At 46.4% G+C, this 72,089-nt stretch overlaps 1 protein-coding gene across 1 annotated transcript; it reads left to right on the forward strand.

Moving 5' to 3' along the window:
• The first annotated feature begins 21,105 nt into the window (after positions 1 to 21,105).
• Positions 21,106 to 48,182, forward strand: LOC140722003 (nuclear factor 7, brain-like). Its single transcript, XM_073036821.1, has 7 exons — positions 21,106 to 21,516; positions 21,596 to 21,691; positions 25,041 to 25,148; positions 25,179 to 25,274; positions 26,220 to 26,242; positions 26,339 to 26,457; positions 47,582 to 48,182. The coding sequence occupies exons 1-7, from the start codon at positions 21,106 to 21,108 to the stop codon at positions 48,124 to 48,126; spliced, it is 1,398 nt and encodes a 465-aa protein (XP_072892922.1). The 3' UTR covers positions 48,127 to 48,182.
• Positions 48,183 to 72,089: the final 23,907 nt, after the last annotated feature.

Below are 72,089 nucleotides of genomic sequence, written 5' to 3' on the forward strand. Positions count from 1 at the left end.
TCAGGCTCGCTTAGCTCGCTTCTGTCTAGGGAGAGCAACCTTCGGTCCTGACAAACTGGGCAATCAGCTTCTGTAGATGCTGGATGATGTCCCCACCCAGCCAAATAACACAGTACACCATGTGTGATTAAATGATTACTCTTTATAGATTGTACTGGAACTATATACTTAACAGAGATACTGTCATGGTCCGGTCCGTGAAATCCGCATTCCGTTTCACGGTCCGGTCCATGTTCCTTATTCCAGGTTTTCCGGGTTTCCCCAGTTTCTGTTGAGGCGGCTGATTTCTGTTTGGGCTGTCCTCATAAATAGCTTCAGGATTCAGCCTCTGGCTGCTGGATTGTTCCTGTCCAAACCCCCTGTCTGCATCCCTTCCCTTCACCTTCCTGCCTGTAGCCTTGCCTCGCCTCGCCTTAAATTCCTCCCTCCTCTGACTGTAACCCAACTACCTGCTTCTGGCAGTCTAGGTGTGACTACTCACTGTAGCTCTCATCTATGACTACCTCATTTTCCCTTATGAGTCGAAGGTCATCCAGCTGCTGCTCCAGATTCCTCACACGGTCTTCCAGATCGCCCAGCCGCATGCACTTCTGGCAGATGTGACTGCGGGAGAGGGGAGTTCCCCCAAGACTGCCACATCTCACAGGAGAGGCACATCACCGTCTCAGGAGGCATTGTAAAGACTAACTGGGAACAAGCTCGTCCTCCGCCTCTTCGCGTCGAAGCCTCTTGAGTCAAAGCCTCAAATCTCCACTCCTGCACTGGCCCACTCACTCACTGGCCGCTTTCCACAGGCCGCTCCGTTTGAGCTACCCCTCTATTTATTTGTTTAAGCTTTTCAAACTGCTTGGTCACCTGACCTCGATTTCCCAATCAGCTGCTTTCTGCTGAGTCTGAGCTATTCAAATATTGATTAACTTGATTGCACAGTCCAACTGCCAAAACTGCCAGAATCTCTCGAGTCAAAGCCTCAAAGCTCCACTCCTTCACTGACACACTCACTCGCTGGCCGCTTTACACAGACCTGGGGTTTCCCTGGTACCTAGAGGTTGAGAAGATGTAGAAGCTGGAAGATGTCTTTTCTACTGACGAGTTGATGTGGGTTGTTCCAAGAGCACTGGTCACACCATCCGGGTGACAGAGGGTATCCCGTTCAGAGAAAGGTCACAGTGACTGAAGCCTGCAGAGGTGGACGTCTTCAGCAGCATCTGCGGAAGCTGAAGGAAGCTGATATCATCACTGAGTCCAGATGCTCCTATGCGTCTCCAATAGTAGTAGCTAGGAAGAAGAATGTGAGGGTACGGACATTTGTGGTCTATAGGAATCTAAATAGGCGTACATGCCCCGACCAGTATACGGTCCCGAGAATCGAGGACGCTCTGGCATGTCTGAGTGGTGTGAAATGGTTCTGTATGCTGGACCTGAGGAGTGGGTATTATCAGACCCCCAAAAGTGAGGCCGACAAAGAGAAGAGGACATTCATATGTCCAATGAGGTTCTTCCAGTTTGAAGGAATGCCTCAGGGCATATCGGGATCCCTGGCAACTTTCCATGGAGAAGACAGTGGGGGATATGAAGTTGCCTGAGGTGTTGGTTTATCTGGATTAACTGATAATGTTCGGGTCCACCATGGGGGAACATGAAGCGAGGCTACTGAAGGTGCTCGGCTGACTGAAAGCTGCACGGTTAACACTTTCCCTGGACAAGTGCAGTTCTGCAAGACGTCTGTCAACTATGTTGGGCATATCGTCTCACGGGATGGAGTAGATGCGGATCTGTCTAAGATCGAGATGGCTAAGGGCCCAGACTGTCAGCGTCCTGCGCTCAGTCGTTGGATTCTGCGGGTACTATCGGAGGTTCGTGAAGGACTACTCCAGAGTGAGTCACCCTTTGAATCAACATCCATGCGGTTACCCTTCCTTGGGGAAGAAAGGGAGGAGAACGAAAGGAGGGTATGGTATTGATTATCTTAGCCGTTCGTAGCCTTTCGGTACAAGATGGGATGTGAAGTGGCCTTTCAGTGGCTGACGAAAGCGCCAGTGCTGGTATTTGCAGAGTCCCGGTTGCCATAGGTATTGCATACAGAGAGAGCAGAGAGAGATCCTGTATCAGGACCAGGGCACAGGTTTAAGACCTGCCGCGTTTGGCAGCGGAGTCTGTCATCCTATAAGTGAAACTACCTCACGCACGTGTTGGAGTTCCTGGTGACTATCCTGGTTGGAGTTCCTGGAGCTAAGTGACTATCCATATAGTGCCAAGCTTGAAGTGAGGATGGACAACAATTCTGACCTCAGTGAAACTGGATGCCACAGGCTATCGGTGGTTGGCGGCGTTGTCTGCCTATGAATGCAGCCTGAACTACCGACCAGGAAGTCGGGACATTGATGTCGATGCGTTGTTCGAATGTGCGCATAAAGGGCTGGACAGGGATGGAGAGTCGGAGAGTGTTCCTGCTCCTGGAGTCAAAGCCAGGTGCCAGTTTTCCATCACGGGGAAGGCAGAGGAAAGGCAAGGGCAGAATCAAGCGGTAGACCAACTGGGAGCTTATGACGGTGCCATACCACAAGTTTACTGCCACCTCGCCGGAACTGGGTCCTGGGGAAGTGGCAGCCGCTCGGCAAGATGGCCCGTGCATCGTTACCACTTGGTCGGTGGTTGTGGAAGGGGACACGGCCCAAGCAGACAGGATGAAACTGTCATGGTCCGGATCGGTTCCCCTTTAAATTTAGTTAGGTTGCGATCCGGACCATTGACGCCTTGTTCCCTTTTAATTTCATTTCACGCGTCCCTTGAGCTTGGCAATCAAGGTAATCTACCCTCGACCCGAACCGGCAGCTTATAAGCCCCTGGCTTTAGCCGTTCGGGGCGAGAATGCTAAGAAGCCTTCGTAAGTCGCCGCCGCTACAAGCCAGAGTGATCCAGCCTGCATCGGAGTTCCAGCAATTCGCCTTCCGTCGCCAGAGTGCGTCCGGGCAAGGTCAATCTACCAGGGGTGAGTGGAAGGCGGAGTCCTGACTCGATGTTTCTGCCTGTTGTCCGTGTCGACCCCTCGAAGAGTCTCGGCTCGCTGCCTGATCTGAAGGAGTCCTGGTTCAAGATTCCTTGTCCTGTGTTTTGGTGTCCATGTTTCTGGTGGCAGCGATCCATGGTAACCAAGTGTCTGGTGGCGGTGAATCAAGGTCCCAGTCTCCAAGTCCAAGGTCCGCGGCTGTTCCTCCTGTCCACATATTTGAAAGACTCTGTTTGCTATGCCCAGGGATATCTACTTTCAATTACTCTTGGTGGGCTATAGTTATACGAAAGTAATTGGGTTTTATCTATGTTGATCTTGTATCCTGATAATTGACCATATTGTTCAAAGGATTGCATCAAATTAGGTAAAGAGTATGTCAGTTGCCCTAGATAGATCAAAATGTCATCTGCGTAACAAGCTAATTTATGCTCTGTCCCTTTAATAGTAATTCCCCTGATATCTTCATTTTGTCTGATGTATTGAGGTAATGGTTCCAGATATAATGCAAAGAGTAGCGGTGACGATGCACAACCCTGTCTCGTGCCCCTTTCTAGGGTAAAACTATTTGATACATATCCATTGATTTTAATCCTAGCAGTAGGGTTGTCATATAGTGTCTGTATAGTTTTAATAATTGTGTCTAGGAAACCAAATCTATGCAAAACTCTGTAAAGAAAATTCCAATTAACCGAATCAAATGCCCTTTCAGCGTCCACGCTTATCACTATTGCTGTCCCCTTGTTCAAAAATGTAGTAGGGATAGTCCAGGTAATTATAGACCGGTGAGCCTTACGTCTGTGGTGGGAAAGCTGTTGGAAAAGATTCTTAGAGATAGCATCTATGGGCATTTAGAGAATCATGGTCTGATCAGGGACAGTCAGCATGGCTTTGTGAAGGGCAGATCGTGTCTAACAAACCTGTTAGAGTTCAGGGTGAGGCATATAGATGAGGGTAGTGCAGTGGATGTGATCTACATGGATTTTCGTAAGGCATTTGATAAGGTTCCACGTGGTAGGCTTATTCAGAAAGTCAGAAGGCATGGGATCCAGGGAGATTTGGCCAGGTCGATTCAGAACTGGCTTGCCTGCAGAAAGCAGAGGGTCGTGGTGTAGGGAGTGCATTCGGATTGGAGAGTTGTGACTAGTGGGTGTTCTGGGACCCCTACCTTTCATTATTTTCATTAATGGCCTTGATGTGGGGGTAGAAGGGTGGGTTGGCAGGGTTTCAGATGACACAAAAGTTGGTGATTTTGTGAATAGTGTAGAGGATTGTCGAAGATTGAAGACAGACATTGAAAGGATGCAGAAGTGGGCTGAGAAGTGGCAGATGGAGTTCAACCCGGAGAAGTGTGAGGTGGTACACTTTGGAAGGACAAACTCCAAGGCAGAGTACAAAGTAAATGGCAGGATACTTGATAGTGTTGAGGAGCAGAGGGATCTGGGGGTACATGTACATAGATCTCTAAAAGTTGCCTCACGAGTAGATAGGGTAGTTAAGAAAGCTTATGGGGTGTTAGCTTTCATAAGTCGAGGGATAGAGTTTAAGAGTTGCGAGGTAATGATGTAGCTCTATAAAACTCCGGTTAGGCCACACTTGGAGTACTGTGTCCAGTTCTGGTCGCCTCACTATAGGACGGATGTGGAAGCAGTGGAAAGGGTACAGAGGAGATTTACCAGGATGCTGCCTGGTTTAGAGAGTATGGATTATGCTCAGAGATTAAGGGAGCTAGGGCTTTACTCGTTGGAGAGGAGGAGGATGAGAGGAGACATGATAGAGGTGTACAAGATATTAAGAGGAATAGACAGAGGGAACAGCCAACGCCTCTTCCCCAGGGCACCACTGCTCAATACAAGAGTTCATGGCTTTAAGGTAAGGGGAGGAAAGATCAAGGGGGATATTAGATGAAGGTTTTTTCCTCAAAGAGTGCTTGGTGCGTGAAATGCACTGCCTGAGTCTGTGGTGAAGGCAGATACACCAGTGAGACTTGAGAGACTACTAGACAGGTATATGAAGGAGTTTGAGGTGGGAGGATATATGGGAGTCAGGGTTTAAGGGTCGACACAACATTGCGAAGGGCCTGTAATGTGCTGTACTATTCTATGTTCTATGTTCTTATCTGTCAATCGTTCTAACTCCGGGATGATCCTTAGTTCATCCAAATCCACCTCCATCTCCTTAATTGGTTCTTTCATGTGCTGGAATTGGCTATACTTCCCGCAGGGGTAGTCATCAGGACGCTATCAGGTTCCATGAATTCCCACACCCTACAGGGGGAGCATTCCACTGCCATATCTGTCATCCTGCCTGCACTGTACATTAGGTCATCAAGACCAAATCCTCTAACCTTTTTCTTTCGCTTCAGCCTCTTGAGCCAAAGCCTGACGCTCCTACTCTCACCGCTGGACTACTCCCAACAATGGCTTGCCCGTTCTGTACTTAAAAAAAAAAAAAAAAAATAATAATTGCAGTGCTCTGCTCCCGATTCTGATTGGACTTCTGGAATGTCCGAACGCCTGCGAAGCTCTCCTTTCACACAAGTTTCGCTGATTTGTGAGTGAACTCTTCACAGTGCTCTGCTGCCGACGCTAATTGTACCTCTTTGCTCTTCATTGTGGTCATAGAGGAGACCATGGACTGAAATGTCAGAATGGGAATGGGAAGTAGAATTAAAATGGATGGCCACTGGAAATTCTGCCAATTGTGATGGATGGAGCGAATGCCTCGTCCTTCCTCTTTAGTCCCAGTAAAAGGTCTTGGCCCAAATAGTTGACTATTTATTCTGCTCCTTAGATGCTCCCTGATCTGCTGATTACCTGCAGCATTTTCCATGTACTCTAGATGGTTAACTCTGTCCTTCAGTTCATATATGGTGCCCAGTGCACTCTCTGCAGAGGGATAGAAAAACAGAAACATAGAAAACCTAGAGCGCAATACAAGCCCTTTTGTCCACAAAGCTGTGCCGAACATGTCCTTACCTTAGAACTACGTAGGCTTACCCACATCCCTCTATTTTTCTAAGCTCCATGTATCCATCCAGGAGTCGCTTAAATGACCCTATCATTTCCGCCTCCACCACCGCCGTCGGCAGCCCAATCCACTCCCTCACGACTCTGCGTAAAAAAACTTACCTCTGACATCTCCACTGTACCTATTTCCAAGCACCTTAAAACTATGCCCTCTCGTGCCTGGGGAAAAGCCTCTGACTATCCACACGATCAATGACTGGCATTATCTTGTACCCTCTATTACGTTACCTCTCATTCTCCGTCGCTCCAAGGAGAAAAGGACGAGTTCTCTCAACCTCCCCAATCCAGGGAACATCCTCTGCACCCTTTCTCTGGTTTCCACGTCCTTCCTGTAGTGAGGCGGCCAGAATTGAGCACAGTACTCCAAGTGGGGTCTGCCCAGGGTCCTATATAACTGCAACATTACCTGGCGCTAATTACCTGGCCCGAATGTTGGGGTCCAAACTTACAGCTCCCCGAAAGTGGCTACACAGGTTGATTGGCTGGTTCAGAAGGTATATCGCATGTTTGCCTTTACTAGTCAAGACAATGAGTTCAAACGTCATAAAGTTATGTTGCAGTTTATGAACCTCTAGTTGGGCCACATCTGGAAAACAGCATACAGGTCTGGTCACCCTATCATAGGAAAGATGTTGAGGTTTTGGAGAGGGTGAGAAGAGATTTACCAAGATGCTGGTAAAAGCGGACTAGAGTTGACCTGTTAGAGGTGTAGAAGATGATAAGAGGCATAGATCTAGTGGACAGCCAGCGAATTTTTCCCAGTGTGGAAATGGCTCATTTGTAAATTATCCAGATCAGTTTCAGACAAAAGGGTACGTGAGTATAGGTTTAGCGAATGAGTTTATTGCGTTTGTTATAGTTTCACACTTAAGCTCTGTGTGACAGATTTTCTTAAGCCTTGAAGTAAATTCTGTCAAAGGTTTTCCTTTATCACACTGTGATCTATTTTCTTTGCTTGTTCATGTCCCCGATATTTATGTTTACTATTCATCCATCAGTTGTATTGTGTCCTCCTGCTCTGTTTTATATTCTATTAGCTCTATTGCACCTTTCCATGTGTTTAATCTTCTGCAAATATCCAGTCCAAATGAATATTGTTATTAATATTTTCACAGCTTGTTGTCTATTGCACATTGCTTGTTTGTCTATCTTGTTGGATGCGGTCTTTCATTAAATCTTATGTGTTTTTTCTATACTTACTGTGAATGCCTGCAAGGCAATGAATCTCAGGGTTGTATATGGTGACAACTGTGTACTTTGATGATACTTTTGCAGGTTTGAACTTTGAACGTTACAGTAACTGGTTGTAAAATCTCGCCCCATAGTTTAATCCGCCGTCCATGCAGTGCAGTGGGGAGCACCGATACCGGATCAGTACTTACCCAGGTAGTCCTCAGTCTTCCCGTGAAGTTCTTGATTCTCTCCATGGTGAGATGTGGTTCTGGGTCCATGATTCTTCTTCCTGAGACAGATGAAAATATCAGAAGCCCAGGAGCTGGTCTTATCATGAGCTGCCAGCCCCCTCAACACAGACGCCAATTGTTCCTTCGAGTTCAGAATCAGAACCAGGTTTATTGTCGCTGATTTATATTGGTGACCAGAGTTCAGAGTTCAATTCTCGCCACTCCACAGTGGGGAGCCACTGTGACCCGGTTTCTGGCATCGAGTCTGGTTCTGTGCCTCACAAGAGCAGAGAGCTGAAGAGGACTGCAGTGTTGATATGAGTTGCCACAGTCAGAGGAAAAGAGATGAGATTCTTTGGGAGCGATAGAGACACCCGGATGGTATGTTGCCTCCTTGGTGCCAGGGTTAGGGATGTTTCGGATCAGGTCTATGGCATTCTCAATGGCGAGGGTGAATAGCCAGATGTTTTGATGCATATTGGCACCAGTGACAAAAGCAGGCGAGGTGAGGAGGTCCTGAAGAGAGATTTTAGGGATGTAGGTGGAAAGCTGAAAAGCAAGACCTCCATGTAGTAATCTCTGGATTGCTGCCTGTGCCATGTGCCAGTCAGGGTAGGAATACGATGGTCTGGCAGGTGAATGTGTGGCTGAGGAACTGGTGCAGGGGGCAAGGTTTCCGATTTATGGATCATTGGGATCTCTTGTTTGGTACAAAAGGGATGGATTACATCTGAACCCGAGTGTGTCTAATATCCTTGGGGGCAGGTTGGCTGGTGTTGCGTGGGTGGGGTTAATCTAATTTGGCAGAGGTATCGGAACGGGAGTGATAGGGCTGAGTATGAGGTAGTTGGTTTACAAACAGAGGCAGTGTGTAGTGAGACTACTAGCAAGGAGGAGGTGTTGATAGGGCAAAGTTGCAGTCAATAGGATGAGTTGCAATGTAAAAGACGGACAATTCGATAAGGGTGAATACAGGACTGAAGGTGTTATATCTGAATGTACACCGTATATGGAATAAGGTCGCTGAACTTGTAGCAAGTTACAAATTGGCAGGTATGATGCTGTAGGCATCACTGAATTATGGCTGAAAGAAGATTATTGCTGGGAGTTTAATGTCTCAGGATACACATTGTATCAAAAAGCAAGCAAGCAGGCAGAGGGGAAAATTATATCAAATCATTAAAAAGTGGTGACATCAGGTTGGAAAATGTTGAATCATTATGGATAGAGTTAAGGAACTGTAAGGGTAAAAGACCCTGATGGGAGTTGTACACAGATCCAAAAGTAGCAAGAATGAGGTTTATAAATTAAATGATGGAAAATGCATGACAAAATGGCACTGTTACGATGGTCTGGGATCTTTCAATATGCAGGTAGATTGGGGAAATCATGCTGGTGATGGCTCACAAGAACAGAAATTTATGGAATGATGGGTTTGTAGAGCAGTTTGTGGTTATTCCCGATTGGTTGCTGAAGGGTCTCAGCCTGAAACACCAACTGTTCTCTTTTCCAGAGATGCTGCCTGGCCTGATGAGTTCCTCCGACATTTTGTGCTTGTGATTTGGATTTCCAGTATCTGCAGGTTTTCTTGTTAGTGACCTAACAAGCTTCTTCAAGCTCATCGGTGGAATCAGCTTAATTTCTACTTTCAATGTCTCTCTTTTTCCTTTTCCAGGTGGTTGGGATCTGTCAAAGAACCTGAGCAAATAGTACCCTCAACCTCTGGTTCTTTTCAGCGATGGGACCCGTTCCCAGAGCTCACCGATCGGCCATTTTCTGATATCCCAGTGACGTGGCCTCTAAGACAAGCGCACCTTCGGGGTTCTGAGGGGTTGCGGACCGGGGGTTGAGCCAATTCTATGCCGGTGGCAGCAACTGGGGGCTCTGTACCTGGTGAATCGTGCCATTGTGATAGCGGTGGGTGGAGGGAAAAGTCACAAGGGAGCGACGCACAGTGTGAGGAGAGGTAAATAGGGAGCGCCGCACTGTGATGGCGGAGGGTGAGGATGGGGTATGGGGCAGGGGAAGAAAAGGGAGCAAGGGAGCACCACACACCTACCGTAGGGGAAAAGCATTGTTACCAAATGGAAAACATTGTATGAAGTTTCCCTTCTGTTGAACCTGCATAAGGGGTGTCCAGTAGAGTAGCAGTTACTGCGACACTATGACAGCTTAGGGTATCGAAGTTTGCAGTTCAATTGTACCACAGTCTACGTTTCCTTCGGGTTTCCTCGGGGTTCCACAGTTTCCACCCACGCTCCAAAGACGGACTGGTAAATATGTTAATTGATCACTGTCAATGGTACTGTGATTAGGCGAGAGATATATCGATGGTTTGTTGGGCAGTGCGGCTCGTTGGCCAGGAAGGGCCAGTTCCGCGTTACATGTCCAAATAGATAAAATGACCCACCCTTTCCCTTCTCTCCCATCACAAGCGTGCTCACCGTCAGTGAATAAGATTGTATTCAACTAAAACTAATGTCCTTCCACGAACTTTGCACATTTTCTTACGAGTACGACATCACTTTATGAACCATATTCAGCTGTGTAAAATGTTGGTGCCCCTCTGATCCTTTTGACGCAAAAGACTGACGTTGAAGAAAGGAATAGTGGCTCTCTGACAAAGTAGATCTGAATTCTGCCATACTCTCTCAGGAGATGCAGAGACAATGGCAACAGTTGTATCCCTCATGATGATATTGGGGAAGTTGGGAACGTGGGGAAGGAATGGGCTGGTCAGTTTGACGGTTTGGGGTTGGTTGGGACCAGGAGACCAGGGTTCCTGGTTTTAGGTAATAAGACCATCTGATGGGAGTGGAATTAGGCCATTTGACCCATCGAGTCTGTTCTGCCATTCCATAAGGCTTTCAATTTCATTCTCCAGCCTTCTCCCCTTAACCTTTGGCACCCTAATTTCTCCGAATCTCTGTTCTAGATAGACATCCCTATACTATATATGTATATTGTGCATGTATTTGGAAGTCAGGGACTGATTAGGGACAGTCAGCATGGCATTGTGCGTGTTAAGTCGTGTCTAACTAAGCTAATTTTTTGAGGAAGTTTATGAAAAAGATTAATGAAGGCAAGGCACAGAATGTTGTCTACATGAACTTTTGCAAGGTCCCACATTGGAGGTTGGTCAAAAAGCTTCAATCATTTTGCATTCCAGATAAGGTAGTAAATCAAAATTAGAATCAGAATTATCTTTAATATCAGCAGCGTAGGTCGTGAAATCTGTTGTTTAGCGGCAACAGTTCATTGCAATACATGATAATAAAAACTGTGAAATACAGTAAAAAGTATATAAATATATAAAGTTAAATTAATTAAGTAGTGAAAAATGAAGAGAAAAAAGTAGTGAGGTATCCTTCATGGCTTAAATGTCCATTCAGAAACCTGATGGTGGAGGGGAAGAAGCTGTACGTGAATAGTTGATGTGTGTCTTCGGGCTCCTGTACCACCTCCTTGATGGTAGCAAGGAGAAGGGGGCATGACCTGGATGATGAAGGTCGTTAGTGATTGGATACCCCCTTTCTGAGGCCTCGCTTCTTCAAGATGTCCTGGATGCTGGGGAGCTGACTAAGTTTACAACTTTCTGTGGCTTATTTTGATGTTATGCAGTGCCCCCCCCCCCCCCCCCCATGCCGCACGGTGATGCAGCCAGTGTGAATGCTCTCCATGGTTCATCTGTGAAATTTGCCCGTGTCTTTGGTAACGTACCAGATCTCCTCCAGCTGCAAAGTATAGCTGCTGATGTGCCTTCTTTGCAGCTGTACTGAGATGTTGGGCCCACAATAGATCTCAGAGATATTGACACCCAGGAACTTGAAATTGCTCACTCTTTCCAATTCTGATCCTCTGTGAGGACTGGTGTGTGTTCTCTCATCTCACCCTTTCTGAAGTTGAGGATACAGTTGCAGAGGGAGGTACGGAGGCCCAGGATGTGGAGCTTTTTGATCAGACTTATAGGAATGATTGTGTTAAACGCTGAGTTGCAATCAATACACAGCATCCCTGACAGAGGTATTTGTATTGATCCAAGGCCATGTGGAGAGCCAATGAGATTGCATCCACTGGAGACCTATTGTGACGATTGGCAAATTACATTGGGTCCAGGTCCTTGCTGATACAGGAGTTGACTCTAGCTATAACCAACCTCTCAAACACTTCATCACTGCAGATGCAAGTGCTACTGGACAATAGTCATTAAGCTGCTCACCTTGGTCTGGTATGATTCTTGCCTTTTTGAAACAGGTGGGAACTTCCAACTGAAGCAATAAGAGACTGAAAATGTCTTTGAACACACCCAGCATTTGGTTGGAACAAGTTTTCAGAGCCTTACTAGGTTCTCCATCGGGGCCTGTCACCTTGCAAGGGTTCACCTTCTTGAAAGATAATCTGATGTGGCCTCTAGAACAGAGATCACAGGGTCACCGGGTGCTGTAGGGATCCTCAAACCTGCAATTTTATTCTCCCTTTTAAAGTCGCCATAAGAGGCATTGAGCTCAACTGGGAGTGAAACGTCACTGCCATTCATGATGTTGGGTTCGCTTCTCAGGAAGCAATGACTTGCAACCCCTTCCAGACCTAATGTGCATCCGATTCCGTCTTTATCCTCAATCGGAATTGCTATTTTGCTCTTGAGATAGCCCTTCGTAAGTCACACCTTTAGACATTGGTTTTGCTGACGATCTGTAGATGGTTGCCTCTCTGACTGGAGGCTTGTGACAGTGTGCTGCAGGGGTTGGTGCTGGGTCTGTTGTTGTTTGTCATCTATATCAACGATCTGAATGATAACGTGATAAATTGGATCAACACATTTGTGAATGTTTGGGGATGTAGTGGACAAGGATCAAAGGTTGTGCGCATACTCAATAAAACCATGATAGAATCAATGAAAGACCGCATGAACAGGGTGGACAACAAAAAGACAACAAATTGTGCAAATACAAAAAGAAAGAAAAAGAGAAATTATTAATCAATAAGTATTGTGAATGTGCAATGAAGATTCCTCGAAATTGAAGCCATTTGTTGTGGGAACAATTCAGTGATGGGAGTGAAGTTATCCCCTCTGGTTCAACAGCTTGATGGTTGAGGGGTAGTAACTGTTCCTGAGCTTGGAGGTTAGAGTCCTGAGGCTCCTGTCCCTTCTTCCTGATGGAGCAGTGGGAAGAGAGCACGCAATGATGGGGTCCCTGATGATGGATGCTGCTTTCCTGCGACAGTGCTCCATGTAGCTCTGCTCAATGGTGGGAAGAGCTTTACCTGTGATGGATTGGCCTGTATCCACTACTCTTTTCAGCTCAAAGACATCAGCATTCCCATGCAAGGCTGTGACACGGCCAGTCAATATACTCTCCACCACTCATCTATAAGGTTTAGATGTCACGCCAGATCTTCGCAAACTTCCAATGTATTAGACACATTGCCGAGTTTTCTTCATAATTACACTTACGTGCTGGTCCCAGGACAGGTCCTCTGAAATGATAACTCCGAGGAACTTAAATTTGGAAACACTCTCCACCTCTGATCCCCTGATGGGGACTGGCTAATGGATTGCTGGTTTCCTCCTCTTTAAGTTAATAATCAGCACCTTGGCCTTGCTGACATTGAGTGAGAGGTTGTCGTTGTGGCACCACTGAGCCAGATTTTCAGTGTCCCTGTTCTATTCTGATGCTTCACCGCCTTTGATTCAGCCCACACCAGCGTACAGTTGCACAAAGGGGTATTGAGATGGAGGTTGTTTCTAAAGTAAGTACATGTTTGGTACAGCATTGCGAGCCGAAGGGTCTGTATTGTGTTGTAGATTTTCCATGTTTCTATATTTCTAAACAGTGCAATGAAAGGAAGAGTGGGGTAATCATTGGGAATCAGGGGAAATCACTTCAGTGGCTGGGACCATCACCAGTACAAAGAAGGTAGCAATGGTGTTTGGAAACTGCTCATCTGAGTGACAGGACATCTCTGCAGGAACTCCTCGGGCCAGTGTCCTATCCCCAAACATTCTCAGCTGCTTAATCAATGATCTTCTGTTGTCGTAAGGTCAGAGGTCGGGATGGTCACTGATGACCGAACAATGTTCAGAACTATCTGCCGCTCCTCAGATAATGAATCAGCCCACAACGCAAATGCGGCAAGACCCGGACAATGTCCGTGCCTGGGCTGATAGGTAGCAAGTAACATTCACACCACACCGTGCCAGGTAGAAACACCTGAGGAGCGATTCTCTGGATTCACGAGAGAAGTGGGAAAGACAATAGACAATAGGTGCAGAAGTAGACCATTCGGCCCTTCGAGCCTGCACCGCCATTCTGAGATCATGGCTGATCATCTACTATCAATACCCGGTTCCTGCCTTGTCCCCATATCCCTTGATTCCCCTATCCATAAGATACCTATCTAGCTCCTTCTTGAAATCATCCAGAGAATTGGCCTCCACTGCCTTCTGAGGCAGTGCATTCCACACCCCCACAACTTTCTGGGAGAAGAAGTTTTTCCTTAACTCTGTCCTAAATGACCTACCCCTTATTCTTAAACCATGCCCTCTGGTACTGGACTCTCCCAGCATCTGGAACATATTTCCTGCCTCTATCTTGTCCAATCCCTTAATAATCTTGTATGTTGTAATCAGATCCCCTCTCAATCTCCCTAATTCCAGCGTGTACAAGCCCAGTCTCTCTAAACTCTCTGCGCAAGACAGTCCAGACTTCCCAGGAATTAACCTCGTGAATCTACGCTGCACTTCCTCTACAGCCAGGATGTCCTTCCTTAACCTTGGAGACCAAAACTGTACACAATACTCCAGGTGTGGTCTCACCAGGGCCCTGTACAAATGCAAAAGTATTTCCTTGCTCTTGTACTCAATTCCCTTTGTAATAAAGGCCAACATTCCATTAGCCTTCTTCACTGCCTGCTGCACTTGCTCATTCACCTTCAGTGACTGACGAACAAGGACTCCTAGATCTCTTTGTATTTCTCCTTTACCTAACTCTACACCGTTGAGATAATAATCTGCCTTCCTGTTCTTACTCCCAATGTGGATAACCTCACACTTATTCACATTAAACGTCATCTGCCAAGTATTTTTCCACTCACCCAGCCTATCCAAGTCACCCTGAATTCTCCTAACATCCTCATCACATGTCACACTGCCACCCAGCTTAGTATCATCAGCAAACTTGCTGATGTTATTCTCAATGCCTTCATCTAAATCGTTGATGTAAATCGTAAACAGCTGTGGTCCCAATACCGAGCCCTGTGGCACTCCACTAGTCACCACCTGCCATTCCAAGTAACACCCATTCACCGCTACTCTTTGCTTTCTATCTGCCAACCAGTTTTCTATCCATGTCAATATCTTTCCCCCAATGCCATGAGCTCTGATTTTACCCACCAATCTCCTATGTGGGGCTTTATCAAATGCCTTCTGAAAATCGAAGTACACTATATCCACTGGATCTCCCTTGTCTAACTTCCTGGTTACATCCTCGAAAAACTCCAATAGATTAGTCAAGCATGATTTGCCCTTGGTAAATCCATGCTGGCTCGGCCCAATCCTATCACTGCTATCTAGATATACCACTATTTCATCTTTAATAATGGACTCTACCATCTTCCCCACTACTGATGTCAGGCTGACAGGACGATAGTTCTCTGTTTTGTCCCTCCCTCCTTTCTTAAAAAGTGGGATAACATTAGCCATTCTCCAATCCTCAGGAACTGATCCAGAATCTAAGGAACATTGGAAAATGATTACCAATGCATCCGCAATTTCCAGAGCCACCTCCTTTAGTACCCTAGGATGCAGACCATCTGGACCTGGGGATTTGTTAGCCTTCAGTCCCACCAGTCTACTCATCACCCTTTCCTTCCTAATGTCAATCTGTTTCATTTCCTCTGTTACCCTATGTTCTTGGCCCATCCATACATCTGGGAGATTGCTTGTGTCTTGCCTAGTGAAGACAGATCTAAAGTACTTATTAAATTCTTCTGCCATTTCTCTGTTTCCCATAACAATTTCACCCAATTTATTCTTCAAGGGCCCAACATTGTGCTTAACTATCTTCTTTCTCTTCACATACCTAAAAAAGCTTTTGCTATCCTCCTTTATATTCCTGGCTAGCTTGCGTTCGTACCTCATTTTTTTCTCCCCGTATTGCCTTTTTAGTTAAGTTCTGTTGTTCCTTAAAAATTTCCCAATCATCTGTCTTTCCACTCACCTTAGCTCTGTCATACATTTTGTTTTAATGCTATGCAATCTCTGACTTCCTTTGTCAACCATTGTGGCCCCTTCCCCCCTTTGAATCCTTCCTTCTCCGGGGGATGAACTGATTTTGCACCTTGTGCATTATTCCCAAGAATACCTGCCGTTGCTGTTCCACTGTCTTTTCTGCTAGGATATCCGTCCATTTAACTTTGGCCAGCTCCTCCCTCATGGCTCCATAGTCTCCTTTGTTCAACTGCAACACTGACACCTCCGATCTGCCCTTATCCTTCTCAAATTGCAGATAAAAACTTATCATATTATGGTCACTACCTCCTAATGGCTCCTTTACTTCAAGATCGCTTATCAAATCCTGTTCATTACACAAGACTAAATCCAGAATAGCCTTGTCCCTGGTCGGCTCTCGTACAAGCTGTTCCAAGAATGCATCCCGTAGGCACTCTACGAACTCCCTATCCTGGGGTCCAGCACCAACCTGATTCTCCCAGTTCACCTGCATGTTGAAATCCTCCATAACTACTGCGACATTACCTTTGCCACATGCCAATGTTAACTCCCTATTCAACTTGCACCCAATATCCATGCTACTGTTTGGGGGCCTGTAGACAACACCCATTAGGGTCTTTTTGCCCTTACTGCCCCTCAGTTCTATCCACACAGACTCTACTTCTCCTGATCCTATGTCCCCCCTTGCAAAGGACTGAATCTCATTCTTCACCAACAGGGCCACCCCACCCCCTCTGCCCACATTTCTGTCCCTACGATAGCATGTATACCCTTGTACATTCATTTCCCAGGTCTGATCTCCCTGCAGCCATGTCTCCGTTATCCCAACAACATCATAGTTGCCCATTCGCACTTGAGCTTCAAGCTCATCCGCCTTATTTCTGACACTTCGTCCATTCAGATATAGAATTTTTAGCCCATTTCTCCTCTCTCTGTTTAAATCGCTGCCTATTGTGCTTAACCCAGCTCCCCGAACTCCCATCGGGCTATACGCCCCTTGAATTTTGTTGTCCTTCCTAAATTTACTTATTCTTTCTGCACATTTAACTCCAGGTTCCGTCAGACCATCCCTCTGTACATGTGTCCTCCTTATCACTTGTTCTTCCTCACCTTTCTCTACAACACACTTAATATTCTGGAACCGTGTAGTCCCCGCCTGTCCTTTATTCTTCCTCTCGCTATCCTCTCTCACATTCTGGATCCCTGCCCCCTGCAAATTTAGTTTAAAACCCTCCGAGCAACACTAGCAAACTTTCCTGCAAGAATGTTAGTACCGCTCCAGTTCAGGCGTAAACCGTCCCGTCGGAACAGATCCCACCTTCCCTGGAACAAAGCCCAATTATCTAAAAACCTGAAGCCCTCCCTCCTGCACCATCCTCTCAGCCACGTATTAATCTGTATAATCCTTCTGTTCATTGCCTCACTCGCATGTGGCACAGGTAGCAATCCTGAGATTGTTACCCTGGAGGTCCTGCCCTTCAGCTTCGCACCTAACTCCCTGAACTCACTACGCAGGACCCCCTCACTCATCCTACCCACGTCGTTGGTCCCTACGTGGACCACAACATCTGGGTTCTTGCCCTCCTTCTCGAGAATAACCTGCACCCGATCTGAGATGTCCTGGACCCCGGCACCAGGGAGGCAACATACCATCCGAGACTCCCGATCTTCCCCACAAAATCTCCTATCTGCCCCCCTGACTATAGAATCCCCTATCACTACCACTCTCTTCTCTTCCCTCCTCCCCTTCCTAGTCGAGGGTCCAACCTCAGTGCCAGAGACAGGACCACTGCAACTTGTTCCTGGTAGGTCATCCCCACCAACAGTATCCAAAACGGTATACTTATTGTTGATGGGAACGGTCACAGGGGTGCTCTTCTCTCTCTGTCTGCTCCCCCTGCCTCTCTTGACTGTCACCCATTTGCCTACCTCCTGTCTTTACGGTGTGACTACCTCCCGATAACTCTTATCTATCTCTGCCTCTGCCTCCCGAATGATCCGTAGTTCATCCAGCTCCTGCTCCAATTCCCTAACTCGGTCTGATAGGAGCTGCAGCTGGATGCACCTTTTGCAGGTGTGGTCATCAGGAACAACTGTGCTGACCCTGACCTCCCACATACTGCATACGGAGCACACCACTGCTCTAATTGTCTCCCCCATTACCTGATCCCAGATTAGTCAGAATAAATGAAAAAAGTACCTACTGACCTTACCTTTTTTACCTCAGCAAGCACGTACTCAGGCTCACTGATTTCCCCTCGCCGAAGTCCCCTTGCGCCGAAGCCCAGCAATCTGCACCCGCTCCGCTGCCCGCTCCTGAAAGTGGGCCTCTTTTTAAACTCCGCGCTCGCCGCTGACGTCACCCGCGCCTGCGCAGTTTTACTTAAAGTTTGTAACATGGTCAGACGATGTGCCATACAAACCTCGGAATTACGGGAAGATTAGAACAAGAGATGTTCGTTGAGAGTTGACATCACAAGATGCAGTGCAGTGATGAGAATGTGGATGTATTTGATCAGCAAGGTGTAGCTCGCTGTGCAAAGGTAAACAGGTTGGACAAAGAACAGGTGAGTTTGTCATCAGATAAGCTGAGCCTCGGTAGGAAAACATGGTTATTAATTAAACAGCAAATTACAGAGAGTATGGAGGAAATGGCTGTCACGCAGATAGAGGCTGCTCCAGCAGATTGAAACAGGGGTCAACTACCAGAATGAAAACTAGATTCCTAGTGAAATAATTTGAAATCCGCCTGTAACCATTGTAACAGGAAGTGTTAAAGTGCCGGAATATTTTCCGCTCAGTGGAGTATCTTTGTGCTCACCCACGCAGCACCCGAGTGTTCACTATAACAGAACCTGAAGAACCTGATTTGTTCCAGATCCTCACCGCTGGTGACGCGATGTTCTTTCAGTGTTGTCCGGTATTCAAGCAGGAGACTGGACCACACAAAACACCTCGTGGATCGAGCCGCGGTTCTGCAAACTGCCTGATGGTCAGTGCGACGCTGGGCAGCAAATAGACAATAGACAATAGACAGTAGGTGCAGGAGTAGGCCATTTGGCCCTTCTAGCCAGCACCGCCATTCACTGTGAACATAACTGATCATACACAATCAGTACCCCGTTCCTGCCCTCTCCCCATATCCCTTGACCCCGCTATCTATAAGAGCTCTATTTAACTCTCTCTAGAATGCATCCAGAGACTTGGCCTCCACTGCCTTCTGGGGCAGAGCATTCCACATATCCACCACTCTCTGGGTGAAAAAGTTTTTCCGCATCTCCGTTCGAAGTGGCCTACCCCTTATTCTTAAACTGTGGCCTTTAGTTCTGGACTCACCCATCAGCGGGAACATGCTTCCTGCCTCAGCGTGTCCAAACCCTTAATAATCTTATATGTTTCAATCAAATCCCCTCTCATCCTTCTAAATTCCAGTGTATACAAGCCCAGTCGCTCCAATCTTTCAACATATGACAGTCCCGCCATTCCGGGAATTAACCTTGTGAACCTGCGCTGCACTCTCTCAATAGCAAGAATGTCCTTCCTCAAATTTGGAGACCAAAACTGCACACAATACTCCAGGTGTGGTCTCACCAGGGCCCTGTACAGCTGCAGAAGGACCTCTTTACTCCTATACTCAATTCGTCTTGTTATAAAGGCTGGCATGCCATTAGCTTTCTTCACTGCCTGCTGTACCTGCATGCTTACTTTCATTGACTGATGTACAAGAACACCTAGATCTCGTTGTACCTCCCCTTTTCCTAACTTGAATTCGTTTAGATAGTAGTCTGCCTTCCTGCTCTTGCCACCAAAGTGGATAACCTCACATTTATCCACATTAAACTGCATCTGCCATACATTTGCCCACTCACCCAAACTGTCCAAGTCACCCTGCATTCTCATACCATCCTCCTGACATTTCACACTGCCACCCAGCTTTGTGTCATCAGCAAATTTGCTAATGTTACTTTTAATCCCTTCATCTAAATCATTAATGTATATTGTAAATAGCTGCGGTCCCAGCACCGAACCTTGCAGTACCCCACTGGTCACAGCCTGCCATTCCGAAAGGGACCCGTTAATCACTACTCTTTGTTTCCTGTCAGCCAGCCAATTTTCAATCCATGTCAGTACTCTGCCCCCAATACCATGTGCCCTAATTTTGCCCACAAATCTCCTATGTGGGACTTTATCAAAAGCTTTCTGGAAGTCTAGGTACACTACATCCACTGGCTGTCCCTTGTCCATTTTCATAGTTACATCCTCAAAAAACTCCAGAAGATTAGACAAGCATGATTTTCCCTTTATAAGTCCATGCGGACTCGGACTGATCCTTCTACTGCTATCCAAATGTGTCGTAATTTCCTCTTTTATAATTGACTCCAGAATCTATCCCAACACTGACGTCAATCGAGATTCCAGTGCCATGTGCCCGCTCTCCGGAGCTGGAGGAGTTCAGAGGACATGCAGAGGGAAAGAGGTTCCGCTTGTGGGCCCATCCCTGAATAAGAGAGACCGGATCTTCAATTGGAACTACTCCACACACGAGTGAAGTTGGGAAACTTCTTCACACGAAGGGCGGTGGAAATCAAAACTTCGCCGGAAAGTTGAATGTTTTTTCCCTATGATGTATAACGTCCAGTCCTGTGCTTTTTCTTGCAAATCCATATTGGTCATCGCCACAGCGTCTGTCTCCTCGCAACACCATATTCTCTTCACATCCCCAGTTTCATGGCATTAAGTAATTTAATAGTTGATATAAATTTACATTTAACCACCGTTTCACACGATAGCCTGCTCTCGAGCAAAACAAAACATCTGAGCTGGAGGGACGCAGTTGGACAGGCAGCATCTGTGGAGGGAAATGCACAGTGGACATTTTGGGGCGAGATGCTGGAACATCGATTATCAGTCTTGCTTTTCAGGACATGTCCCGTTCAGTCCTGCCTCAGACTGAACAAGGCTCTTCTCCCCGGCTTTATTTATGTTCCGACCAGTTCAATGTGTCTCTGATCCCACCCTGATGTGGAAATGGCGGCGATTCTTTCCCATTGAACACTTGCAGCAACATAACATTCATTCCCTGCTCCTGACCCACTGAACTTGTGAACGGATATTGATTCACCGCCTGGTTCAGTCCCTTCCAACCGACATCCAAGACACATCACACACGCTCCCCCCAACCTTCTTATTCTGACTTCTCCCCGTCCTGATGAAGGGTCTCGGCCCGAAACGTCAGCTGTTTACTCGTTTCCATAGATGCTGCCTGGTCTGCTGAGTTCCTCCAGCATTTTGTGTGTGAGGCTTTGGATTTGCAGCCTCTGAAGATTTCCTCGTGTTCGTCATTCCGTGAGACTGCAGCGCGAGTAGTGGACAATCGCGGTACTGCAGCGATTCAGCTGCTCCTCTGAATCAGGAAGTGAAAAGGGAGTTAACATGGCTTCGAAAGGACAGATCGAGAGTTTAACCGAAGAGACAATTTGTCCCATCTGCCTGGATTTCTTCACCGATCCTGTCTCACCGGAATGCGGACACAACTTCTGCCGCTCCTGCATCACTCGATGTTGGGAAAGGGAGGAGAGAAACACCTGCCCGCAGTGTAGAGAGGAGTTTGCAGACTGCACCCTCAGGGTCAATCGGGCCTTAGCAAGTTTATCCGAGAAACTTCAAGGACTAACCCTAACACCGAAGGTGAAGGAAATTAAATTTCACTGTAAGGAACATGAGGAAGAACTGAAGCTGTTTTGTGAAACGGACAATAAACTGATCTGTGTGACATGTGCCGCTGCGCAGGAACACAGGGAGCACCCATTCCTGTCGATTCAAGAAGCTGTTAAAATCTACAAGGTAGAAGTACCCCGCTTTAGATCGCGTCTTTACTCTGTCGCATCTTTATTGTCTAATTCCTTCACTCTGTGATTTCCAGGATCGCGTTAAATCTTTCTTAGACTCTCTCACAAAAAAGAAATCCGACTTCGAGAAAATGGAGCAGCAACAGAAAGAGAAGATTTCCGGAGTTCGGGTGAGGCTTCCTGAGCGGAATTTCTGATGCTGTTGTGTAATTTTGTTTCATTTAAAACACACTAGCAGAGTATCATAGCTCCAGTGAACTGGTTTCAATCCAGTCCTCCGGTGCTATATGAGTGGAGTTTGCACAGAATCATAGTCAACTACATTACAGAAAGAGGTCCTTCAGCCCATCTAGTCTGTGCTGGCATTGTCTCCTGATGAGTTCCACATAACCATACCCAGACCAGAACCTTTCATACCCTTTTCATCCGTGTCCCTGATCAAAATTGTTACAATCAAAGCTGCATCTACCACTTCTGCTTGAACTTCGATCCAGTCTTCACCACCCTCGAGTGAAGAAGATGCCCCTTAGTTTCCCTTTAAATATTTCAACCTTCACCCTAAACCAGGGGGTCCCAATCTTTTTCATGCCATGGACCCCTACCATTAAGAGAGGGGTCTGTGGACCCCAGGTTGGATACCCCAGCCCTAAAGCTATAACTCACTAGTTCTAGTCTCAGCAAGATGGTGGGGTAAAATCTCCAAGCATTCTCTCAATGTAAACCCCTCATAATTTGTATGTCTCTCTGGAAGATCCCCCCATCTGTTGGTTCCAGTGAATGAAGTCCTAACCAAGCAGCATCTGTGTAAGTTTCTCTGCACTCCTTCAAGCTTTCCAGTAGGTAGATGACCAGACCTACACAAAATACTCCAGATTTAGCCTCTCCAACATCTTGTACAACCTCAACATAACAACCTGACTCCTGTATTCAGTGCCCTGATTTATGGTCAAAGTTCCAAAAGCAACTTTTGATGCTGATTTCATGGAATTTTGGATCTGTATTCCGAAATCCTTTTGTTCTGCTGCACACTTCAGTGCCCGACCATTCACTATACCGATCTTCTCCAAGTCTGTCCGGTCACCATGCAACACCTGACACTGTCTACATTCAATTCTATTTGCCAATTCAGCCGACTTTTCCACTGGTCCAGATCCTGCTGCCCGCTTTGATAGACTGCCCTGCTGCTCCGGTCCTGGTGTCATCCCCACATTTGTGGATCCCGTTTACCCCGTTATCATCAAAACCATTAATATAGATGGCAAACAACAAACATCGGTCCCAGAACACACCACTAGTCACAGGACTCCAATCAGAGAGGTGACCATCTACCACCACTCTCTGCCTTCTGCTAAGCTGGTGTTGAATCTAATTAACTACTTCACCCTGAACGCCAAGTGTACAAACTTTCCAGATCAGTCTCCCATACAGGCATTGAAGGCCTTGCTAAAGTCCATATGAACGACGTCCACCGCCTTTGCTTCATCAACCATCTTTGTAACCTGTTCAAAAACCTCGAGAAGTTTGGTTGGGCATGACCCAGCATGCACAAAACCATGTTGTCTGTTCCTAATCGGGTCCTATTTACCCAAATATGTATCCCAGCTCTTACCCACTACTGATTTCAGGCTCACTGGCTTATAATTTTCCCGGCTTATTGTTAGAGCCATTCTTAAACAACAGAACATCATTAGCTATCATCCAGTCTTCCAGAACCTCACCCATAACTAAGTTATGTTTTAAATGTCTCTGCCAGAGCCTTTGCAATGTCTGCACTACCCTGCCACAAGGTCCGTTGGACACCTGCTCAGTCCCTGGGGACTTCTCCACCCTAATTTGGCTCAATCCTGCAAGCACCTCCTCTTTTGTAATTTGGTTACAGTCTGTGATCTCCCTGCAGTTCTGCTTCAGTTCTATTGTTTCCGTATCCGTCTCCAGAGAAGTAAATAATATCCTTTAAGTTCTCCACAATTTCTTTCAGCACATTAGACAGATGACCACGCTGATCTTCAATGTTTTCCTTCACATTCCTTTTTCTCTTAAGATACATATAGAAGCCCTTGGGATTCGCTTTCACATCATCTGCCAGAGAAACATCAGTTATTCTTTTAGCTCTCTTGGTTTCTCTTTTAAGTGTTCTCCTGCATTTCTTAGGCTCCTCAAGCACCTCATTGGACCTAACTCCTATACCTAATGTGCCAATTTCTTTTTCTTTGTGAACAACATGATTTTTGCTGATATTCCAACGAAATCCTTGTTAACAGAAAATAACAACTTTAATTAACCTTGTGAAGATGGGTTGTATGTGAATCAAGTGGGAGATAATGTGCACTGAGGGAGAATGTGTTTCATGGAGATGAGAGGAAATGGGATCGCAGGGATTGCTCTGAGAACTATTATACACTTTAATGTGCAAAATCTTCATGGTACATAGATTTTATAGAGTAATGGAATGCGATAGCACAAAGACACTCCCATAGCCCATCTCGTCCATGCTAAACTATTCTTTTGTCTAGTCACATCGACCACATCCTGGCCATAGCCCTCCATACCCCTTCCATCCATGTATTTATCAAAAGTTCTCTGAAATGTTGACATTGAACCCACATCCAGCACTTCCACTGGCAGCTCATTCCACACTTTCACCACCCTCTGAGTGAAGAAGTTCTCCCTCATGTTCACCTTTCACCCTTAATTCATGACTTATAGTTCTAGTTTCACCCAAACAAAGGGAATGAGATTTACCCTATCTTCACCCATCGTAATTTTGTATACCTCTATCAAATCTCCCCTCATTGTCATATGTTCCAGGAAGCAAATTCCTAAATTATTCAATCCTTGATTATAACTCAGGTCTTGAAGTCCTGGCAACATCCTTGTAAATTTTTCCTGCACTCTTTCAATCTTATTGACAGCTTTTCTGTAGGTCGTAACCAGAACTGTCACAATACTCCGAATTCAGCTTCACCAACGTCTCATACAGGAAAAAAACATCCCATCTCCTGTACTCAGTACTTTGATGTATGAAGGCCAGTGTGCCTAAAGCTCTCATTATGAACCTATCTACCTGTGATGCCACTTTCAATGAACCATGGATCTGTATTCTCGAATCACTCTGTTCTACTGCACTCCCTCCTGGCCCTCCATTCACTGGTTTGACCTCACTCTTGTTTGCATTATATTCCACTTGCTGTTTTTCATCCCATTTCCCAGCTGGTCCACATCCTGCTGCAAACGTTGATGGCTGTCCTTGCTGTCTACTCCGGCCGAGTCTCACTGTCACCTCAACTTTGTTCATCCAGTTTACCATATTATCATCTAGATCGTTGACATAGTTGACAAAGAACAACATACACAGCACTCAACCTCATCACAAATCTCAGTCAGTGAGACATCCATCTCTACCACTCTCTGGCTTTTCCTCCAAAGCGAATGTCTAATCCAATATTCTACCTCAACCCATGTCATAAAGAGACACAACACAGCAACACAGTCAATTAATCTTCACTTTTCATTTGACAGGAACAGTCACACAGCGTTCAGTCCGTCATTACATCCCAGTTTGCTGAACTGCGCCAGACTATCACTGAGAAAGAGCAGCGCCTACTCAGAGATCTCAGGGAAGAGGAGGAGAGGATTCTAAATCCGATGGAGAAAAATCTTCGAGAGATTGAAGAGAATTTAAATTCAATTCAGGAGGAAATCTCCAAGTTAAAAGAACAGATGGATCAACAAGAAAATGTGACGTTTCTCATGGTGAGAGATTTTAGTTTGGTTCTGTAAAAGTGCAATTACATAATTATGTATTTTAATCAATATGGTATTTACAAATACTGTCATTGTAAACTGATATTCACCAAACAGACATTGTGACTGTTCAGGATTATTGTCGTTTCCCAAACCGGCCTCCCACAGCATCTGTACATCACAGGACAGTCTGCAACCTTCTCGGGAATGAGTTATTCTGATCAGAGCACTGAGCTGGTGATCGTTTCTGTGATTCCCACGTATAATATCCCCGATACTCAGAGTAACACCCAGTTACAGTCACAGGCTGTTAGTGTGTCTCGTGTCGTGGGTGTGAGGGTCTCTCTGCCGATCAGTGGGAACTGAGGTTGAATTGCAGAATGTGACCCACACATCAGATTGACCATCAATACCGGATTGTATCGGGTTCATTGTTTGAGAGAACTTTGGACTGTCTGTTTTCTTTTTCAGATATATTCTTCATTGGATTATATCCCATTTCACATCACAGACAGGTCTTTCAGTCCATTCCCTCCAATCAATTTCCCTGCTTCACAAGTCTCCTCCTACCTACTGACCACACGCAGCAGCAGTGTCCGGAACTCCATAGTCCCTCATGTGTTCATCCAGCTTCCCCATTACATTCAGTCTCTGCTGTTCCACTTCAACCATTGATCAACGAGATCTTCCCTGACATCGTATCCAGAAAAACATTCACAGCCTCTCCAGTCTTTCCCGTCAGTTCCATCCTCTCAGTTATGGGATAATTTTCATAAACATTCCTCGTACTTTCCCCGGGTTCTGTGCCCCTTGTTACAGTATCCCCTTTCTCCGTGTGTGCTAGTGAGAGAGAGCTGGGAAGTGGGAATTTTCAGCAGCTTGTAATAACTTGGCTCAAATTCCTGCGGTCAGGATGCAGTCAGTAAATTGAGATCTGTGTTTTATTTATTTCAGGAGGAAGCTCATCAGAAGAGGAGGTAGGACATGGTCTTTACTGAAACACAGTGTGGATTTGTAAAATAGTTCAAATATCACTGTTGCTTAGTTTATGACCAGCTGTGTAATATTTACAGGATCAGTGATGAGGAGAATGTGCTGTCAGTGACACATGGCACCCTACCTGTTGAAAAATTCGATCACCCCTTTTTGTTGAACACAACATTGAGAGAAATGTCTGATACAATTAAGCGAGGTAAACATTTACAGTTTCCTTTCTCCATGTTTGTGAACAATTTTAAGTGATATTTACTCACAAAGACTGTCTGTAACTCTGGGTGAAGACATCACTGTCACATGGTCAGCTGGAGATGTCAGACCCCTGAACACACCTACACAGGGGGACGATACAGCCAATACTGTAGATTGTCCACTGCACCCTGAACCAATCCACACTACACAAACACGCTAAGACAGCACCAAGTGATAAAGTCTGGTATCCGTCGGGTGACCAGGATTGTCAGAAAACTACATTGAACTCTTCACTGCTCGGCCTGTCTGAACCGTCCGTGACTGCAGACTCTGATTGACTCAGGTCTGCCCCCTGCTGGACTTGCGACCCTCACTGTTGTTACCAAACCCCACATTGAAGCCTCAGACTGAGACCAGACACACCAACCTGCACTGACTTGGTCAAGATTTCATCTCGGAAGAAGCACACACAGCATTCCCAGCCTGGGAAAGCTCCCTCACGTACACACATAGAACGATTGGCAGATTGTGGCCAAAGCCTCCAATTGAGAGGAGGAAATACCTCATGACACCCCCATCTCCTCCCCGTTTCTCCACCTCCTTCCATTAATTGCAAGATCAATTGCTCTCTCTTATCAGGATCCTTTTTTTAGACCTTTGTCTTTTCCACCAATCACATCTTAGTTTCTCACATCATTCACTTATATCCGCCTCCCACCTTTTCCCTCACATATCACCCTACAACTTCTATTATCCCCCTCACCCATCTGCTTCTTATTCTACATTATGTCGTCTTCCTTTCCAGTCCAGGTGAAGGGTCTCAGGCTGAAGTGTTAACTTGCTCATTTCCCTCCGCATACCGTGCGTGACTCGAGTTTGTCTGGCATTTTGTGTGTGTGGCCGGCAAGATTCCGGTTGTGAGTGAACCCAGTGACTCCAGAGCCACCAGGATAGAGAGTTCCAAGAATACCGGGACAAGACGAAATGTACCCAGGCTACTATGGGAGGCGAGGGAGGAGATTGCTGAGCCTCTGGCGATGATCTTTGGATCAACAATGGGGATGAAAGAGGGTCAGGAAGATTGGAGTGTTGCAGATGTTGTTCCTTCATTCAAGAAAGTGAATAGAGATAGCCGAGGAAAATATAGACCAATGAGTCTTACGTCAGTTGAAGTTGAAGGAGAAGATTCTGAGAGGCAGGATTTATGAACATTTGGAGAGGTATGGTCATACGAGGGGCGTAGGGAGCGGACCCAAATGCAAGACACAGACACTGAAGTACCAGGAACAGGACTAGGTGTGAGAAGGAAGCAAGGGAAGTGAGGAAGAAAGGACGCTGGACATGAGAAAGGTCCTGGACGGGCCTGGGCTAGGACATGGCGAGGATAGCGGAACCAGGACATGGAACTGGGAACTAGGAGCCTGGGCTTGGACAACGAGCCAAAGACTTGTCAAGGACCCAGAACCTGGGTCTTGACTCAGTCTTGGACTCCAGAACCAGACGAGGACAAGATGTGGCTACAGGACGAGGAGAAGCAACAGGACTGGACGTGAGACTCCTGGACAGGACAAGGGAATCCCAGCACAGGATGAGGGAATCACAGCACCGGGCTGGGCAAGGCACATGGACATGACGAGAACACAAAGCCGTGGTTTGGACAGGACAAGGTGCTAGCACGTGGCTAGGACTGGACGAGACTCCGAAGCCTTGACTTGGTCGAGGGAGAGATAGGAATGCAGAACCTTGGTCGAGGGAGAGACAGGAACATGGAACACAGAGCCGGGACCCCTCCTTGAAAACAGGATGTAGGGCCTGGACTCATACACAGAACACTAAGCCGGAACCCCTCCTTGGGTACAGGACTTAGGGTCGGGACTCATTACACAGAACACAGAATACGACGAGACAGTTCCCAACACATGCTAGCGGCAGACGGCCGGATCTACCTAGCGAAGGCATGGACACAGACAGTTCCCAATCTTAGGTAGTGGTAAACGGCCGGACACAAAGACAGTTCAAAGCAACAAAAGACAGTTCCTTATCTTGCTCCGGAGGTTGAACTTGACAGCGGTGAAGGCAAGGCTTCAGGCGAGGCTCCAGGCGAGGCAAGGCAAGGTGAGGTTCCAGGCGGAAGTTGAAGGGGAGGGATACAGACAGGGGGTATGGACAGGAACAATCAAGCAGCCAGAGGCTGATTCCTAAAGCTAATAATGAAGCCAGCCCAAACTAGAATCAGCTGCCTCAACAGAAACTGGGGAAAACCGGATGACCTGGAATAAGGAACTGGACCGGATCGTGAACTGGAATGCGGATTCCACGAACCGAACCATGCCAGGTATAATATGATTAGCAGTAGTCAGCATGGCTTTGTCAAGGGCAGGTCGTGCCTTACGAGCCCGACTGAATTTTTTGAGGATGTGACTAAACACATTGATGAAGGGAGAGCAGTAGATGCAGTGTATATGGATTTCAGCAAGGCATTTGATAAGGTCCCCCTTGCAAGACTGATGGAGAATGTAAGGAGGCATGGGATCCAAGGGGACATTGCTTTGTGGATTCAGAACTGGCTTGCCCACAGAAAGGAAATTCTGGTTGTAGACGGGTCATATTCTGCGTGGAGGCCAGTGACCAGTTGAGTGCCTCAGGGATCTGTTCTGGGACCCTTACTCTTCGTGATATTTACAAATGACCTGGATGAGGAAGTGGAGAGATGGGTAAGTAGGTTTGCTGATGACACAAAGGTTTGAGGTGTTATGGGTAGTGTGGAAGGCTGTCAGAGGTTACAACGGGATATTGATAAGATACAAAACTGAACTGAGAAGTAGCAGATGGAGTTCAACCCAGATAAGTGTGAAGTGGTTTATTTTGGTAGATCAAATATGATGGCAGAATATAGTACCAATGGTAAGACTCTTGGCAGTGTGGAGGATCAGAGGGATCTTAGGGTCCGAGTCCATAGGACGCTGAAAGCAGCTGCGCAGGTTGACTCTGTGGTTAAGAAGGCGTACAATGTATTGGCCTTTATCAATCGTGGAATTGAACTTCGGAGCCGAGAGGTAATGTTGCAGCTGTATAGGTCCCTGGTCAGACTCCACTCGGAGTACTGTGCTCAGTTCTGGTCGCCTCACTACAGAAAAGATGTGGAATCCATAGAAAGGGTGCAGAGGAGATTTACAAGGATGTTGCCTGGATTGGGGAGCATGCCTTATGAGAATAGGTTGGGTGAACTTGGCCTTTTCTCCTTGGAACGAAGGAGGATGAGAGGTCACTTGACAGAGATGTATAAGATGATGAGAGGCATTGATCGTGTGGATTGTCAGAGGCTTTTTCCCAGGGCTGAAATGGTTGCCACAAGAGGACACAGGTTTAAGGTGCTGGGGATTAGGTACAGAGGAGATATCAGGGGTAAGACTTTTACTCAGAGAGTGGTGAGTGCGTGGAATGGGCTACTGGCAATGGTGGTGGAGGCGGAAACGAGAGGGTCTTTTAAGGGACTTTTAGATAGGTGCATGGAGTTAGTAAAATAGAGGGCTATGGGTAAGCCTAGTAATTTCTGAGGTAGGGTTATGTTCGGCACAACTCTGTGGGCCGAATGGCATGTATTGTGCGTTAGGTTTTCTATGTTTCTATGATTCACACGCCTCTGTGAGAAGAAAGTTCTCTTCTCAATCCTGAATGACATTTCCCTTATTCAGAGTCGGTGAGCCCTGGTTCCAGACTCATCGGCCAAGGGAAATATTCTCCCTGCATCCAGCCCGTCGAGCCTTGTTAGAAATTTATACCTTTCCATGGAATTCCTCAACACAGCCAGGCTCCAGGGTGAGATTCCTCAGGAGGATGATCTGGGAAGGGGTTTGGCAGAAGTTTATTCATAGGGACTACAACACACATTTGTGGCTAGTAAACTGTGAACCTTCTGTGGTTGTTCACTGAGGCTCCAGTTACAGCTTTCGTTCACTTTATTTCTCCTCTCCCCACAAATCTGACTGCACGGAGATTTGATCATTTCGGAAGCCGGCACCTCCCTACACTGAATCCCCAGTGTTTCTGCGGTTGTCAGATCCTCGTTCCCTCCCCTCGGGTGGATCTTTTATCGAGTTGAGAAACAGGACATTCAGTGAAAAGTTGCAGCAACACCCCCACATCCTCTGTCGATATCATTGAGATATAAATATGGAATCAGGCCCTTCGGCCCACCTTGTCCATACTGTAATTATAAATAATGAGAAGGATAAATAACATTATAAATAATCAAAAATGTTTTAGTAATCCTGTGAGGAAGAACAGACAGATGATGGGGATGGTGGGATGAGCTGTATTCCAACAAGGGGCAAAATCAAAAAGAGTGACCAACAGAGGACCGAAGGTGTTTTATTTGAATGCACTAGTAACACAGAATAAGGTAGATAATCTTGTAGCACAATTAGAGATAGGCAGGTATGACATCGTGGGCATCACTGAATCATGGCTGAAAGAAGATCATAGCTGGAAGCTTAACATCCGATGTTCCGATGTTTCAGGCGTGATAGAGGCGGAGGGATGAAGGTTGGGGGGAGGGGGGGGGTGGCTTTGCGAGTCAGGGAAAATATCAAAGTAGTGCTTCGGCAGGAAAGATTAAAGGGCTTGTCTACTGAGGTCATTTGGGTGGAGCTGAGAAACAGGAAAGGTATGACCACATTAATGAGGTTGTATTATAGACCACCCAATAGTCAGTGAGAATTGGAGGAGCAAATCTGCAGAGAGATAACAGACAACTGCAGGAGACAGAAAGTTGTGATTGTAGGGATTTTAATTTTCCACACATTGATTGGGACTCCAATACTGTTAAAGGTCTAGATGGGTTAGAGTTTGTGAAATGTGTTCGGGAAGTTTTCTAAATCAATATAGAGATGTACCAACTAGGGAGGATGCAATATTAGATCTCCTATTAGGAAATGAGTTAGGGCAGGTGACGGAAGTGTGTGTAGGGGAACACTTTGGTTCCAGTGATCATAACGTCATTAGTTTCAACTTGATCATGGATAAAGATAGATCTGGTCCTCGGGTTGAAGTTCTAAACTGGAAAAAGGCCAAATTTGAAGAAATGAGAAAGGTTCTAAAAAGCGTAGATTGGGACAGATTGTTCTCTGGCAAGGATGTGATTGGTAAGTGGGAGGCCTTCAAAGGAGAGATTTTGAGAGTGCAGAGTTTGTATGCTCTTGTCAGGGTTAAAGGCAAAACGAATAAGAATAAGGAACCTTGGTTCTTAAGGGATATTGGTACTCTGATAAAGAAGAAGAGAGAGATGTATAAGATGTATAGCCAACAAGGAAGAAATAAGATGCTTGAGGAGTATAAAAAAGTAAGAAAATACTTAAGAAAGAAATCAGGAGGGCTAAAAGAAGACATTAGGTTGCTTTGGCAGTCAGGGTGAAGGATAATCCTACGAGCTTCTACAGGTATGTTAAGAGCAAAAGGATAGTTGTCCTCTAATTGGTTCTCTTGAAGATCAGAGTAGTCGTCTATATATGGAACCAAAAGAAACGGGAGAGATATTAAATGGGTTTTTTTGCATTTGTATTTACTAAGGAAACTGGCATGGAGTCAATGGAAATAAGGCAAACAAGTAGGGAGGTCATGGAACTTATACAGATTAAAGCGGGGGAGGTGCTTGCTGTCTTGAGGCAACTCAGAGTAGATAAATCCCCAGGACCTGACAGGTCCTGGAGGGCGACTAGTGTTGAAATTGCAGGGTTCCTGGCAGAAATATTTAAAATGTCGATATCCAGGGGTCAAGTTCCGGAGGATTGGAGGATAGCTCATGTAGTTCCGTTGTTTAAAAAAGGCTCAAAAAGTAAGCCGGGAAATTATAGGCCGGTAAGTTTGACATCGGTGGTAGGAAAATTATTGGAAGGAATACTAAGAGATAGGATCTACAAGTATTTGGATAGACAGGGACTTATTAGAAACAGTCAGCATGGCTTTGTGTGTGGTAGGTCATGTTTAACCAATCTATTAGAGTTTTTCGAGGAAGTTACCAGAAAAATGATGAAGGGAAGGCAGTGGATGTTGTCTACATGGACTTTGGAAAGGCATTTCACAAGGTCCTGCGTGGGAGGTTAGTTAGGAAGATTCAGTCACTAGGTATACATGGAGAAGTAGTAAATTGGATTAGACATTGGCTCAATGGAAGAAGCCAGAGAGTGGTAGTGGAGGATTGCTACTCTGAGTAGAGGCCTGTGACTAGTGGTGTGCCATAGGGATCAGTGCTGGGTCCATTGTTATTTGTCATCTATATCAATGATCTGGATGATAATGTGGAAAATTGGATCAGCAAATTTGCTGATGATACAAAAATTGGAGGTGTAGTGGACAGTGAAGAAGGTTTTCAAAGCTTGCAGAGGGATTTGGACCAGTTGGAGTAATGGGCAGAAAAATGGCAGATGGACTTTAATGCGGACAAGTGTGAGGTATTGCACTTCGGAAGGTCAAACTAAGGTAGAACATACAAGGTAAATGGTAGGACACTGAGAAGTGCAGTACAACAGAGGGATCTGGGAGTACAGATACATAATTCCCTAAAAGTGGCTTCTCAAGTAGATAGGGTTGTGAAGAGAGCTTTTGATACATTGGCCTTTATAAATCAAAGTACTGAGTATAAGAGTTGGAATGTAATGGTGAGGTTGTATAAGACATTGGTGAGACCAAATTTGGAGTATTATAGACAATAGACAATAGACAATAGGTACAGAAGTAGACCATACGGCCCTTCGAGCCTGCACCGCCATTTTGAGATCATGGCTGATCATCTACTATCAATACCCGGTTCCTGCCTTGTCCCCATGTCCCTTGATTCCCCTATCCATAAGATACCTATCTCGCTCCTTCTTGAAAGCATCCAGCGAATTGGCCTCCACTGCCTTCCGAGGCAGTGCATTCCAGACCCCCACAACTCTCTGGGAGAAGAGGTTTTCCTTAACTCTGTCCTAAATGACCTACCCCCTTATTCTCAAACCATGCCCTCTGGTACTGGACTCTCCCAGCATCTGGAACATATTTCCTGCCTCTATCTTGTCCAATCCCTTAATAATCTTATATGTTGCAATCAGATCCCCTCTCAATCTCCTTAATTCCAGCGTGTACAAGCCCAGTCTCTCTAACCTCTCTGCGTAAGACAGTCCTGACATCCCAGGAATTAACCTTGTGAATCTACGCTGCACTTTCACTACAGCCAGGATGTCCTTCCTTAACCCTGGAGACCAAAATTGTACACAATACTCCAAGTGTGGTCTCACCAGGGCCCTGTACAAATGCAAGAGGATTTCCTTGCACTTGTACTCAATTCCCTTTGTAATAAAGGCCAACATTCCATTAGCCTTCTTCACTGCCTGCTGCACTTGCTCATTCACCTTCAGTGACTGATGAACAAGGACTCCTAGATCTCTTTGTATTTCTCCCTTACCTAACTTTACACCGTTCAGATAATAATCTGCCTTCCTGTTCTTACTCCCAAAGTGGATAACCTCACACTTATTCACATTAAACGTCATCTGCCAAGTATCTGCCCACTCACCCAGCCTATCCAAGTCACCCTGAATTGTCCTAACATCCTCATCACATGTCACACTGCCACCCAACTTAGTATCATCAGCAAACTTGCTGATGTTAATCTCAATGCCTTCATCTAAATCGTAAACAGCTGTGGTCCCAATACCGAGCCCTGTGGCACCCCACTAGTCACCACCTGCCATTCCGAGAACCACCCATTCACCGCTACCCTTTGCTTTCTATCTGCCAACCAGTTTTCCTTCCATGCTAATATCTTCCCCCCAATGCCATGAGCTTTGATTTTGCCCACCAATCTCCAATGTGGGACCTTATCAAATGCCTTCTGAAAATCGAGGTACACTACATCCATTGGATCTCCCTTGTCTAACTTCCTGGTTACATCCTCGAAAAACTCCAATAGATTAGTCAAGCATAATTTGTGTGCAGTTTTGGTCACCTAATTACAGGAAGAATATTAATAAGGTTGAAAGAGTGCAGAGAAGGTTTACAAGGATGTTGCCGGGACTTGAGAAACTGAGTTACAGAGAAAGGTTGAATAGCTTAGGACTTTATTCCCTGGAGCGTAGGAGAATGAGGGGTGATTTGATAGAGATGTATAAAATTAGGATGGGTATAGATAGAGTGAATGCAAGCAGGCTTTTTCCACTGAGGCCAGGGGAGAAAAAAACCAGAGGTCATGGGTTAAGGGTGAAGGGGGAATGTTTAAAGGGAACATTAGGGGGCGCTTCTTCACGCAGAGAGTGGTGGGAGTGTGGAATGAGCTGCCAGATGAAGTGGTGAATGCGGGCTCACTTTTGACATTTAAGGAAGACTTGGACAGGTACATGGATGAGAGGGGTCTGGAGGGTTATGGCCCAGGTGCAGGTCAGTGGGACCAGGCAGAAAAATGGTTCGGCACAGCCAAGAAAGGCCAAAAGGCCTGTTTCTCTGCTGTAGTGTTCTATGGTTCTATGGTTCTATGGTTCTATCCAAGGATACACATTGCATCGAAAGGACAGGCAAGTAGGCAGAGTGGGTGTGGTGGCTCTGTTGGTAAAAATTCAAAACAAATCCTCAGAAAGAGGCGACATAGGATTGGAAGATTTGGAACCTTATAGGTAGAGCTAAGAGACTGCAAATGTAAAAAGGCCCTATTGGGAGTTAGATAAATTCCTCCGAACAGTAGCAAGGATATGGGATATACATTACAATGGGAGATAGAAAATACATGTAATTGGAACAATGTTCCGATATCTATGGGGAATTCCAATATACAGGTGGGTTGGTTATATGGATGTGAGGCTAATCCCTTTGGTTCAAGAGCCTGATGGTTGAGAGGTAATAACTGTTCCTGAACGTGGCGGTGTGAGTTCTGAATTTCTTGTACCTTCTTCCTGATGGCAGCAGCAGAAAGAGAGCATGGCCTGGATGGTGGAGGATATTTATAATAACATTATAAATAATCAAAAATGTTTCAGTGATCCTGTAGTGATCTAGATAAACACCTCCACTGTTCACTATACCACTAATATTGCTGTCATCTGCAAACTCACTAACCATGCCATCTATATTCTCTTCCAAATCGTTAATACCAATGAACAGTGAACCCAGGGCCAATCCCCATGGTAACACTACTGATCGCAGTGCTCCAGTCTGGACAACACCTCTCCACCACCACCCTCTGTCTCCTAACCCCAGTCAACTTTACATCTAATTGGATAAGTCACCATGAATCCCATGTGATCAAACCATCTCTACGAGCCTTCCTCATGGAATGTTGTCAAAGTTCATGTCTATTGCCCTATTCTCAACGATCCTTTCTGTCCCCTCATCAAAGGAAAATTAATTAAATTTGTGAGACACTATTTCCCAGGCATAAACAGTGTAGACTATCCTGACTCAGTCCCTGCCTTTCCAAATGCTGGTAAATCTGTCTTTCAGTGTCCATTCCAGTAACTGTCCCACCACTGATGTTAGGCTCAGTGGCCTGGAGTTCTCTGGTTTGACCTTCCCGTCCTTCTGAACTCAAGACAACACCTGAGCCACCCTCCTGTCTTCCAGCAGCTCACCTGTGGTGAAATGTGAAGCAAATTTATCCTCCAGGGCCCTGGAATTCGTTCCCTAGTCTTGAGGTATCGGACAGAGCAGATCACGGTCTGGGGCTCATCCACTTCTAATACCTCCAGCACCTTCGCTTTTGCACTGTGATATGTTCCAAGACATTACTTTACAATTCTTTAGTTTATATGACCGTCTTCCCTGGGAAATATTCGTTTAAAACCTCCCTTATCTCCTTTTGTTGAAGAAGACATTGCTCCTTAGGGTGACCTGTTCGAGTCAGGGTGTCATACATTTGGCCCAATGTCCATGCTGACTGTGTTGTCCAGTGAGCTGTTGCCATCTGCCCACGTTTGGTCCAAAACCCAATAAAACACTTCAATCCATGTACGATCCACTGTAGATTCTTTTAAACATTGCTTATTTGTAGCAGCTCATTCCAAATATGCACCATTCTGTGTGTGAAGAAAATGTTCCTGATGTCCCTTTGAAATCCATCGCATCTGATCTTAAAACTTTGCATTCTTGTTCTTCACTCACCCTCTCTGGGGAAAAACCCTAATGTGGAAGGGGAAGGGGACCAGAGTGACACGGCTGAGGAAGGGGCAGTTGATATACAAGTTGATACATTGTGTAGTGGGACTGTGAGGAAGAACAGACAGATGATGGGGCAGAATTGCAGTCGGTGGGATGAGCTGCAGTCAAACTGGAGAAAAAGTCAAAAAGAGTGACCAATACAGGACTGAAGGTGTTATATTTGAATGAACTAGGTACAGAGAATAAGGTAGATGATCCCGTAGCATAATTAGAGACTGGCAGGAATGACATCGTGGGCATCACTGAATCGTTGCTGAAAGAAGATCATAGTTGGGAGCTGAACATCCAAGGATACACATTGCATCGGAAGGACCGGCAGGTAGGCAGAGTGGGTGTGGTGGCTCTGTTGGTAAAAATTGAAATCAAGTTCTCAGACAGAGATGACACAGGATTGGAAGGTTTGGATTCTTGTGGGTCGAGCGAAGAAACTAAAAAGTAAAAAGATACATTCCTCTGAACATTCGCCAGGATTTGGGAAAAACATTACAATTGGAGATAGAAAAGACATGTAATACCGGCAATGTTCCGATAATTATGGGGATTTCAATATGTAACTGCGTTCTGAAAATCTGGTTGAGCTGGAGCCTAAGAAATAGAATTTGGAGGATGTCTATAAGATGGCTTTTAGAGCAGCTTGAGATCAGGTATTCTGCATTGAGTGTTGTGTACTGAACTGAATTTGATAAGGGAGCTTCAAGTCAAGTCACTTTTATTGTAATTTCGACCATAACTGCTGGTACAGTACACAGTAAAAATGAGACAACGTTTTTCAGGACCATGGTGTTACATGACACGGTACAAAAACTAGTCTGAACTCCGTAAAAGACAACACGGAAAAAAAACTACACTGGACTGCAGACCTACCAAGGACTGCTTAAAATGCACAAAGCAGTGCAGGCATTACAAAAATTAATGAACAAGACAATTGGGCGGTAAGGTTTCACTCCAGGCTCTGGGTATTGAGGACTCTGATAGCTTGGGGGAAGAAACTGTTACATAGTCTGGTCGTGAGAGCCCGAATGCTTCAGTGACTTTTCCCAGACGGCAGGAGGGAGATGAATTTGTATGAGGGGTGCGTGGGGCCCTTCACAATGCTGTTAGCTTTGCGGATGCAGCGTGTAGTGTAAATGTCCATGATGGCAGGAAGAGAGACCCCAATGATCTTCTCAGCTGACCTCACTATCTGCTGCAGTGCCTTGAGATCCGAGATGGTGCAATTTCCGAACCAGGCAGTGATGCAGCTGCTCAGGATGCTCTCAATACAACCCCTGTAGAATGTGATGTGGATGGGGGGAGGGGGGTGGGAGATGGACTTTCCTCAGCCTTCGCAGAAAGTGGAGACGCTGCTGGGCTTTGCTATGGAGCTGGTGTTGAGGGACCAGGTGAGATTCTCCGCCAAGTGAACACCAAGAAATTTGGTGCTCTTAACGATCTCTACCGAGGAGCCGTCGATGTTCAGCGGGGAGTGGTCGCTCCGTGCCTTCCTGAAGTCAACAACCATCTCTTTTATTTTGTTCACATTCAGAGACAGGTTTTTGGCTCTGCACCAGTCCGTTAGCCGCTGCACCTCCTCTCTGTAAGCTGACTCGTCGTTCTTGCTGATGAGACCCACCACGGTCGTGTCATCGGCGAACTTGATGATGTGGTTCGAGCTGTGTGTTGCTGCACAGTCGTGGGTCAGCAGAGTGAACAGCAGTGGACTGAGCACACAGCCCTGGGGAGCCCCCGTGCTCAGTGTGATGGTGTTGGAGATGCTGCTCCCGATCCGGACTGACTGAGATCTCCCAGTGAAGAAGTCTAGGATCCAGTTGCAGAGGGAGGTGCTCAGGCCCAGTAGGCTCAGTTTTACAATCAGTTTCTGAAGGATGATTCTGTTGAATGCTGAACTAAAGTCTATTAACAGCATTCGAAAATATGTGTCTTTTTGTCCAGGTGGATTAGGACCAGGTGGAGAGTGATGGAAATGGCGTCGTCTGTTGAGCAGCTAGGATGGTAGCTCAAGGTAAAGGAACCTTTAGTAGATAGTGATCATAACATGAGAGAATTCACCCTGCAGCTTAACAGGGAGGAGATAAAGTCAGATGTATTAGTGTGACAGTGGAGTAAAGGGAATTACAGAGGCATCAGACAGGAGCTGGCCAAAGCTGATTGGAAGGAGACACCTTCAGGGATGATTCAAAGTTCAAAGTAATTTTATTATGAAAGTACATATGTCACCATATACAATGATGAGATTCATTTTCTTGCGGGCATACTCAGTAAATCCCATAACCATAATAGAAGCAATGAAAGACTGCATGAACAGGGAGGACAACCAGTGACAACAAACACAAAAGAAGGAACAAAAAAGAAATAATACTGATAAATATAAAGAACCTGGGAAGAGGAGTCCTTGACAGTGAATCCATCGATTGTGGAACGGTTCAGTGACGGGGTAAGTGAAATGGAGTGAAGTTATTCCCTCTGGTTCAAGAGCCTGATGGTTGAGGGGTAATAACTGTTCCTGAACCTAGTGGTGTGAGTCCTGAGGTTCCTGTACCTTCTTCCTGATGGCAGCAGTGAGAAGAGAGCATGGCCTGGGTGGTGGGGGTCCCTGATGATGGGTGCTGCTTTGTGTTGGATGACAGCAGATTAGCAATGGCTGGAGTTTCTGGTGGCAATTCGGAAGATACATCCCAAATATGAAGAAGAATTCTAAAGGGAAAATGAGGCAAACATGGCTGAAATAAAAGTAAGAGAGGGCATAGAATACAGCAACAAATTAGTGATAAGTTAGAGGATTGAAATCTTTTAAAAGCCAACAGAAAGCAACTGTAAAAAGGAATAAAGAGTGAAAAGATGGAAAGATAACTAGCAAATAATATAAAAGAGGATATGAAAAGATTTTCAGATACATAAAGAGTAAAAGAGTGGTGACGGTCTATGATAATGCCGGGTGTATGATAATGCATTTTGGTAAAAGGAACAATCGTGCAGACTGTTATCTAAATGATTAGAAAATTCAAACATCAGAGGTGCAGAGGGACTTAGTGGTCCTCATGCAAGACTCCCCGAAGGTTAATTTACAGGTGGAGTCTGTGGTAAAGATGGCAAATGCAATGTTGGTGTAACTCTCGCTTCAGTTAGCAGCTTAATGTAAGGGGTGATCAGCCAAACTTAAGAAATGTTGTTTGGGTGGATACTCCGTGATGTGTTCCCCTGTTACAAATCAGTACCCCGAAATAACAAACAGTACAGAATATGTGATTAAACAATTGAGCTTTATAATTCTTAATTTGACTATATGGTTACTAAAGGAAACAAGGAAAAGAAAAAGGGCCGCTTCTCATGGAACAGTCTAATGCACAAACTTTGGAGCCGGTCGTCCACCATTGACTTCCTCCGATTGTCGCTGACCCTCGGACCCTCACTCGAAGTCCACTCCGTCCGGGGGTCTACCAACTCTCTCCATTCGTGTCTTCTCTCCTAATCTGTTCCCGGCAAAAGACCGCGAAAATCCCTCCTCCAGACTCACAAGAAAGAACAATGTTTCTCTCATTGGATAGTCCCCAGATTCCAAACCCCGTAGAGAAACCATTACATCAGGAGTATGTTACAGCAACCTTGCAGCATGTTACATTGGCATTCATTTCAAGGGGATTAGAATATAAAAACAAGCAAATAATGCTGAGGCTTTATAAGTCAGGCCGCACTTGGAGTATTGTCAACAATTTCAGGCCTCATATCTCAGAAAGGGCAAGTTGTCATTGGAAGAGTCCAGAAAAAGGTTCATGAGGATGGTTCCAGGAATTAAAGGGTTAACGTATAGGGAGTGTTTGTCAGCTTTGGGCCTGTACTCACTGGAATTTAGAAGGATGCAGGGGGATCTCATGAAACCTACCGAATGTTGAAAGTACTCGATAGGGTGGATGTGGAGAGGATGTTTCCTATGGTGGGAGTGTCCAGACCTCAAGGGCACAGCCTCATAATTGAGGGGTGACCCTTTAGAACAGAGGTGAGAAGGAATCTTTTCAGCTAGAGAGTAGTGAATCTGTGGAATGCTTTGCCACATAGAGCTGTGGAGGACAAGTCCGTGGGTATATTTAAAGTGAAAATTAATAGTTTTTTGATTGGACAGTTCTGGAGAGAAGGAAGATGTAATGGGTTTGAGTGGAATCTGGGTTAGGCCATGATGGAAGACTTGATGGGCTGAATAGCCCAATTCTGCTCCTATATCTTATGGTACTATGATCTATTCATTATTCATTATCTTGCATACCCATGTCTCCAGGAGATACACTGAGGGCCTTTACCATCTCCTGTGACTCCAGGTGGAGTGGCACGGTAGTGTAGTGGTTAGCACAACGCTTCACAGTACAGGTGACAAGGGTTCAATTCCCACTGCTGCCCGCACGGAGTTTGTACGTTCTCCCCGGGACCCTGTGGGTTTCCTCCATGTGCTCCGGTTTCCTCCCACAGTCCAGAGATGTACTGGTTAGTCGGTCATTGTAAATTGTCCCATGATGCCTCTAGGATTAAATCAGGCGATTGTTGTGTGGTGTGGTTTGAATGGCTGGAAGGGCCGATTCCCCTCTGTACCTATTAAACTGATCCTTAATGAAAAACCCTGTATCAGGACAGAGAGTGGAGTGTGTGGGTGATGAGAGGCTGTGAGGGGAGTGGTTTTGTGGGAAGGGGAACAAGAATCCCTGAAAAATCATTCCCCCTCACCTTAAATCTACACCCTCTGGTTTTGGACAATCCTCTGATCCTCCACACTGCCAAGAGTCTTACCATTTATACTATATTCTGCCATCATATTCCACCTACCAAAATGGGGCGCTTCACACTTAACTGATTTTAACTCCATCTGCCACTTCTCAGCCCAGTTTTGCATCCTATCATTGTCCTGCTGTAACCTCTGATAGCCCTCCACACTATCCACAACACCTCCAACCCTTGTGTCATCAGCAAACCTACTAACACATCACTCCACTTCCTCATCCAGGTCATTTATAAAAATCACAAAGAGTAACGGTAGCAGAACAGATCCATGAAGCACTCCACTGGTGACCGACCTTCATGCAGAATATGACGCTTCTACAACCACACTTTCACTTCTGTGGGCAAGCCAGTTCTCGATCCACAAAACAATGTCCCCTTGGTTCCGATGCCTCCTTACTTTCTGAATAAGCCTTGCATGGGGTACCTTATCAAATGTCTTGATGATATCCATATACACTACAACTACTGGACTTCCTTCATCAATGTGTTTAGTCACATCCTCAAACAAATTCAATCAGGGCTCATAAGGCACGATCTGCCCTTGACAAAGCCATACAGACTATTCCTAATCATAATTATTTCTCTCCAAATGTTCATAAATCCTGCCTCTCAGGATCTTCCCCATCAACTTACCAACCACTGAGGTAAGACTGGGCTATCTCTACTCCCTCTCTTGAATAAAAGAACATCATTCCCAACCCTGCAATACTCTGGAACCTCTCCCAGCCTCATTGATGATGCAAAGATCATCACCAGAGGATCAGCAACGTAGCCTGGGGTACATCTCATTCGGTCCCTGCGACTTATCCAACTTGATGTCTTCTAAAAGCTCCAGCACTTCTTCTTTCTTAATATCTCCGTGCTCGAGCTTTTCAGTCTACTGCTAGTCATCACTACAATCTCCAAGATCCTTTTCCATAGTGAATACTGAAGTAAAGTGTTCATTAAGTACGCCTGCTATTTCCTGCGGTTCCATATACACTTTCCCACTGTCAGACTTGATAGATCCTATTCTTTCATGTCTTATCTTCTTGCTCTTCACATACTTGTAGAACACCCTGGAGTTTTCCTTAAATCTGTCCGCCAAGGAATTCTCATAGCCCCTTCTGGCTCTCCTAATTTCCTTCTTAAGCTCCTTCCTATTAGCCTTATCGTCTTCTAGATCTCTAACATTACCCAACTCTCTGAACCTTTTGTAAGCTTTTCTTTTCTTCTTGACTAGATTTATTATAGCCTTTGTACACCACGGTTCCTGCACCCGACCATAACTTCCCTGTCTCATTGGAATGTACCTATGCAGGACTCCACAAAAATATCCCCTGAATATTTGCCACATTTCTTCTGCACTTTCCCCGAGAACATCTGTTTCCAATTTAAGCCTCCAATTTCCTGCCCGAGAGCCTCATAATTCCCCTTACTCCAATTAAATGATTTTCTAACTTGTCTGTTCCTATCTCTCTCTGATGTTATTTTAAAGGAGATGGAATTATGATCACTATCTCCAAAATGCTGTCTGACTGAGAGAGCTGACTCCTGACCCGATTAATTTCCCAATACCAAATCAAGTACAGCCTCTCCTTGTGTAGGCTTACCTACATATTGTGTCAAGAAACCTTCCTGAACACACCCAACAAACGCCACCCCATCTAAACGCCTTGCTCCAGGGAGATGCAAATCGGTATTTGGGAAATTAAAATCTCCCAACACGACAACTCTGTTATTATTACACCTTTCCAGGATCTGTTTCCTTATCTGCTCCTCAATATCCCTGTTACGATTGAGCAGCCTATAAAAAACACCCAGTAAAGTTGTTGACCCCCTCGTTCCTAACCTTAAGCCACAGAGACTCCGTCGATAATCCCTCCATGTCGTCTATCTTTTCTGCAGCTGTGACACTATCTCTGATCAACAGTGTCAAGTCCCCGCCTCTTTTGCCTCTCTCCCTGTCCTTTCTGAAACATCTACTTGAAGTAACCATTCCTGTCCCTGAGCCATCCAAGTCTCTGTAATGGCCACCACATCCAAGCTCTAAACTCATTCGCTTTGTTCACAACACTCCTTGCATTAAAATAGACACATCTCAAACCTTCGGTCTGAACGCGTCCCATCTCTATCACCTGCCTATCCTACCTCTCGCACTGTCTGCAAGTGTCTCTGTGAGCTAATCTCTTCCCCAGTCTCTTCAATTCGGTTCTCACTCCCCACAATTCTAAGTTAAATTCCCAGTAGCTTTAGAAACCTCCCCGCCAGGATGTTGGTCCCCCTGGGATTCAAGTACAACCCGTCCTTTTTGTACAGGTCACACCTGCCCCTAAAGAGGTCCCAATGATCTAGAACTCTGAATCCCTGCCCCCTACTCCAATCCCTCAGCCATGCATTTAACCTCCACCTCATTCTATTCCTATACTCTCTGTCACGTGGCACAGGTAGTAATCCCGAGATTACTACCTTTGCGGTCCTGCTTGTTAACTTCATTCCTAACTCCCTGTAGTCTGCTTTCAGGACCTCTTCCTTTTTCCTGCCTATGTTATTGGTATCAATATGTACCACAACCTCTTGCTGGTCTCACTCCCACTGCAGGATATCTTGGACGCTTTCTGAAGAATCCCGGACCCTGGCACCTGGGAGACAAACTACCATCCGAGTTTCTTTCCTGTGTCCACAGAATTGCCTGTCTGACCCCCTAACTATAGAGTCCCCTGTCACTACTGCCTTCTTTCCATTTCCCTACCCTTCTGAGACACAGGGCCAGACTCTGTGCCAGAGGTACGGCCACTGTCGCTTCCCCCGGGTAGGCTGTCCCCACCAACAGTACTCAGCCAAGAGTACTTATTGTCAAGGGGTACAGCCACAGCGGTACTGTCTAGTATCTGACTCTTGCCCTTCCCCATCCTGACTGTGACCGACTTGTCAGTCTCCCGTGGCCGTGGTGTGACCACCTGCCTGTAACTCCTTTCTATCACCTCCTCGCTGTCTCTGACCAGCCGAAGGTTATCGAACAGCATCTCCAGTTCCCTAACTCTGTCCCTTAGGAGCTGCAGCTCGACTCACCGGGTTCAGATGTGGCCATCCGGGAGACTGGGAGTCTTCAGGACCTCCCACATCTGACACCGAGCACAGAAAACTGGCCTCACACACATACTTCCTCCTTTCCGCAAGTAAACGCTCTTCATATGACAAGCCATTCAATCCTGGAATAATTTTTGTGAAATTATTTGAACCCTCTCCAGTTTCAGTACATCCCTTCTAAGATAATGAACACAAACCTGTTTACAATACTTCGTGAGGCCCCACCAGTGCTTTATAAATTTTAACACTACATCCTACTTTACAAGGATTTCTAAGTCCCTTTGCTCCTCAGTTTTTTGTATTTTCTCTCCATGAGAAACAGAGAGAGACGGGGTGAGTGCTTGTCTTTATCGGTCAGAATACGGGGTACAGGAGCTGGGATTCCTGTTCCGTGTGTACAAGACGTTGTTCGGGCCACACTTGGAGCAGTGTGTACAGTTCTGGTTACCTTCATACAGGAGGGATGACATTCAACTGGAGAGGGTGCAAAACAGATTTACAAGGAAGTGACTGGGACTGGAGAGCTTGGGTTTAAAGCAGAGGGCAGGATAGGCTGGGACTTCCCGAAGCTGAGGAGGCTGTAGAAACATAGAAACATAGAAAATAGGTGCAAGAGTAGGCCATTCAGCCCTTCGAGCCTGCACCGCCATTCAGTATGATCATGGCTGATCATCCAACTCAGAACCCTGTACCTGCTTTCTCTCCATACCCCCGATCCCTTTAGCCACAAGGGCCATATCTAACTCCCTCTTAAATATAGCCAATGAACCAGCCTCAACTGCTTCCTGTGGCAGAGAATTCCACAGATTCACCACTCTCTGTGTGAAGAAGTTTTTCCTCATCTCAGTCCTAAAAGGCTTCCCCTTTATCCTTAAACTGTGACCACTCGTTCTGGACTTCCCCAACATTGGAAACAATCTTCCTGCATCTAGCCTGTCCAATCCCTTTAGAATTTTTATACGTTTCAATAAGATCCCCCCTCAGTCTTCTAAATTCTAGTGAGTATAAGCCTAGTCGATCCAGTCTTTCTTCATATGAAAGTCCTGCCATCCCAGGAATCAATCTGGTGAACCTTCTTTGTACTCGCTCTATGGCAAGAATGTCTTTCCTCAGATTAGGGGACCAAAACTGCACACAATATTCTAGGTGCGGTCTCACCAAGACCTTGTACAACTGCTGTAGAACCTCCCTGCTCCTGTACTCAAATCCTTTTGCTATGAATGCCAACATACCATTTGCCCTTTTCACTGTCTGCTGTACCTGCATGCCCACCTTCAATGACTGGTGTACAATGACACCCAGGTCTCATTGCACCTCCCCTTTTCCTAATCGGCCACCGTTCAGATAATAATCTGCTTTCCTGTTCTTGCAACCAAAGTGGATAACCTCACATTTATCCACATTAAATTGCATCTGCCACGAATTTGCCCTCTCACCTAACCTATCCAAGTCACCCTGCATCCTCTTAGCATCCTCCTCACAGCGAAAACCGCTGCCCAGCTTCGTGTCAACCGCAATCTTGGAGATGCTGCATTTAATTCCCTCGTCTAAATCATTAATATATATTGTAAACAACTGGGGTCCCAGCACTGAGCCTTGCGGTACCCCACTAGTCACTGCCTGCCATTCTGAAAGGGTCCCGTTTACTCCCACTCTTTGCTTCCTGTCTGCCAACCAATTCTCTATCCACATCAATACCATACCCCCAATATCGTGTGCTTTAAGTTTGCACACTAATCTCCTGTGTGGGACCTTGTCAAAAGCCTTTTGAAAATCTAAATATACCACATCCACTGGCTCTCCCCTATCCACTCTACTAGTTACATCTTTAAAAAATTCTATAAGATTCGTCAGACATGATTTTCCTTTCACAAATCCATGCTGACTTTGTCCGATGATTTCACCTCTTTCCAAATGTGCTGTTATCACATCTTTGATAACCGACTCTAGCATTTTCCCCACCACCGATGTCAGACTCACCGGTCTACAATTCCCCGGTTTTTCTCTCCCTCCTTTTCTAAAAGGGGGGTTACATTAGCCACCCTCCAATCCTCAGGAACTAATCCAAAATCTAAGGAGTTTTGAAACATTATCACTAATGCATCCACGATTTCTTGGGCTACTTCCTTAAGCACTCTGGGAAGAAGACCATCTGGCCCTGGGGATTTATCTGCCTTTAATCCCTTCAATTTACCTAACACCACCTCCCTACTAACATATATTTCCCTCGGTTCCTCCATCTCACTAGACCCTCGGTCCCTTACTATTTCCGGAAGATTATTTATGTCCTCCTCAGTGAAGACAGAACCAAAGTAGTTATTCAATCAGTCTGCCATGTCTTTGTTCCCTATGATCAATTCACCTGTTTCTGACTGTAAGGGACCTACAGTTGGGTACAGTTTTAAAATGCATCTTGCCAGGTACCTGGATAAGAAAGGTGTGAAGGAATAATGGGAAAATGCAACGAGCAAGTTGGGCCAAACAGCTTCTCTGACCCTCTCTTTAAATCCCTGCAATACCCCTGTTTTGTTTGGGAAAACTCCGCTCTCCATTCCGAAGGAAAAGCCTCGTAAAGACCATGAGACCATAAGACAAAGGAGCAGAAGTCGGCCATTCGGCCCATCGAGTCTGCTCCACCATTTCATCATGAGCGGATCCAATCTCCCCTTTAGTCCTATTCCCCCGCCTTCTCACCATAACCTTTGATGCCCTGACTACTCAGATACCCATCAATCTCTGCCTTAAATACACCCAATGACCTGGCCTCCACTGCCGCCCGTGGCAACAAATTCCAAAGATTCACCACCCTCTGGCTAAAAAAATCTTTTCGCATCTCTGTTCTGGATGGGCGCTCTGCAATCCTCAAGTCATGCCCTCTCATACTAGACTCCCCACCATCGGAAACAACTTTGCCACATCCACTCTGACCATGCCTTTCAACATTATGTTGAAAACTGTTTGTTGGGTAAAACCCCAGGGAAGGTTCCTGTCGGCCACCCGACTGCCTCAGGCCTGGCGGCCTCTGCCCCGGTTCCGAGACCGCGCTGCCCGAGTCTGCTCCCAATCCCTGGGGACTCTCTAATTCTCTGCTTCTCCCCCCCCCACCCCCCCAGTCTCTGTCACCCTGGATGCGGAAACAGCGGGTCCGGAGCTCGAGGTGTCTGAGGATCGGAAGAATGTGAGATGCAGATGGACCTGGACCTGGAACCGGAGGAATCTCCCTGACACCGGGAAGAGGTTCACAGACTGGGCTTGTGTGCTGGGATCGGAGGGATTCACATCGGGGAGACATTACTGGGAGGTGGAGGTGACGGGGAATCAGCGCTGGGGTCTGGGAGTCGCCGCAGAGTCTGTGGAGAGGAAGGGAGAGTTCAGACCGAGTCCGGAGACCGGATTCTGGATCATCAGGCAGATTGATGACAAGATGAAGGCTTACACCTCCCCTGTGTCCCGTCTCCCTGCCGGTCCTATCCCCGGGAGGGTGGGAGTTTATCTCAGTTACGAGTCCGGGACAATTTCATTTTATAACGCGGAGACCAAGTCCCATCTCCACACCTTCACTGGGAATAAATTCACGGGGAAACTTTATCCTTTCTTCTGGCCTTGGAAGGAAAACCAGTGGCTGAGAATCTGCTCCGGTTCCGCTCCGGGTCTGTAAACGGGTCGGGTCCCGGGACTGGAGTCAGGAGTAAGTCAGTGTAAATATAAATGTGCGGAGAGTGAAATAAACACGATGTAAGAATTATCGATCCATTAATTTTAACCCGTTCACCGCATCCGTCAACGGAACAGAAACACTGCGGATTCAGCAGCAGCCGCGGGCGGCGGGTTCTGAGCTCCCCGGCTCCCCCGGGTGCTAAAGTCCACCCGCACCGAGACAGGTGAAGTGGGGCAAGTGGTGGTGCTGCTGACTGGGAGAGGGAGGTCAGGGTGAATCTTGGGGAGGCGGGACATGTGGTGATGGTAACAGGCTGGAGAATCTGTGTGTCAGGCAGCATCTATAGAGGGAAATGGATAATTGACGTTTTGGCTCAATGTCCTTCCACTGGACTGAAAGTGAGAGCGGAGATGACTGGTGTAGGATTTGGATGGAAAGCCAGGGTAAGAGCTGGCTGGTGAGGGGGTGATAGACACAGGACGGAGTGGTGGAGTGTGGAAATGTGTCAGAAGCTGTGAGGTGAGAGGTGGCAGTGACAAAGATGATGGGCAGATGGAGAGGGTGGGTGAGGAGGGTAAAATGTCGGAAGCGTTCACCCGGTCAGTCACAATCCATGGAGTTCATATTTCACACCGATTATCTCTCCCGAAATCTCAACCTATCACCTGTCACTTTGTACTTCTTCCTCCCCTCCCCCCACCTTTCCCCTTCCTTTCCTGTCCTGATGAAGGGTCTCAGCCTGATTCATCGACTGTTTACACTTCTCCATAGATGGTGCTTGGCCTGCTGAGTTTCTCCAGCATTTTGTACGTGTTGCTCTGGATTTTCAGCACCTGGAGATTTTCTGTGTTTTTTTAATTCAAACACTGTCCGCTCTGTGGATTTCTGATATTTTCTGTTTTTGATTTAGTTTCTCGAGCATTTAACACGAGATTCTGCAATGAGAAGTTGGATTGAAGTAGGAGGTCACCAAGACATGGTGCATTTTGAGGCGGATGGAGTGAAAGTGCTCGACAAAGCAGTCCCTCCATCTGAGTTTAAGGAGTTCGGTGCTAAGTTCAAGGACAGGACCCGGGGTTCTGATCCCAGGATTGCTGCCCAAACCACGTGCTAGAGAGGCCAGAAACAGGAAGATCATACAGTTTAACGCCTGGCTAAGGAGCTGGTGTAGGAAGGAGGCCTTCAGATTTCACCGTTTAAAGTACATTTATTATCAAAGTACGTATACCTTATGGAACCATGAGGTTTGTCTCCTTACAGGCAGCCACAGAACAAAAACCCAACAGAACACATTTTAGAAAAAGACATTGAACACTCAATGTGCAGAAAACAAATCACGCGGACAACAATAGTATTATTTACGAGTGATGAGGCTCTGCACAGGGAGTTCGCTGATAAGTTAAAAGGCAGGACATCCAGTGTTGTGATCTCAGTATTGCTACACGTGTCACGTGCTCGTGAGGTCAGAACTAGGAAGATTATGCAGTTTAACACCTGGCTAAGAAGTTGCTGTGTTAAGGAGGGCAGAGGTTTTTGGATCATTGGGATCTCTTCCAGGGAAGGTGGGACCTGTACAGAAGGGACGGTTTGCACCTGAACTGGAGGGGGAATAATATCCGGGCAGGAAGGTTTGTTAATGCTGTACAGTGGGGTTTAAACTAGAGTTGCGGGGGAATGGGAACCAGAGTGTCAGAACAGTTCATGGAGAGGTTGTGGAGGCAGATGTTGGTAAGACCTCAAAGTCAGGAATGAAAGGCTGGACATTGTGCATCCAGTGTCCTGAGCTGCCTGTATTTCAATGCAAGAAGTGTCGTAGGAAAGGCAGGTGACAGTGCTGAAGATGAGGTGGCTGGTTTACAAACAGAGGCAATGTGTAGTGAGAGGAGGCTGTTGATAAGGCAAAACTAAAATCAACTGGATGAGTTGTAATGTAAAAGGCAGACAAAACTGAAAAGGATTCAGGACTGAAAGTGTTATATTTGAATGTGTTCAGTATACGGAATAAAGGAGATGAACTTGTAGCACAGTTACAGACTGGCAGGTATTGACATCACTGAATCACGACTGAAAGAAGATTATAGCTGGGAGCTTAATGTCCAAGGGTACAGATTGAACAGACAGGAAGGCGGGGGGGGGGGGGTGTCACTCTGTTGGTAATAAAAACTGAAATCAAATCATTAGAAGGAGGTGACATGGTGTTGGAAGGTGTTGAATCAGTGGGGACGGAGCTAAGGAACGGCAAGAGTAAAAAGACCCTGATGGGAGTTGCATACAAACCCCCAAACAGTGGTAAGGATACGGTCTACAAATTACACAGGAGACTGAAATGCATGTCAAAAGGGCAATATTACGATCGTCAAAGGGGTTTCAATATGCAGGTATATTGGTGCTGGATTCCAGCAAGGAAATTGCTGGAGTGTCAGCGAGATGATTTTTTTACAGCAGCTCATGGTTGAGCCCACTTGGGGATCAGCAAATCCGGATTGGGTGTTGTACACTGAACCAGAATTGATTAGAGAGCTTGCAAAGGGAGGCCTGAACTCCTCCCTCTGCAACTGGATCCTAGACTTCCGGATTGGGAGACCTCAGTTAGTCCGAATCGGGAGCAGCATCTCCAATACCATCACACTGAGCACGGGGGCTCCCCAGAGCTGTGTGCTCAGTCCACTGCTGTTCTCTCCGCTGACCCACGACTGTGCTGCAACACACAGGTCGAACCACATCATCACGTTCACCGATGACACGACTGTGGTGGGTCTCATCAGCAAGAACGACGAGTCAGCTTACAGAGAGGAGGTGCAGTGGCTAACAGACTGGTGCAGAAACAATAACCTGTCTCTGAATGTAAACAACTAAAGAGATAGGTGTTGACTTCAGGAGAGAACAGAGCGACCACTCTCTGCTGAACATTGACGGCTCCTCCGTTGAGATCGTTAACAGCACCAAATTTCTTGGTGTTAACCTGGTGGAGAATCTCACCTGGTCCCTCAAAACCAGCTCCATAGCCAAGAAACCCCAGCAGCGTCTCTGCTTTCTGCGAAGGCTGTGAAATGTCTATCTCCCACCCCCCATCCCCATCATATTCTACAGAGGTTGTATTGAGAGCATCCTGTGCAGTTGCATCACCTCCTGGTTTGGAAATTGCACCATCTCGGATCTCAAGACCCTGCAGCAGATAGTGAAGTCAGCTGCGAAGACCATCGGGGTCTCTCTTCCTGCTATTGTAGACATTTACACCACACGTTGCACCCACAAAGCTAACAGCATTGGGAAAGACCCCACGCACCCCTCATACAAACTCTTCTCCCTCCTGCCATCTGGCAAAAGGTACCAACGCAGTGACATCGGTAGGAAAAGTGAAGAGGTCCTTAAAGAAGACTACAGGGAGTTAGGAAGGAATTTGAAAAGCAGGACCTCAAAGATAGTAATCTCAGGACTACTGTTTGTGCCACGCGACACTGAGAATAAGAATAGAATGAGGTGGAGGATAAATGTGTGGCTGAGGGATTGGAGCAGGGGTCAGGGATTCAGATTTCTGGATCATTGGGATCTCTTTTGGGGCGGGAGTGACCTGTACAAAAAGGACGGGTTGCACTTGAATCCCGGGGGACCAATATTCTGGCGCGTAGGTTTGATAGAGCTATTGGGGAGGGTTTAAACTAGTTTGGCAGAGGGGTGGGAATCAGAATGTGAGTGCAGGGATTAAGGTAGAAGGACAAGGGCATGATGCTAAGAGTTCTGAGTTGATGAGGAAGGACAGGCAGGGGACAGAACATAATTGCAGAGAGTTAAAGGGGTTGAAATGTGTCTATTTCAATGCTAGGAGTATTGGGAACGGGAACAAGGAGGATGAACTTAGAGCATGGATTAGTACGTAGAACTACGATGTTGTGGCCGTTACTGAAACTTGGTTGGAGGAAGGGCAGGATTAGATGATGCAGGTCCCGGGGTTCAGGCGTTTTAAAAGGAATAGGGTGGGAGGTAGAAAAGGGGGGGGGGGGGGAGTGGCATTGCTGGTCAGGGATAGTACCACGGCTATAGAAAGGGAGGACGCTGCAGAAGGAGTGTCCACGGAATCAGTCTGGGTGGAAGTCAGAAATAGGAAGGGATCTATCACTGTGCTGGGAGTAGTCTATAGACCTCAAATAGCCCTCGGAACACCGAGGAACAGATAAGCAGGCCGATTTTAGAATGGTGCAGGAAATACAGGGTAGTAGTTATGGGTGATTTCAACTTCCCTCATATTGACTGGCACCTCCTGAGTGCAAGGGGGATAGATGGGGCTGAATTTGTCAGGTGTGTTCAAGAAGGATTCCTGACACAGTATGTGGACCGGCCGACGAGAGGAGAAGCTATACTGGATCTAGTTCTGGGTAATGAACCTGGTCAGGTGACAGATCTCTTGGTTGGGGAGCATTTTGGTGAGAGTGACCACAACTCCCTTAACTTCAGCATAGCTATGGAAAGGGATAAAATCACATGAAATGGTAAAGTGCTTAACTGGGGAAGGGCTAATTTTGAAGGGATGAGGCAGGAACTAACGAGAGTAAATTGGAAACAGATGTTCAAAGGGGAAAGCACAGAAGTAATGTGGGAGAAGTTTAGGGACCACTTGAGCTGGGTTCTGGATAGGTTTGTCCCACTGAGGCAAGGAAAAAATGGTAGGAAAAGGGAACCATGGCTGACAAAACATGTGAGGCAACTCGTCAAGAGGAAAAAGGAAGCATATGTTAGATATAAGAAGCAGGAAGTAGGAGGGGCTTATGAGAAATATAAGGAGCTAAAGAAAGGACTTAGGAGAGCTCGAAGGGGGCATGAGAAAGCCTTGGCATGTGGGATTAAGGAGAACCCCAAGGCGTTCTATGCGTATGTGAAGAACAGGAGGATGACGAGAACGAAGGTGGTATCGCTAAAGGTTAAAGAGGGCAACATGTGCCTGGAGGTGGAGGAGGTTGGGGAGGTCCTAACTGAATACTTTGCTTCAATAGTCACAAGTGAAAAGGATCTTGATCTGGGTGAGGTCGAAGTAGAGCAGGCCTGTGTGCTGGACAATGTGAAGATTAAGGAAGAATTAGTGCTGGATCTTCTTAAAAACATTAAGATTGATAAATCTGCAGGGCCGGATATGATACACCCCAGGTTGTTATGGGAATTGAGAGAAGAGATTTCAGGAGCATTCACTATGATCTTCGAATCCTCTTTGGCTGCAGGGGATGTGCTGGAGGACTGGAGAATGTCAAATGTAGTTCCCTTGTTTAAGAAAGGTAATAGGGATAAATCTGGGAACTATAGACCGGTGAGACTTACGTCGGTGGTATGCAAACTACTGGAAAGGATTCTTAAGGATAGGATCTACGAGCATTTGGAGAAGTACAGTCTACTCATAGATAGTCAACATGGCTTTATGAAGGGAAGATCGTGCCTCACAGAGAGACAGACAGACAGACATACTTTATTGATCCCGAGGGAAATTGGGTTTCGTTACAGCCGCACCAGCCAAGAATAGTGAAGAAATATAGCAATATAAAACCATAAATAATTAAATAATAATAAGTTAATCATGCCAAGTGGAAATAAGTCCAGGACCAGCCTATTGGCTCAGGGTGTCTGACACTCCGAGGGAGGAGTTGTAAAGTTTGATGGCCACAGGTAGGAATGACTTCCTATGACGCTTAGTGTTTCATCTTGGTGGAATGAGTCTCTGGCTGAATGTACTCCTGTGCCTAACCAGTACATTATGGAGTGGATGGGAGTCATTTTCCAAGATGGCATGCAACTTGGACAGCATCCTCTTTTCGGACACCACCGTCAGAGAGTCCAGCTCCACCCCCACAACATCACTGGCCTTATGAATGAGTTTGTTGGTTCTGTTGGTGTCCACTACCCTCAGCCTGCTGCCCCAGCACACAACAGCAAACATGATAGCACTGGCCACCACAGCCTCGTAGAACATCCTCAGCATCGTCCGACAGATGTTAAAGGACCTCAGTCTCCTCAGGAAATAGAGACGGCTCTGACCCTTCTTGTAGACAGCCTCAATGTTCTTTGACCAGTCCAGTTTATTGTCAATTCGTATCCCCAGGTATTTGTAATCCTCCACCATGTCCACACTGACCCCTTGGATGGAAACAGGGGTTACCGGTGCCTTAGCCCTCCTCAGGTCAACCACCATCAGGTCAATCACGAGCCTGATTGAGTTTTTTTGAAGAGGTATCAAAAGAAACTGATGAGGGTAGGGCAGTGGATGTGGTCTACATGGACTTTAGCAAAGCATTTGACAAGGTCCCTCATGAGAGACTCATCCAGAAAGTCATGAGGCATGTGATAAGTGGAACCTTGGCTGTTTGGATGAAAAATTGGCTGAAAAGAAGAAAGGATAGTTGTGGAAGGAAAGTATTCTGCCTGGAGGTCGGTGACTAGTGGAGTGCTGCAATTATCTGTTCTGGGACCCCTGCTATTTGTGATTTTTATAAATGACCTGGATGTAGAGGTGGAAGGATGGGTGAGTAAGTTTGCAGATGAAACGAAGATTGGAGGAGTTGTGGATGGAGCTGTAGGTGGTTGAAGGTTACAAGAGGATATAGACAGGCTGCAGAGTTGGGCAGAAAAATGGCAGATGGAGTTCAATCCGGACCAGTGTGAGGTGATGCATTTTGGAAGGACAAACCAGAAGACTGAGTACAGGATTAATGGTCGGTTACTTAAGAATGTGATGAACAAAGGGATCTTGGGGTTCAAATCCATACATCCCTCATGGTCGCTGCACAGGTTGATAGGGTATTTAAGAAGGCCTATGGGTTGCTAGGCTTCATTAACAGGGGTATTGAGTTCAAGAGTAGAGAGGTCATGTTGCAACTCTACAAATCTCTGGTGAGACCACACTTAGAGTATCGTGCTCAATTCTGGTCACCTCTTTATAGGAAGGATGTGGAAACTATGGAGAGGGTGCAGAGGGGATTTACCAGGATGTTGCCTGGTTTGGAGAACAAGTTATATGAAGCAAGGTTAGAAGAGCTGGGACTTTTCTCTTTGGAGCGTAGAAGAATGAAAGGGGTCTTGATAGAGGTCTACAAGATTATGAGAGGCATAGATAGGGTGGATAGTTAGTACCTGTTTCCCAGGGCACCAATAGCAAACACCAGAGGGAATTAAGGGAAGGAAGTTTAGGGGAGACATCAGGGGTAAGTGTTTTACACAGAGGGTTGTGAGTGCCTGGAATGACTTGCCAGGGATGGTGGTGGAGGCTAAAACAGGGGTATTTAAGAGCCTCTGGGACAGGCACATGGATGAAAGAAAAATGGAGGGTTATGGGTTAGTGTGGGTTTAGTACTTTTTTTTAGGATTATATGGGTCGGCACAACATGGAGGGCTGATGGACCTGTACTTGCTGTAGTGTTCTATGGTTCTATGGTTATTTTATGAAATCATATACTGACATTGGAGAGGGTTCAGAGAAGATTCACAAGAATGATTCCAGGGACGAAAGGTTTACCGTATGAGGAACGTCTGACAGCTCTTGGGCTGTATTCCGTGGAGTTCAGGAGGATGTGGGGGATCTCAAAGCAACGTTCTGAATTTTAAAAGACTTGAACATATTAGGTATGGTAAAGTTATTTTCCATGGTAGGGGATTCTAGAACAAGAGGGCACCACTTCAGGATTGAAGCACGGTCCTTTGGAACTGAGTTGCGGAGAAATTACTTTAGTCAGAGGGTGGTAAATCTGTGGAATTTGTTGCCACAAGCAACTGTGGAGGCCAAGTCATTGGGTGTATTTAATGCAGAGATAGATAGGTTCTTGTTTAGCCAGGGCATCAAAGGGTATGGGGTGAAAGCAGGGGAGTGGGGATGACTGGAGGAATTGGATCAGACCATGATTGAATGGCAGAGCAGACTCGATGGGCCGGATGGCCTACCTCTGCTCCTGTATCTTATGGTTTTATGCATTGAATAGCCTCTCATATGATGAGCATTTGATGGCGCAGGACCTGGATTCACCAGAATTCAAAAGAATAACCTCATTGAAACCTATCGGAAGGTGAAAGGACTTGATAGAGTGGATGTGCAGAGGATGCTTCCTCTGGTGGGAGAATCTAAGAACGGAAGACACAGCCTCAGAATAAAGGGGCGTCCTTTTAGAATGGAAAAGATGATGAATTTCTTTAGCCAGAGCATACTGATTCTGTGGAATTCTTCACCACAGGCAGCTGTGGAGGCCAAGACTTTATATATATTTAGGGCTGAGGTTGATAGATTCTTGATTGGTCAGGGCATGATTGGGGATTGGGGCTGAGAGGAAAATTGGATCAGCCATGATGAACTAGCAGAGCAGACTGGGTGGGTCAAATATACTAATTCTGCTCCTTTTCTTCTTCTGGTTTTATAAGGGGACTGATGGGAAATGATAAAGTAGTGATGGACTCAGTGAGTGGAGGTGTTGATCAGTCCTACTCCTGGGAAAGCAACTGCTTTTGGGTCTGGTGGTTCTGCCGTGGATGCTACATGGCCTCATCCCTGGAAAAGGACGGATCTTTGCCGATACGATGGACTACACCTGGTGAAAGTTGAAAGACTGGCCCAGGACAGTAGACTGTCGAGCTGCTGTTGGCGCCTATGTGGTGGGCATCAGTAATTGAGTATTTTACAGAACATTTCCCATCTATTTTGATGTTCCAGAGATTTTCGATGAAAGATCTCAAAGCCACTGCCATGAAAGTGTGATGTAGGAGACAAAAATCGTCAATCCCTTCTCAGAATAATAATGCGACAATCTCCAAATACAGTATTTTATTTATTTAGGGATGTAGATGTCTCCTTAAGCGAAGCTGATTGAGGGGTTAATACTGGACCCAACACTCTGGGGAGATCCCCATCTCTGTTTTCAAATGGCCTCAGGAATTTTCCTGCTTAAAAAAGCAGCCATTCATTGGTGAAAATGCACTCAGTGGCCTCTTTATTAGGTAGACATGTCCACCTTCACATTATTGTGAATGTCTCATCAGCCAATGGTGTGGCAGCAACTCAATGCATAAAAGCATGCAGACATGGTCAAGAGGTTCAATTGTTGTTCAGACCAAACATCAGAATGGGGAAGAAATGTGACCTCAGTGACTTTGACTGTAGAACGATTGTTGGTGCCAGATGGGGTGGATTCACTGTCTCAGAAACTGCTGATCTCCTGGGATTTTCACGCATAACAATCTCTAGATTTTACAGAGAATGGTGCAAAAAGGAAACAAAAAAAAAACATTCAGTGAGTGTCATTTCCGTGAGTGAAACACCTTGTTAATGGGAGAGGGAGAGGAGACTTGCAGACTGGTTCAAGCTGACAGGGAGGAGACAGTAAAGATAACCACATTACAACAGCAGTGTGCAGAAGAGCATCTCTGAATGGATAACACGTCAACGCTTGAAGTGGACGGGCTCCAGCAGCAGAAGACCATGAACATAGACTCTGTGGCCACTTTATTAGTTACAGGAGGGACCCAGTGATACTGTTCTCTAGATGCACAGAAGATAAAGAGAATCGCTTTCCGGAGAATGCTGAAGCGGTATAGAACATAGAACATAGAACATAGAATAGCACAGCACATTACAGGACCTTCGGCCCACAATGTTGTGCTGACCCTCAAACCATGCCTCCTATATAACCCCCCACCTTAAATTCCTCCATATACCTGTCTAGTAGTTTTTTAAACTTCACTAATGCATCTGCCTCCACCGTTAACTCAGGCAGTGCATTCCACGCACCAACCACTCTCTGAGTGAAACATCTTCCTCTAATATCCCCCTTGAACTTCCCTCCCCTTACCTTAAAGCCATGTCATCTTGTACTGAGCAGTGGTGCCCTGGGGAAGAGGCGCTGGCTGTCCACTCTGTCTATTCTTCTTAATATCTTGTACACCTCTCATCATGTCTCCTCTCATCCTCCTTCTCTCCAAAGAGTAAAGCCCTAGCTCCTTTGATCTCTGATCAAAATCCATACTCTCTAAACCAGGCAGCATCCTGGTAAATCTCCTCTGTACACTTTCCAATGCTTCCACATCCTTCCTATACTGGGGCGTCCAGAACTGGACACAGTACTCCAAGTGTGGCCTAACTAGAGTTTTATAGAGCTGCATCATTACATCGCGTCTCTTAAACTCTATCCCTCGACTTATGAAAGCTAAAACCCATAAGCTTTCTTAACTACCCTATCTACCTGTGAGGCAACTTTCAGGGATCTGTGGACATGTACCCCCAGATCCTTCTGCTCCTCCACACTACCAAGTATCCTGCCATTTACTTTGTACTCTGCCTTGGAGTTTGTCCTTCCAAAGTGTACCAACTCTCACTTCTCCGGGTTGAACTCCATCTGCCACTTCTCAGCCCACTTCTGCATCCTATCAATGTCACTCTGCGATCTTTGAAAATCCTCTACACTATCTACACCACCACCAAACTTTGTGTCATCTGCAAACTTGCCAACCCACCCTTCTACCCCCACATCCAGGTCGTTAATAAAAATCACAAAAAGTAGAGGTCTCAGAACAGATCCTTGTGGGACACCACTAGTCACAACCATACAATCTGAATGTACTACCTCCACCACGACCCTCTGCCTCCTGCAGGCAAGCCAATTCTGAATCCAACTGGCATACTTCCCTGGATCCCATGCCTTCCGACTTTCTGAATAAGCCTACCGTGTGGAACTTTGTCAAATGCCTTACTAAAATCCATGAAGATCACATCCACTACACTACCTATATATGTACTACACTACACTACATATCATCTATATGCCTGGTCACCTCCTCAAAGAACTCTATCCGGCTTGTTAGGCACGATCTGCCCTTCACAAAGCCATGCTGACTGTCCCTGATCAGACCATGATTCTCTAAATGCCCATAGATCCTATCTCTAAGAATCTTTTCCAACAGCTGTCCCACCACAGACGTAAGGCTTACTGGTCTATAATTACCTGGACTATCCCTACTACCATTTTTGAACAAGGGGACAACATTTGCCTCCCTCCAATCCTCCGGTACCATTCCCGTGGACAACGAGGACATAAAGATCCTAGCCAGAGGTTCAGAAATCTCTTTCCTTGCCTCGTGGAGCAGCCTGGGGAATATTCCGTCAGACCCTGGGGGCTTATCCGTCCTAATGCTTTTTAACAACTCCAACACCTTCTCTCCCTTAATATCAACATTCTCCAGAACATCAACCTCACTCATATTGTCCTCACCGTCATCAAGTTCCCTCTCAGTGGTGAATACCAAAGAGAAATATTCATTGAGGACCTCGCTCACTTCCACAGCCTCCAGGCACATCTTCACACTTTTATCTCTAATCGGTCCTACTTCACTCCTGTCATCCTTTTGTTCTTCACATAATTGTAGAATGCCTTGGGGTTTTCCTTTACCCTACTCACCAAGGCCTTCTCATGCCCCCTTCTTGCTCTTCTCATCTTTTTAAGCTCCTTTCTTGCTACCCTATATTCCTCAATAGACCCATCTGATCCTTGCTTCCTAAACCTCATGTATGCTGCCTTCTTCCACCTGACTAGATTTTCCACTACACTTGTCACCCACGATTCCTACACCCTACCATTCTTTATCTTCCTCACCGGGACAAATTTATCCCTAACATCCTGCAAGAGATCCTTAAACATCGACCACATGTCCATAGTACATTTCCCTGCAAAAACATCATCCCAATTCACACCCGCAAGTTCTAACCTTATAGCCTCATAATTTGCCCTTCCCCAATTAAAAATGTTCCTGTCCTCTCTGATTCTATCCTTTTCCATGATAATGCTAAAGGTCAGGGAGCGGTGATCACTGTCCCCCAAATGCTCACCCACTGACAGATCTGTGACCTGACCCGGTTCGTTACCTAATACTAGATCTAGTATGGCATTCCCCCTAGTCGGCCTGTCAACATACTGTGAAAGGAATCCGTCCTGAACACACTTAACAAACTCTGCCCCATCTAAACCCTTGGAACTAATCAAGTGCCAATCAATATTAGGGATGTTAAAGTCACCCATGATAACAACCCTGTTATTTTTGCACCTTTCCAAAATCTGTCTCCCAATCTGCTTCTCGGAATCTCTGCTGCTACCGGGGGGCCTATAGAATACCCCCAGTGGAGTAACTGCTCCCCTCCTGTTCCTGACTTCCACCCATACTGACTCAAAAGAGGATCCTGCTACATTACCCACCCTTTCTGCAGCTGTAATAGTATCCCTGACCAGTAATGCCACCCCTCCTCCCCCCCCACCCCTTTTAAAGCACTGAAATCCAGGAATATTGAGAATCCATTCCTGCCCTGGTGCCAGCCAAGTCTCCGTAATGGCCACTACATCATAATTCCATGTATGTATCCAAGCTCTCAGTTCATCACCTTTGTTCCTGATGCTTCTTGCATTGAAGTACACACACTTTAGCCCTTCTACCTTACTACCTTTATACCCTTTATTCTGCTGCTCTTTCCTCAAAGCCTCTCTATATGTTAGATCTGGCTTTACTCCATGCACTTCTTTCACTGCTCTATTGCTCCGGGTCCCATCCCCCTTCCAAATTAGTTTAAACCCTCCCAAAGCATGCTAGCAAATCTACCTGCAAGGATATTGCTCCCCCTCGAGTTCAGGTGCAACCCATCCAATCTGTACAGGTCCCACCTTCCCCAGAAGAGATCCCAATGATCCAAAAATCTAAAACCCTGCCCCCTGCACCAACTCCTCAGCCACGCATTCAACTGCCATCTCCTCCAGTTCTTACCATCACTATCAGGTAGCACTGGCAGCAATCCTGAGAACGCCACCCTTGAGGTCCTGTTCTTTAGCCTTCTGCCTAGTTCCCGAAACTCACACTTCAGGACCTCATCCGTCTTCCTGCCTATGTCGTTGGTACCAACATGTATCATGACTTCTGATTGCTTTCCCTCTCGTACCAGGATGTCATGCACCCGGTCAGAGACATCCCAGACCCTGGCACCCGGGAGGCAACAAACCATGCGGGTGTCCTTCTTATGTCCACAAAATCTCCTGTCTGCTCCTCTGACTATAGAGTCTCGAATGACGACAGCTCTCCTCTTTTCCGTCCCACCCTTCTGCACCACAGGGTCAGACTCAGTGCCAGAGGCCCTGCCACCGTGGCTCACACCTGGTCAGTCGTCCTCACCAACAGCATCCAGGACGGTAAACTTATTAATCAGGGGAATGGCTACAGGGGTGCACTGCATTATCTGTCTACTCTCCTTCGCTTTCTCCCCTCGGACTGTCACCCAACGACCTGCTTCCGGCAGCCTAGGTTTGACTACCTCCCTGTAGCTCTCATCTATGGCTGCCTCATTCTCCCTTATGAGTCGAAGGTCATCCAGCTGCTGCTCCAGATTCCTCACACGGTCTTCCAGATCGCCCAGCCGCAAGCACTTCTGGCAGATGTGACTCTGCAGGAGAGGGGAGTTCCCCAAGACTGCCACATCTCACAGGAGAGGCATATCACCGTCTCAGAAGGCATTGTAAAGAATAACTGGGAACAAGCTCATCCTCCGCCTCTTCTCGTCGAAGCCTCTTGAGTCAAAGCCTGAAATCTCCACTCCTTCACTGGCCCGCTCACTCACTGGCCGCTTTCCACAGGCTGCTCCGCTTGAGGTAACCCTCTATTTATTTGTTTGAGCTTTTCACCTGCTTGGTCACCTGACCTCGATTGCCCAATCAGCTGCTTTCTGCTGAGTCTGAGCTATTCAAATCTTGATTGTCTAATAAACGGCTTTCTGCTGAGCTATTCAAATCTTGATTGACTTGATTGCACAGTCCAACTGCCAAAACTGCCAGAAACTCTCGAGTCAAAGCCTCAAATCTCCACTCCTTCACTGGCCCGCTCACTCACTGGCCGCTTTCCACAGTATGGTTGAGGGACAGAATTCCAGGGCTTGGGATCTAACCAGATCCTGAGTGTAGGAACGCTAGCGGTGGAGTGATGGAAGCTGTGAACGAACAAGGACCCAGCACTGGAGGAGAGTAATTTCAAAATTGCTGAAATTCCATTCTGGAAGTACAATCAATACCTGGAATCCACAGTTATTTTGTCTGCTGTCAAACCACTCTAGATTCCTCACTGAATTTTCAGAGTCTGAGGATCAATTACAGCTCTGTGGTAACGATTCACTGGCACATTGACTGACGTGAGGGAAACTGGTCCAGGAGCCCGATGGCCGCAGGCCGTAGCCACGGGGTGAGTTCAGTGCTGAGGAGAGTGTCGATGGTTGTAACTCGTTACAGACAGCGGCAGGAATTGAACCCAGGTCACTGACACTGTGAAGCATTAACACTAACCACCGTGCTACCATGCCCCCCCCCCCCGTACTAAAATCATTCTGTGTTCTAAAATCAACTCGTTGGGAGGATTCAGAGGGTGAGAGTGGAGGTTTATTTTTCAGACTAGAAGCCTGTGACCTGTGAAGCCTGTACCACAGGATCAGTTCTGGGTCACCGTTGTTATTCGTGTCCTATATATTAATGATAAGAGTGAGAATGCAGATTGCCTGGTTAGTAAGTTTGCCGATGACACCAAATCAGCCGCCCATCATCAATCAGTGTGAGAGTCGATACTGACGTTCAAAGCCCAAACGGTCTTTGGGAAGTCCGGAAGTTGCAACTGGATGGGCAACTCCTGGACAGGAGGCCCAGAGGCCGGTCCAGTAGTTGTCGGACTTTGCGTGTGAGAGGGTTAATGGGAGAGCAGCAAGGGGCTTGTTTTGCTGTTGTTGTTTGTTGTGTCGTGTTGTCTCTGTGGTCTGTGTAGCTTTACTGAACATTGTGGACATGCAAATGCTGAGTTGGTGCTGGAATGTGTGGTGAAACTTGCGGGCTGCCCCCGGCACATCCTGAGGTTGTGTTGGTTGTTAATACGAACAACGTATTTCACTGTATGTTGCCTTGTACATGTGATAAATAAACCCAATCTGAATCTGAAAAAAAATCAGATCTCAGTCTGAAACGTCAACTCTTTATTCCTCTCCATGGATGCTGTCTGACCTGCTGAATTCCTCCAGCATTTTGTGTGTGTTGCTCTGGATTTCCAGCATCTGCAGAATTTCTGATGTCTCTGATCCAACTGCTATTCAAAACCCCGACACCCCCCTCCCCACCTTACACCACCAGGGCAGAATTGAAAATACACTTGGACTGAGAAGTTAACTGTCCTGTGCTATCACCAGTGGGATCCTCATTTGATCTGCCGCCTGTCTTCAGGAGTTTCGGCCCGCTTGTGATCAGGACTCCCTCGAGGTGGTGAGCCAGCAGTGCTAAAGCACCACCTTCCATGTGAGCTTAAAAATTTGACATCTGCTTCTATCAGATTTGTTGGTCGCTTCCATCCAACAGATAGTCTACTCTTCAGGTGTCTATGCAACTACTGAAGAGTTTACAAAAGATGGATAAACTGTCCGACTATCTGCCCCCCTGGACATACTTGGTCCAAACCAAAGATGATCCTGTCTCCGCTGCCTCAGCTACAGCCCTGCTGGTTGACTTGATCTCTCTTCTAGTGAAGCCAAGGTCACGCAGCCACTTCTGGAAAGAGAACGCAATAAAGCCATGGCAACCTACTTCGAATGGATAGCATGAGACCTTCCACCCTCTGTCTCTGTACTCTGACCTTAATTCTGAAGTGTTCCCTTCTCGCCACAAGCAGCACACCTGTCTCTCTTACCTTCATCCTAGGTGCTGAGGTTGGCAGGTGTTGGGAGCAGGTCATACACTGCTCTGCATAGAAAAGAAATGTGGAGTGGCTCCATCTGCCACAGAACATTCCAAGATAGATGTCGTTGTCCAACACTTTCCCACCGGGTCCAAGCCCCTTGTTTGTCCAGGCCAGCTGTGTCAGCTAACCTCTTCTCCTCTTCTACCTCTCGTATTTCATGCGTTACAAGCTCAGAGCGCTCCTTACCTGTAGAAGATGACCACCAATTGTTGTCCAGTTGTCCATCCAAGTCCCTGGCGGCCTAGCTGGGTAGTCCCAACCATCTCCTTGTGCTTGAATCTAGACTCTGTCTCATCCACTGCTGTCCGGGCTGACCACTTGCTGCCTGATCTCACGTCCGGCTGGATGTTCTTGATGACAGGGTCTTTTGAGTCTCAAAGCATCAAGAATGATCCTACCTTGGCTACCTTGACCTCTTCAACAAGGGATTGCACTAGGATGGTAAGCTTTGTCTGATTACTGTGGATTGCGACATTGGTGAGGCTGCTGGGTACTCCAAGCCACTTCTTCAGATACTTGTTGAAAATTCTTCACATTGCCTCAACATGGGACATCGCCACTTCATAGACAGTTAGTGGCCACATTATCCGTGGCATCAGTCTGAACTGCAAGCACCACGACTATATACTATATATGCACTATACAGTATATTTTCTGCAAAGAGAGGGGAGGAAAGGGGAGATGGAGAGGAGGACAGATGGAGGAGTATGGGAGAGGGATAAGGAAGGGGCATGGAGTGGAGAGGGGAGGATGAAGGGGAGGGGGGAGAGGCAGAGGAGAAGGGTGTAACGCCCTGGTTAAATTTGTTTCCTGCTATGCTGTAGGTATTCATTTTAGCAGTTCTGTAAGAACACACTTTACGACTCTCAGCTTGTTTGGGTTTGAGCTGAGAAAACAGGTTTTGTTGTTCAAATTCGAAATGTGCTGTCAGCCAATCGGGATAGTGGAATTGGGAGAGGAGTTTGGAGAAAGTTGGAGTGAAGGTCTTTGTTGGCAGGAGCTGGGAGAGGACAGGAGGGAAAACGGCTGAGGATGTCGTCCCTGTTACACAAGGTGCTTTGTGCAGACGCGTGGCTTCAGGGAAGAAGGATTTATACTCCTGAGGTGGAGCCTGTTTGCTCGGGATGGATTTCGAGCGACATTCAGAAGGCGTTGTCCAGCGCCTGAGTGACAGATAAATTCAAGATAAGCACATTGCAATTTTATCTCTTACTATCCTTTAGCTCTTAACGCACCTGTAAATGCTCTTAGGATTATCCTTCGCCCTGAGTGCCAAAGCAACCCAATGTCTTCTTTTAGCCCTCCTGATTTCTTTCTTAAGTATTTTCTTACTCTTTTTATACTCCTCAAGCATCGTATTTCCTCTCTGTTGTCTATACATGTTATACATCTCTCTCTTCTTCTTTATCAGAGTTCCAATATCCCTCGAGAACCAAGGTTCCTTATTCTTAATCATTTTGCCTTTAACCCTGACAGGAACATACAAACTCTGCACTCTCAAAATTTCTACTTTGAAAGCCTCCCACTTACCAATCACATCCTTGCCAGAGAATAACCTGTCCCAATCTACGCTTTTTAGATCCCTTCTCATTTCTTCAAATTTGGTCCTTTTCCAGTTTAGAACTTCAACCCGAGGACCAGATCTATCTTTATCCATGATCAAGTTGAAACTATGGTGTTATGATCACTGGAACCAAAGTGTTCCCCTACACACACTTCCGTCACCTGTCCTAACCTATTTCCTAATAGGAGATCTAATATTGCACCCTCCCTAGTTGGTACATCTATATATTGATTTCGAAAGCTTTCCCGAAAACATTTCACAAACTCTAACGCGCCTAGAGCTTTAACAGTATGGGAGTCCCAATCAATGTGTGTAGTATATATTCCTTTTGTTGTTTCTACGTTTTTTTTGTATTATATGTTTGCTGTAACTTCTCCTCTGATTTGTTTTTTTTTTGTTGGAAAATCAATAAAAAAGATTGAAAATGAAATCTCCTCTGCACCCTTTGTATGGTTTCCACAACCTTCCTATAGTGAGGCGGACAGAACTGAACACAGTACACCAAGCGGGGTCTGACCAGGGTCCTATATAGCTGTAACATTACCTCTCGGCTCTTAAACTCAATCCCAGGGTTGATGAAGGCCAATACACCGTTTGCCTTCTTAACCACAGAGTCAACCTGCACGTCAGCTTTGAGTGTCCTATTGACTCAACCCCCAAGATCCCTCTGATCCTCCACACAGCCAAGAGTCTTACCATTAATACTACATTCTGCCATCATATTTGACTTATCAAAATAAATCACCTCACACTTATCTGGGTTGAACTCCATCTGCCACTTCTCAGCCCAGTTTTGCATCCTATTGAGGTCCCGCTGTAACCTCTGACAGCCCTCCACACTAACCACAACAACCCCAACCTTTGTGTCATCAGCAAATTTACTAACCCAGGGGAGGGTGAGGTGGAATTGGAGGTTGGGAGAGGATGAGGGGGAGAGAGTGTGGGGGGGAGGGAGGGAGAGAGAGATTGGCGAGGGGGAAAGGGAGGAGGATAGAGAGAGGGAAAGGCGGTGAGGAGATGTAGGGGAAAGGGAGAAGGGGAGGGGGAGTGTTGGGGAGAGAGAGGGAGAAGTGGAGTGAGGAGGGGAGGGGAAGTGTGAATGATAGGTGGTGTGGGAGACTGTGGGAGGGGTAAGAGAAATGGAGAAGGGTAGTCTGTTGGAGACAGACGGGGAGCGTGAGACAGGGAAAGGTGAGGGGAAGGAAGAGGATAGAGACTGGGAAGGAGAGTGAGTGGGAGGGTTGAGGAGTAAGGGAGGGGTTGTGGAGTAGGGAGAGGGTGAGAGAGAATGGGAAAGGGAGGGTTAGGGGAGAGTTAGAGAAAGGAAGGGAAGGGGAGAGGGAGAGGAAGAATGGGGAGGGAGGTGAGGGGAAGGGGATGGAGAAGGGGATGAGAGGAGGTGGAGTGAGGGAAGGGGGTTGCTTGGGACGAGGGAGGGAGGATGCAAGTGGAAGGGGAGGGGAGTGGGACAGGGTAGGAAAGGGTGAGGAATGAGGGAGAGGGAGGGGGATAGTGAAGTGGAATGGAAGTTGCAGTGGGAGGTTCGGGAGGGAGAAGGAGAGGGAGGGAGGGGTGAGGAGAGAGGGAAAGGGAGAAAGAGTGAGAATGGGAAAGGAAGATGGACGGGGGAAGGAGAGGGAGAAGGGAAGGGGAGAGTGCGGGGAGGGCATGTGTATTGGGAGGATGGAGGGAGATGGTGACAGTGAGGAAGAGAGAGACTGGGGAAGTGGGAGAGGGAGGGTTGGGGAGAGAGGTGGAGGAGAGGAAGAAGGGGAGAGGGAAAGGCAGGGGAAGTACAATAGGGAGGGGAGTAGAGAAGGGGGGAGAAAGGGTAAGGAGTGAGGGGGAGGGAGGTGCAATGTGTTGGGGGAAAGGAAGAGAGATGGGGCAGGAGGGGGAGAGAGAGGTGGAAGAGAGGATGGAAGAGAGGTAGAGGGAGAAGGAGAGAGGGGCAGGGGAGGGAACGGAAATTGGGAGTGAGATAGGAGGAGGGGGAGAGTGAAGAGAAGAGTGTGGGGAAAGGGGAGTGGGAGTGGGAATAGGTGGTGTGTAAAACTGAGGGGAGGGAAAGAAGGAGAAGGATAGGGTGAGGAAGGTGGATAGAGAGGGAGGGGCATGGGAGAGAGTGGAGGGAGAAAGTGGTGTGGGAGTGAGAGAGGGAGAGGGATGAGGGGAAGCTTTCTTGCGTTATTGTGTGTTATGTATACTACTATGTTTTACGCCTTGCTTTGGAGAAGCATTGTTTCGGTTCTGTATACGTTATTTGGTTTGATATGTTATATATGTGGATGTGGCTAAATGACAATAAACTTGAGCTGAAGTTCCAAACTCCTCGACACCACACTTACCAGTGTACTATCCTGAACTATTTGTTTCGGGATGTTTATGTTACGGGTACCTTCTCTGAAAGTCTGAGTGGGGTTTCTCGTCACCCACTCCGCACAGATCATCAAGTTCAATAAGATCTGCAACAACAGAAGTACTGGATCAGTTTTACTCTTCAATTTTGGAATGTAACCCTTGTCACAAGTATCTCCACACACCAATCCAGGACCTTAATCAGAACAAAAATGGCATCTTTATGGCAGAGCAGTTGGTGCGACCCTATTACAGCTCGGAGCATTAGACTTCCGGAATCATTCTGACATTATCTACAAAGGGTCTGTGTGTGTGCTCCCTGTGACCGTGTGGGTTTCCTCCCACAGGACAGGGATGTACCTGTTAGTCGGCCAACTGAACATTACCAGTTGTCCTGTGACAAGACGAGGGTTAAATTGGTGTGTTGCTGGGTGGTGTGGCTCATTGGGCTGAAAGGGCCCTTCCCCCGTTCTGTCTCTAAATAAGTAAAGAAATCAAACACAGGCCGATCAGCTACGTACAAGCTCTGAACCCAGTGGTACAGGTGGAATGCTGAGGGTTTCTAAAGCTCAGCTCAGACCTCCCCTGGAGAACCCAGTGGTACAGGTGGAATGCTGAGGGTTTCTAAAGCTCAGCTCAGACCTCCCCCGGAGAACCCAGTGGTACAGGTGGAATGCTGAGGGTTTCTAAAGCTCAGCTCAGACCTCCCCTGGAGAACCCAGTGGTACAGGTGGAATGCTGAGGGTTTCTAAAGCTCAGCTCAGACCTCCCCTGGAGAACCCAGTGGTACAGATGGAATACTGAGGGTTTCTAAAGCTCAGCTCAGACCTCCCCTGGAGAACCCAGTGGTACAGGTGGGATACTGAGGGTTTCTAAAGCTCAGCTCAGACCTCCCCTGGAGAACCCAGTGGTACAGATGTAATACTGAGGGTTTCTAAAGCTCAGCTCAGACCTCCCCTGGAGAACCCAGTGGTACAGGTGGAATACTGAGGGTTTATAAAGCTCAGCTCAGACCTCCCCTGGAGAACCCAATGGTACATGTGGAATGCTGAGGGTTTCTAAAGCTCAGCTCAGACCTCCCCGGAGTATTGTGAACAGCTTTAGGACATTATCTTTAAAAAAAAGATGAGCTGGCATTGGATGGGAACAAGAGGAGGTTCACGCAAATGATTCTGGGAATGAAAAGGTTAACATACGAGGAAAGTTTGATGGCTTTGGGCATGTACTGACGGGAGTTTAGAAGTAGAGGGGGGGATCTCAATTTCCCTCGGGATCAATGAAGTATGACTGTCTGTCTGTCTGTCTGTCTGTCTGTCTGTCTGTCTAATTGATACCTACTGAATATTAAAAGACTTTAAAATATTTAATATTATAGACTTTAATATTAAAATTGGCAAGTACGATGTTGTGGGAATAACAGAGACATGGCTTCAAGCGGACAGGGCCTGGGAAATGAATATTCAAGGATATACATCTTATCGAAAGGACAGACTGACTGGCAGAGGGGGTGGGGTGGCTCTGTTGGTGAGGAATGATATTCAGTCCTTTGCGAGGGGGGACATAGAATCAGGGGATGTAGCGTCAGTATGGATAGAACTGAGAAATTCTAAGGGTAGGAAGACCCTAATGGGAGTTATCTACAGGCCCCCAAACAGCAGTCTGGATGTAGGGTGTAAGTTGAATGAAGAGTTAAAATTGGCATGTCGCAAAGGTAACGATACAGTTGTCATGGGGGATTTCAACATGCAGGTAGACTGGGAGAATCAGTATGGTACTGGACCCCAAGAAAGGGAGTTTGTGGAGTGCCTCCGAGATGGATTCTTAGAACAGCTTGTACTGGAGCCTACCAGGGAGAAGGCAATTCTAGGTTTAGTGTTGTGCAATGAACCGGATTTGATCAGGGACCTCGAGGTAAAGGAACCATTAGGAGGTAGTGAGCATAATATGATATGTTTTAACCTACAATTTGAGAAGGAGAAGGGAAAATCGGATGTGTCAGTATTACAGTTGAACAAAGGGAACGATGGAGCTATGAGGGAGGAGCTGGCCAAAGTAAAATGGAACAATACCCTAGCAGGGAAGACAGTGGAACAACAATGGCAGGTATTTCTGGGAATAATGCAGAAGGTGCAGGATCGGTTCATTCCAAAGAGGAAGAAAGATCCTAAGGGGAGTAAAGGGTGGCCGTGGCTGACGAGAGAAGTAAAGGGCAGTATAAAAATAAAAGAGAAGAAGTATAACATAGCAAAGATGAGCGGGAAACCAGAGGACTGGGAAGCTTTTAAAGAGCAACAGAAGATAACAAAAAAGGCAATACGCCAAGAAAAAATGAGGTACGAAGGTAAACTAGCCAAGAATATAAAGGAGGATAGTAAAAGCTTCTTTAGGTATGTGAATAGCAAAAAAAGTAGTTAAGACCAAAATTGGACCATTGAAGACAGAAACGGGTGAATTTATTATGGGGAACAAGGAAATGGCAGATGAGTTGAACAAGTACTTTGGATCTGTCTTCACTAGGGAAGACACAAACAATCTCCCAGATGTAATAGTGGTCAAAGGAACTAGGATAAAGGATGAACTGAAGGAAATTTATATTAGGCAAGAAACGGTGTTGGATAGACTGTTGAGTCTGAAGGCTGATAAGTCGCCGGGACCTGATGGTTTGCAACCCAGGGTACTTAAAGAGGTGGCTCTAGAAATCGTGGACGCATTGGTAATCATTTTCCAATGTTCTATAGATTCAGGAACAGTTCCTGCTGACTGGAGGGTGGCTAATGTTGTCCCACTTTTCAGAAAGGAGGGAGGGAGAGAGAAAACAGGGAATTATAGACCGGTTAGCCTGACGTCAGTGGTGGGAAAGATGCTGGAGTCAATTATAAAAGATGAAATTACGACACATTTGGATAGCAGTAGAAGGATCAGTCCGAGTCAGCATGGATTTATGAAGGGAAAATCAATGCTAGACTAATCTTCTGGAGTTTTCTGAGGATGTAACTATGAAAATGGACAAGGGAGAGTCAGTGGATGTAGTGTACCTGGACTTCCAGAAAGCTTTTGATAAAGTCCCACATAGGAGATTAGTGGGCAAAATTAGGGCACATGGTATTGGGGGCAGAGAACTGACATGGATTGAAAATTGGCAGGCTGACAGGAAACAAAGAGTAGCGATTAACGGGTCCCTTTCGGAATGGCAGGCTGTGACCAGTGGGGTACCGCAAGGTTCGGTGCTGGGACCGCAGCTGTTTACAATATACATTAATGATTTAGATGAAGGGATTAAAAGTAACATTAGCAAATTTGCTGATGGCACAAAGCTGGGTGGCAGTGTGAAATGTCAGGAAGATGTTATGAGAATGCAGGGTGACTTGGACAGGTTGGGTGAGTGGGCAAATGTATGGCAGATGCAGTTTAATGTGGATAAATGTGAGGTTATCCACTTTGGTGGCAAGAACAGGAAGGCAGATTACTATCTAAATGGAGTCAAGTTAGGAAAAGGGGAAGTACAACGAGATCTAGGTGTTCTTGAACATCAGTCAATGAAAGCAAGCATGCAGATACAGCAGGTAGTGAAGAAAGCTAATGGCATGCTGGTCTTTGTAACAAGAGTAATTGAGTATAGGAGTAAAGAGGTCCTTCTGCAGCTGTACAGGGCCCTGGTGAGACCCCACCTGGAGTATTGTGTGCAGTTTTGGTCTCCAAATTTGAGTAAGGACATTCTTGCTATTGAGGGAGTGCAGCGTAGGTTCACAAGGTTAATTCCCGGAATGGCGGGACTGTCATATGTTGAAAGATTGGAGCGACTGGGCTTGTATACACTGGAATTTAGAAGGATGAGAGGGGATCTGATTGAGACATATAAGATTATTAAGGGATTGGACACGCTGGAGGCGGGAAGCATGTTCCCGCTGATGGGTGAGTCCAGAACTAGAAGCCACAGTTTAAGAATACGGGGTAGACCATTTCGAACGGAGATGTGGAAAAACTTTTTCACCCAGAGAGTGGTGGATATGTGGAATGCTCTGCCTCAGAAGGCAGTGGAGGCCAAGTCTCTGGATGCATTCAAGAGAGAGTTAGATAGAGTTCTTATAGATAGCGGGGTCAAGGGATATGGGGAGAGGGCAGGAACGAGGTGCTGATTGTGTATGATCAGCCATGATCACAGCGAATGGCGGTGCTGGCTAGAAGGGCCGAATGGCCTACTCCTGCACCTATTGTCTATTGTCTATTGTCAATTAGATAGAGTGGACGTGGAGAGGATGTTTCCTATAGTGGGAGAGTCTATGACCAGAGG

This window comes from Hemitrygon akajei, chromosome 2 (genome assembly GCF_048418815.1).
Source record: "Hemitrygon akajei chromosome 2, sHemAka1.3, whole genome shotgun sequence".
Classification (NCBI taxonomy): domain Eukaryota; kingdom Metazoa; phylum Chordata; class Chondrichthyes; order Myliobatiformes; family Dasyatidae; genus Hemitrygon; species Hemitrygon akajei.

What these genes read in the sequence shown, in the direction of transcription:
- LOC140722003 (XM_073036821.1), top strand. Translation starts at nt 21,106, where the DNA reads ATGGCTTCGAAAGGACAGATCGAGAGTTTAACCGAAGAGACAATTTGT. An exon ending in AAAATGTGACGTTTCTCATG is followed by an intron (nt 25,275 to 26,219) that starts GTGAGAGATTTT and finishes TATTTATTTCAG; the next exon opens with GAGGAAGCTCATCAGAAGAG. An exon ending in GAAGCTCATCAGAAGAGGAG is followed by an intron (nt 26,243 to 26,338) that starts GTAGGACATGGT and finishes TAATATTTACAG; the next exon opens with GATCAGTGATGAGGAGAATG.